At 45.9% G+C, this 54,429-nt stretch overlaps 1 protein-coding gene across 1 annotated transcript; it reads right to left on the bottom strand.

Annotated features, from left to right (window-relative positions):
• Positions 1–1,478: 1,478 nt before the first annotated feature.
• Positions 1,479–39,421, bottom strand: LOC137537667 (deoxyribodipyrimidine photo-lyase-like). Its single transcript, XM_068259583.1, has 8 exons — positions 39,072–39,421; positions 35,757–36,654; positions 27,795–27,967; positions 21,898–21,982; positions 15,925–16,157; positions 14,835–15,029; positions 11,416–11,641; positions 1,479–2,561 (listed from the first exon to the last, which is right to left on the bottom strand). The coding sequence occupies exons 1-8, from the start codon at positions 39,288–39,290 to the stop codon at positions 2,026–2,028; spliced, it is 2,565 nt and encodes an 854-aa protein (XP_068115684.1). The 5' UTR covers positions 39,291–39,421; the 3' UTR covers positions 1,479–2,025.
• Between the last annotated feature and the right edge of the window lie 15,008 nt (positions 39,422–54,429).

Here is a 54,429-nt window from a genome sequence, read left to right as displayed (position 1 = left end):
ACAGCGTGATCGCCGTCTATTTACATGTACAGCGCTGCGATCATCTGTCACACGGCTGTCTCCTCCTGATGCTGGGGAAGGTTTGGGTTTCATAGGCTGAAGCCTATGACAGCTGATCACACTGATTGGCTGGCGGAGGGAGCAGGGGAAATGAAATAAAAAAAGGCAAACAGAGAGAGAGAGGTGTGTGTGTGTGTGTGTGTGTGTGTGTGTGTGTGTGTGTGTGTGTGTGTGTGTGTGTGTGTGTGTGTGTGTGTGTGTGTGTGTGTGTGTGTGTGTGTGTGTGTGTGTGTGTGTGTGTGTGTGTGTGTGTGTGTGTGTGTGTGTGTGTGTGTGTGGCATTTTAGCAATAATTGCCCTGGTCTTTAGAGGGGTTTAACACTGCAGTCCTCAAGTGGTTAATAAGGAGAGCATACATTTCTTCAGCGACCTGGTGTTAAAAAGTAGAATTGGTGATATTATCTACTTTTTTTTTTTTTTTTTAAGACCGCTGCGCTGCGTCATTACCATGCTCTAAGCACTATCGGCGGACTGATAAGGCTGTTTCTGAGCGATCTTTCAGAAACAGCCTCATTAGTCTGCCGACAGCGCATACACACGCGCTACTGTCGCCTGAAAGTCCGCCCAGCGGGAGGGTCTGATGGACCTGTCGTTGGCAGCCATAGTGCGTGTGTACGCACCTTTAGCGACGGACTTCACTGATAGTAGCAGACACTGCAGCTGATTTATAACGGCTGGCTCACTCACTACAGAGAGCTGTGCTGTTCTCACATGTAACTAGCTAAGTAAATAAACAAACAGGCTGCTAAGTAACTAATTAGCAGCCTGTTTTATCTATTGACTTAGCTAGTTACATGTGAGAATAGCAGGGCTCTCTGTAGAGTGAGCCAGCCCTTATAAATCAGCTGCAGTGTCTGCTGCTATCAGTGAAGTCCGTCGCTAAAGGTGCGTACACACGCACTATGGCTGCCAACGACAGGTCCATCAGACCCTCCCGCTGGGCGGACTTTCAGGCGACAGTAGCGCGTGTGTATGCGCTGTCGGCAGACTAATGAGGCTGTTTCTGAAAGATCGCTCAGAAACAGCCTTATCAGTCCGCCGATAGTGCGTACACACACGCGCTACTGTTGCCTGAAAGTCCGCCCAGTGGGAGGGTCTGACGGACCTGTCGTTGGCAGCCTTAGTGCGTGTGTACGCACCTTTTAGAGCATGGTAATGACGCAGCTCAGCTGTCTTAAAAAGTAGAATTGGCGATAACTTTTTTTTTTTTTTTTTTAACACAAGGTCTATGGAGAAACGTATGCTCTCCTTATTAAATAACTGATTTGTGATTAATGGAAAACCATTTTTACTAAACTGCCCCTTTAAGGTATTGCCATATGTAAATACAGCTGGACATTCTAGCAGCCAGAGTTCAGTTACCATTAAAGTGGAAATTTGGCCAGAATGTATTGAATAAATGGAGGCAGAGATTGAACTTCTCTCCTGTATTTTTATTTCCTTCTGTATCCCAAGAGCAGAAATGTCCTCCCTATAGCTGGCACAGGGGGTTATGGGTAATTCTCTGAAAGGAAGCAGTAATCCAGCTTTGATGAATTGGTGCAGGAACAAGTGCCCCAGTAGAGACTTCTGCTTCAGCCAGTTAATAAAACAATAAAAACCTCCAAAAAAAAGAAAAACAAAAACCTCAAAGGCTATAATAAACCATTCAAGTATACTTGCAAATTCCACACCGATCCGGTTTAATAAGTCCAACCTGCCCCACTCCCATAGCAGCGACAGTGCATTGCAAAAGGGTGCCCCAACCCCACTCCCATAGTTGCACAGGGCACCCCAACCCCACTCCCATAGTTGCACAGGGCACCCCAACCCCACTCCCATAGTTGCACAGCAGCGACTGTACATGCCACAAGGTTGCCCCACTGCTGCCACTTGTCATTTTTTTTGTTAGAGTATAAATAAGGCTTAGCTTCTGTTCATCACCCAGTGTAAACCATTCCATGCTTGGGTAAAGGAACACATAGATTAATTGGCTAAGTGGAAATATGCCGGAGGAATGATAGAGAGGGGATCACTCCTGGGAGTCCTGCGGCTTGGATTCTTGGCCTCTCTCTCCTGTGGAAGCCCCTCCATTATCCTAGCAGTTCTCTCCCTCCTCTCATACTGTTGTGCTCCTTCATTAATGGTGCTGGCTGTGAAGTGCCTCTCATTCATGTAGGCAATGGTCTCATCCCGCTTGCGGCTTACGTATCCTTTGAGCACTGTATTGTAGGGATTGTCCTTGGTATCGGGACGCAGTGTCTTGTATTTGAACTCCTTCCTGGTGATGACTGGTAACAAGAAGCGGCCTGTGTGGCTCCTGATGACATCACTACCTTCAGAATATCCCAAGGTGAGAGCCAGAAGATGATCAGGAACTGGGACCATGTCTGAGCCAGACTCCTGGTCTACATATTCCGAGTGTTTCTGACGGGCTTCTACCACATCTCTGAGGGACTGATCCCGCCTCTCTTCTAAGTCCACCACTATCCGCTCAGGATAGTTCTGGCCCAAGACAACGCCTTTCAACAAAGCATAAAACAAAGAAATATAAGAATTTGGATCAGATGTAAGGTAAAAACGTATAAGATATATGCAATGAGTGAGGTCTTCACCAAAATCAGGGGTGTAACAGTAGACCCTGCAAGGGATGCCTCTGAATGGGGGGGGAGTTTGAGAGAATGACAAATTAAGGGCATGGAGAGGGGGGAAAAAAGTATTCTGCTCTCGCACCATTGTTATATTGACTGCATGTGTCCACCACACAGATAAGGAATCATACACACTTTGGAATTTGTACACTGTCCCTGCTCCTTAAGGTGCATACACACATTAGACTATAGTCTTTGGAAAATGAAAGATCACAGACCAATCTTACCACTCTTCATGTAGTATGAGAGCCATACCTACACAGTCTATTCTATGGAGCTGAACTCACCATCAGAAAAAAAATCTTTGCAAGATGCTGCACACACAGCTGCTGTACAGACACAAAAGATCAGTATCTGCAAAAGATCTGTTCCTGCCAAAAATCCATTACTGCAAATTGCAATGATAGTCTATGAGATCTGCAGATCATCATACACACATGATTTAACTGACATTCATCTGCAGATCAGATCCACCAGGATGGATTTTCAGATCTGCAGATGATTGCTTGATCTGCAGATGAATGTCAGGTAAATCATGTGTGTATGATGATCTGCAGATCTCAGACTATCATCGCAATTTGCAGGAATGGATTTTTGGCAGGAACAGATCTTTTGCAGATACTGATCTTTTGTGTCTGTACAGCATCTGTGTGTTCAGCATCTTGCAAAGATTATATTCTGATGGGGAGTTCAGCTCCATAGAATAGACTGTGTAGGTATGGCTCTCGTACTACATGAAGGGTGATAAGATTGGTTTGTGATCTTTCATTTTCCAAAGACTATAGTCTGATGTGTGTATGCACCTTAAAGGAGAACTGTAGTGAGAGGTATATGGAGGCTGCCATATTTATTTCCTTTTAAGCAATACCAGTTGCCTGGCTATTCAGCTAATCCTCTGCCTCTAATACTTTCAGCCATAGGCCCTGAACAAGCATGCAGCAGATCAGGTGTTTCTGACAAATTTAGACAGATATGACAAGGTTAGCTGCATGCTTGTTTCTGGTGTGATTCAGACACTTCTTTAGGCAAATAGACCATCAGGGCTGCCAGGCAACTGGTATTGCTTAAAAGGAAATAAATATGGCAGCCTCCATATCCCTCTCACTACAGTTCTCCTTTAAGGGTTCTGTCTCACACTACAGAAAAGTTCTGATGACTTCATGTACAACCTTACAAACAAAGGAGTCACAGATTAAAAAAAAAAGTTGTAGACTGTCCCTTATTCAGCAATCACTCCAAAGAGATTCCTAGATTCTTATCACACACAGGCTAATGACCTTATGGTGTCTGATTACTTTTACAGCACAGCAGAGTGGGTAAGATTGATGTCTGACTGTTGCTGCCTCACTGAGAGCTTGTTGTCTCATACGGAGTCCAAGATCCTGTAATAGTATCAATCAGTGACATTCTGAATGTTTTGCCAACGTTACAGTGAATACTATATCTTATGTTCAGCATGTCATTATTGTTCCTCCATATAGCATGTGCTCTCATGTAGTAAAATAATACGGCTGCGTGTGTATGTATATACTGGGAGCAGAGCTGCGACGAGGGTCGGCTGCAAGGGGTTGGAGGAAGCCCCGGGTAAGTAGATCTGGGGGTAGCATAGGTTGCCTGACATTTCCTTTGTCTTAAGTGTTTTTATCTGCATGGGGGAAACACATTGGTCCTCAGTTTTCCTGTGCAGAAAGCGAGGGAGGTGAGGGTGGGGTGGCCCCATCCAAAGTTTTGCAGGGGGCCCAGTGATGTCTAGTTACCCCCCCTGACCAAAATGTTATATAAGTGGAGGCCTCGAGCACAGACAAATAGCAATCTCACAGGACTGGAAAAACCATTGGCATCACATCTGATGCAATTCCAGTTGGAACATTTTTTTTTTTTTTAGAACCATATCTAGATCTAGACAAAACGGAATTTATGATCTTCCCACCCCGGCCATCCACGAACCTCCCAGATGTGCATGTCACTGTTAACCACACTACCATTCGCCCTACCTCTCAAGCCCGCTGTCTGGGTGTCACCCTGGACTCCGCACTCTCCTTCACTTCCCACATCCAAAACCTCACTAAGTCCTGCAACTTCCACCTTCGTAACATCTGTAAGATTCGCCCTTTCCTGACCTCTGCCACCACCAAACTCCTCATCCATGCCCTCATAATTTCCTGCCTTGACTACTGCAATGCCCTGCTGTCTGGTCTCCCTATGACCCGAACAGCCCCACTGCAGTCCATCATGAATGCGGCAGCCAGAATTATCCACTGCTCCCATCGCTCCACCACGGCAGATCCCCTCCTAGAATCCCTCCACTGGCTTCCTATCCAGTCCAGAATCAGATTCAAGATACTGTGTCTGACCTACAAATCTGTCCACAAAACCTGTCCAACCTACATTTCCGATCTTACTCAGAGGTACACACCTAGCCGCTCACTCCGCTCTTCCAATGAACTTCGCCGAACCGCCCCCCGCATCACCCAGTCCCATGCACGCCTCCAGGACTTCTCAAGAGCTGCTCCAACACTATGGAACTCCCTACCTCCACCCATTAGGGCAGCCCCCTCCTTCAACATCTTCAAGAAAGCCCTCAAAACTCACCTTTTCACTCTGGCCTACTACCCCTCACAAGTGCTCTAAACCTACAGCTGAACTCTGGTCCACTACCATTCGTGTCCTTACCTCTCCCTCTAGATTGTAAGCCTTTGGGCAGGGTCCTCCTCCTTTTGTGTCCTACCTGATCTGGCACATCCATTACTGTGAACCCATGCCATGCATTTGAGTGAACCTAACTTGCCTAATCTCCATGCTTCATCCAGTGACTGACTAAGCATTACCTTGTACTAATACTGTGCTGTGTGATCTGGTTTTCTTGTATTCCTGTATTGTCATATTGCTGTATGTCACCCCTAAATATTGTCTGTAACCTAAATGTTCAGCGCTGCGTAATATGTTGGCGCTTTATAAATACAATAAATAAATAAATATCCCTTAGGATTTATTTTCTGCTGTCTGTTGGGGAAAAAGTTTGATTACATCCTGTCATGACAGGAAGCCGATTAATCTTTTCAGTGGAAAGGCCACACATTGAAGAAAACTAGTTGTAGATTGGGACTGATTTCAATTCTCTGTCAGGATTTTACTGCTATCACCCTCTTCCCTTGTGACCCCATGTGCTCAGATCTGAGCCCTTAGTGTCACAGGGACAGCAGAAGCAAACTGGCAGTCTAGTGCTTCCTGCTCTACTCTACTTACACATACGCTATATGCACATAACATACAACTTAGCACATGCATGTCTCTGGTATGGATCATTACAAGCCAGTGTGTTGGTGTACCATTCATTTAATGAATGGTAATACATTCCACTGCCCAGAAAAATGACAGTAATGCAAAAAGTGGCCAAAGGAAAGTATGGGTGTGTGAAAGGGCCTTAAAGAGAACCCGAGGTGGGTTTGAAGAATATTATCTGCATACAGAGGCTGGATCTGCCTATACAGCCCAGCCTCTGTTGCTATCCCAAACCCCCCTAAGGTCCCTCTGCACTCTGCAATCCCTCATAAATCACAGCCACGCTGCTGACAAACAGCTTGTCAGAGCTGGCTGTGTTTATCTCTATAGTGTCAGTCTGCTGCTCTCCCCGCCTCCTGCAGAACTCCAGTCCTCGCCTGCATCCCTTCCCTCCCTGCTGATTGGAGGGAAGGGACGGGGGCAGGGACCGGAGCTCTGCAGGAGGCAGGGGAGCAGCCGAGACTGACACTACAGATGTAAACACAGCCTCACAGCACGGCTATGATTTATGAGGGATTGCAGAGTGCAGGGGGACCTTAGGGGGGTTTGGGATAGCGACAGAGGCTGGGCTGTATAGGCAGATCCAGCCTCTGTATGCAGATAACATTCTTTAAACACACCTCGGGTTCTCTTTAAAAGTCTTCTTTAAAAAAAACCCTTAAGCCTGGAACTCACTAGTAGCGGTTTTCTAAGTGCTTGTGATTTGAAAGGCTCTTGCTAATGTAAATCTATGTGAGTGATCCCACTTGAGGGATGTTAATTCAAAAACAAACAAAAAAAATAGTATTACATTAGCAAGAGCCTTACTGACCTATCCACTGTCTACTTTGCATGAAAGATGTATATAGCTTGGCATAGAGCCAATCAATTGCACCTCCTGCATTTTGATTTGTCCAATTTCAGTCATGTGCGGCCCGTCCAGACACTCAGCCCAATCACGTGCCCGTCGCCGCGAACGTTCTGCGCAAGTGTGGTTCATTCTTTTCAGAACAGCGCATGTTCAGAACACTCGCGGCGATAGGTGCGTTATCGAGGCAAGCACCTAGACGGGCCCCGCATGCGCAGTTGTACACGACTTCTGGCCAAGATGCGCACTACTGAAACCAGGAACCCAGAAGACACCAAGGAGTCCATTGACCTACGGGGAGCTGAAGGAAGCCCCAGGTAAGTTCAGATTTCATTTTGATACTTTGCTCAGGGTCAGGTTAAAATCTCTCACCTGTTTGGCCACTGCAAGTATCCAGCGCCTCCTGCTTCCTTCAGTTGTGTCACACGTGGCTGCCACGTATAGCACTGGTGCGTGCGTGACTTCTCACGTGGCTGCCACGTATAGCACTGGTGTGTGCGTGACTTCTCACGTGGCTGCCACGTATAGCACTGGTGCGTGACTTCTCACACATGCTACGTGCTGCAGTCATGTGGGACCTGAATTCAGAAGGAGGAATAGGTTGACAGGTGAGAGCTTTTAATGCATGGGCACATGATCATTTGGGGGGGACCGTGTCAGAAAGGGCATTATGAGGCCAATTCCTGAGAGATTTTATACTGAAATCAATCAGGAATCAACCTGCGGTGTATGGGCAGCCACCAGATCTTTCTCTGTACAGATTCGACAAGAGAGGTCCCTTATCCATCTGCCAATACATCGCTAGCTATATGAGCACCTTGAGGAAAGTCTATAGAAAAACACCAGGTTCAGTTGGAATGTTAATAGAACACTGGGATAAGCTGTTTGGCAGATGGAGCAGGAGGGAGTGCAGAGGGACAGTAGCAACTGCAGTGAGCAGTACAGAGCTCACAGCTGCATCTGGGATGGTTTCTCTGCTCCAATCTCAGGGCTGTGACAGGGTGGTAAATGATCAGGTAGATATTGCTAGCGGCAGCTATGCTAGTATATGCCCAGCTTAAAGTGGACCTGAACTCTTACACAGGACACAAGGAAAATAACAAAAATGCACCCTGTATGTATTTAAAGAGTTTAGCCTGTGTAATTCCCCCTCATTTGTGTCTAATCACTAGTTGTAATTTGATCTTCCCTGTGTCACGTGACTGCCTATGGCAGAGATAGCAGAAAGCCCATTTGAAAGCACTGGATGTTAACAATATGTCTGCTTTCACGAATCAGGAAGTAGAAACTGTGCAGATTTATTTTAGGATTTGTATCAGCTGTAACAGAAATGTTTTTTGTTTAAAGGTTATTATGCTGCTGTGTTTCTTTTAGAGAAGATATAAGTTCTGAGTTCAGGTCCACTTTAAATCTGGGCTATATGATTAACATGTCACAGAGAGACTAATTCATTGTCTGCTCTGTGCTGCCACTAGATGGAGCCAGAGTGCAAGTTATAAACACTTGAGAGCTGTTCACATGGCTACAGGATGCAGCATAAGTGTAGGTAGATATACAGCTGCTCTTTCTTCTAATGTGCTCCTATTTCTCTCACATGCTTAATATGGCTGTATATATAGCCTGTCTTCAGTGCTCCAGTGAGTCTAACCTTCAGATCAGTATATGGAGACATATTTGATACTGCCACCAAAACCAGTTGATACTAAAAGCCTGGTCACACTGTCCTTTCACTGATTGGATTTCAGCAATGTGTATCAGTGAGTAATATGCAGGGACATCAGACTGCTGCACTGCTCAGCACTATGTTCTGACAAAACACTTCTGCATATATTATGGGCAACACAGCCCTGTCCCATTCAGTATAGCTGAATAGGGTCCTCTCATGAAGCAAGCAAGCAAGGTGAAACATTTGCATCAGGCGCAGAGATTACAGGGGCAGCATGTTTGTACTGTGTGTTTACACTAACAGCATACAGTCAGAGTCGGAGGAGAAGGGAGAGGAGAGTGAGGTGAAGAGGTCATCATTGGGGAAAAGCAGCTTGTTGTTCTGTGTGATGAGTCTGACAGTGAGGAGGGGGAGGCAGGAGTGCAGCAGTGTTTCATTTGACTTGCATAGCAGAAGGGAGGCCACCTTCTCCCTTCCCACTGCTGTCCTGACTGAGGAGGAATGAAGTGGCTGAGGGTGAGCAATTTGTCACAGCCTCAGGCAGCAAAAAGCCCAAAACCAACCCTGGGTACTCTCTGTAATGGAGTGCAATGCAGGTGCCATGTGCATATGTAAAACCACACGACCAACTGCATTTCAGAACATAATAGTGTTCCGAGGCCCCTAGGCTCGGTTCCCACTTAATGAATGTCGATATAACTATATTAGAAAATTACCCGTTTGGTAGATTTTCTGCAGCTTCTAAAGGTGGCCACACACCATACCATTTTTAAAATATCTATTCAATTTAAGAATTGCAATCAATTTTTCTGACTGATTGTAACATTTCAAAAATATGACCAATGTACCACACACCTAAGTTACATTTTTCCCCAATTATGATAAAAATGAATGGAAACTGAGAAAATAGCTAGGGTATGTATATTAATAAACTGACAATCTAACACACACCATACAATCTTTAGAGAAATTGAAGAAAAATATCTGGCATTCCAGATAAAAAAAAAAAAAAAAGGGGGAAATTCGATCTGATTTTTCAGTCGAATTATAAAAAATAAGTTTTTTTTTTTTTTTGGGAGATCCGATCGTTTTTATCGAATTGCTGTAAAATTGGATTCTTTTATTGTATTGTGTGTGGCCACCTTAAGAAATGCAGAAAGTGGATCCCATTCTTAAAAATAGGGGCCACCTCCACTTGTGCAAAAGCATAGATCTCTTAGCAAAGTCCCAACCTCTGTTTTTCTGGACGCGGATAGCCACCTATGGCGCAAACATATCCACCCCAGACGCAAAGAGAAACCAGAGCAGAGAAGACTCGGGACAGGAGCCGAGCCGCGGTTAAATTCACACGTGTATTACATGCCTGAATTTCCCAGCCGTTCCCGTCGCAGGAAATCGCCAGCAAGACTGCATATGAGTTGTATAGCAGCATTCACATTCGCATTGGAAGCAGATTCCTCTTGCAGCATCCTCAGGGCATCTCATGAAAAATTCCCAATGGAAATTTACCATGCAAACAGGACACCACACTACTGCTGCGCTAAAATAAAACTTTATTGGCAGGGTATATAGAGCAGGCGGCAGGGAGCTCTCATAGTTACCTGTCCAGACGGCTAGATTAGCTTCTTCTTCCTCCACCGTGGCGGCGATGTAACCCCAACATGTCCTCTCGGTTCCAATCACATGATATGACGTGATGGGGATCCAGGAAACCATGTCAGCGTTTCAGTCTCTTCCATCACCCCTCTTCCACCACCAGGTGGCGCTGTAATGCTGACAATCTCCTGGATCCCGATCACACGTCATATTATGTGATCACATGATCAGACCCAGCACTGTCAGAAGTTTGAAAGCCGCAGGTGGAGGAAAAGAAGCAGCTGTCAGGAGCAGGTAAATATCACTACTCCATGCCGCCCCCACTGGGCAGCCAAAAAAGATATGGTGACAGAGGCTCGCACTGCACAAGCAGCTTTGTTTGAAGCTGCAATGGGGTGAGTCTGTGATGAGAGGGGATATTACTGACTTTTAAAACCATGCCAGTTGCCCGGCTCTCCTGCCGATTTGTTGTCTTTAGTAGTGCCTGAATCTTCCTCCTAAAAAAAAAAGCGTGTGGCTAGTGCGGGCAGGCCTGACCACCTTCTGTGTATGATCGCTTGGGGTCAGTGGCTTTATGTATTGGAAGCAGAGGATCAGCCCAGATTGTCCAACACACCCAATCAGACTTTAAAATAATAAACTGCATATCACTGGTGAACCGAGTGGATATGCTGGAGCAATAGAGGACTGAATGATTTGATAACAGGGATTAAAGTCAATGTTACCCGATCTAAAAAAAACAAAAAAGTCAAATACTTACCTAAGGAGAGGGAAGGCTCTGAGTCCTAATGCGACTTCTCTCTCCTCTCCCTGTGCCCAATCCCGCTCAGGATCCCCTGTAGCAGCATTCGACAGATTCGGTCAAATGCTGCCATTTCCTCTGCCAAAGGAAGGTTTTGGAAGTCTTCGGGAACCCGAGTGCAGCTCCACATTGCGCAAGCGGCCTCTATCGCGTCATCACGTGTGAGCAGTATGGAGCACGCTCCCAAAGACTTCTAAAGTCCCCCGCGGCGGGGGATTTGAACGGAGGAGCTGCCGCTGCACCGAGGGCACCAGGAGAGGGAAAGCTCATTAGAACTCCGAGCCTTCCCTCTCCTTAGGTAAGTAGCTGCCTTTTGTTTTTTAAGCATGGGTAACAATGGCTTTAATCCAACAGGAAAGGGGGGGAAATAAAAATAAAAATAAAAATAAAAAAATGATGTGTACGACCAGCTTTAGATAACAATAGGAAAATGTTAGTTTATAGTTAGTTTAGGCCCTTCCTGGCGTACACACTGCGGTAACCTGCTGCTGAAGGCCAGGCTGGTCAGATGACAGCACACTGTTATACTCACCTGCGCGGCGGAGCTGAGACGGGGCACATTTCCAGGGTTTGTGTATGTACTCATCAGGGAGACCCGCCAGCTCTGGGCACCACTGCCTCACATAAGAGCCATGTGGGTCGCACGTCAGGGCAGCATCTACAGGGTGCATGACAAAGTTCCAGTGGTCCAGTCCTGACATCCCCCCATTCTGCCACATCATGGCATTGATGGCAACATCCGCATCCACAAGAGTGTCCTGCCAACAAGAAGAATCATGCCAATCACTCTATGGCAGTGCAGCCCCAACATGCCACAGTACTCTGCCCCCTCAGCTAGGAGGACTATGAAGAAAACCGGAAAAGTCGTGATACATATGTACACCTACATATAAGATGCAGACTGGGATGCACTGTAAATTCATTTTCTATGCAGCTGTCACAGTCATTATTATTTGACAGCTCTGGATACAAGTATTGGGCTAGTCCACCTCCTCATGGAGGAGTCTTGAGGCATCATTTATTCTTTTAAAAGCACTATCTGGCAAGGACCTATACAAAGATGTAAATCTTTGTGTGCTGTAAGTATTCTGTCCTGGGAGTGCTTTTGAAAATAAGAAAATGCACTGAAATCCCCCACAAAGAGATGGACTAGTCCAAAACCTGTCTGAAAGAGGTCAGAGCCATCAGAATATTACTATCTACTGTGAGTGGCAGCTACATAGGAAGAAAGTCATTTACAGTGCAGGACAAATCTACGATATAAGTATGTGTACAAATGTAAAGCTGAACACCACATATACCAAAAAACATTCACTAAATAAAACATTACATAAGAAACATTAAGGGGTTGATCAGAAATGATCTATTTGGTAAATATGCACCACGGTGAGGGTACACATTAATTAAAGAGACTCTGTAACCTCAAAAAGATCCCCTGGGGGGTACTCACCTCGGGTGGGGGAAGCCTCCAGATCCTAATGAGGCTTCCCACGCCATCCTCTGTCCCACGGGGGTCTCGCTGCAGCCCTCCGAACAGCCGGCGACAGACCCGACTGTAGATTCAATATTTACCTTTGCAGGCTCCAGCGGGGGACGCTGTGGCTGCTTTCGGCTCTGAACTACACAAAAATACCCGATCTCAGTCGGGTCCGCTCTACTGCGCAGGCGCCGGAGACTTGCGCCTGCGCAGTAGAGCAGACCCGACGGCGATCGGGTATTTCCGTGTAGTTCGGAGCCGACAGCCGTCAGAGCGCCTGCGCAGGAGCTGGGAAGGTAAATATTGACGTCATCTTTCACGGAGGGCTGCAGCGAGACCCCTGAGGGACGGAGGACGGCGTGGGAAGCCTCATTAGGATCCTGAGGCTTCCCCCACCCGAGGTGAGTACCCCCCAGGGGATCTTTTGATGTTACAGATCCTCTTTAATGTGAGAACAGAAATGCATTAGGTATTGCATCTGAAAAGCCAGCTGAATCACAGCACATCCATGGGAATGGCAAACTACAACAAATCACATCATATGATGAAATGCATGCGTCCTAGAGATTGCGCCGCAGCACCTAAAGCGGAAACAGTCCCGCCTCTAGGAGCGCCTTGTGACATCACACAAACACAATCTTGTGAGGTCCCCCTGAGCCACCGCCAGCTGCTTGTAGTAACAGAGTGCCCAGCAAGCTCATGGTGACCCACAACTCCTAGCAGTGTGGAAGGAGTTGAAAGGAATCAAAAGGTCTCCTTGCTGAATGTCTGCTTTATACAGCTGCTTGTAACAGATCTTCCACCTGGAAGACAGCACAAACACTGTAATGTACAGATTGTTAACTAATCAAAAAACAAAAGTGTGCTTTCTTAAAAAAGAAAGTATTTGCACTAATTCAGGTTGGAGTGAGCATATGATGTCTCCCACAATGCATCACTGCCGAAGCATGCAAATCATCCACTGCTGTCCCTGTGGGCTAAACACCCCTCCAGTTCCACTGGAATGCAATGATGTGTCAGCTTGTTAATTGTGCAGAGTCACAATAATCCCACATCCATACAGACTGGTTAATCCTTATCAGTGCATGGCATGAATTTATGTGGCTCTATGGTAGGGAACCTATGGCTCAGAAGCCAGATATGGCTCTTTTGATGACAAATCAGTAGAGGTTGATACACTAAGCTACACTGCTCACGCAGCGCAGCTTAGTGTGACAGCACAAGTAACATTTTCGAAGTAGGCACGCTACAAGCTAGCTAATTGTACAAGTTGTTAGTCAGTATTTCTCCTGTCTGGCTCTCGGGAAAATTTCTGATGACGCTGAAACCCAAGAGAATCTGAAGATGTGTCTGACACTTCCGCTGCCAGGCAGATCAACTGTATACACATCACCATTGCAACATGGACATGAGCCCCCCTCTGCGCATGTGCACTGTCCCAGTTTGAAATCTATTGTATGGCTCTCACAGAATTACATTTTAAAATATGTGGAGTTTATGGCTCTCTCAGCCAAAAAGGTTCCTGACCCCTGCTCTATGGGGTAGGACTTGAAACCCTGGCGGGTTGGCTCTTCTGCGTCTGCATTCGTGCCCACCCATTCACATCATCTGGCACCTACGCACCAGATGACGTGGGCACGAATGCAGGTTCAGAAGAGCCAACCCACCGGTGGAGTCGCAATCGTTACCGGCGGCCAGCAGGACAACGACGAGGGACTGAGACTGCTGCTAGGGGCTGAAAGAAGTCCCAGGTGAGTAAAATCTGTTTGAAGTAGTCTAGTTACATCTGCACCGATGGATAACTGACGTGCCGGGATCACCCCTGGAGTCACAGGGATCGCATGCATCAGTTGAAAGGATCCGCACGGTCTAAAAAAAATAGGTATTTATTAAAGCTCTTTAAAATGTCATAAGCAAATTTGCAGTGCGCTCCGGATCACCATTGACGCACAGCGTTTCGGATATAATCCTTCCTCAGAATGGTTCCAGCGCACTCCAAATTTGCTTATGACATTTTAAAGAGCTTTAATAAATACCTATTTTTTTAGACGGTGCAGATCCTTTCAAGTAAAATTTGTTTGAACATTCTCACATCGGAAGTCCTTTAAATTAATTGGTACATTTTCAAGATGCATATATTTGCATAAAAATTTGCATAACTCTGCATGAAGTCAGAAATATTTGCATCTCATTGATCATCCCTAAAGGACACCGCCACACATAGCCCACGTATAAAAAGGATTTCCAGCCCTCAGCTGCACATATAGGGCTTGATTCACAAAAGCGTGATAACTTAGTTATCACGCCTAAAAACTCAGTTATCACACATAAAAACGTTGCATGTGCTAAGTAGTTTGCACCCCAGTTTGCACGTGCAAAGCTTTTAGGTGTGATGACTCAGTTATCACCCTTTTGTGAATCAAGCCCATAATGTCAAGGAAGCACCCAGAGTGAGCCCTGTGAGATGGGAGTACCTGGAACCATCTGTAGCCATGGAGCCAGTGTATGTGCAGATATGCCACCAGGAAAGAGGCCACTACATGCCTGGAGTAATTACACATCCATCCGGTGAGCCAGAGCTCCCTCATGGCAGCATCCACCAACGGGTATCCAGTCTTCCCTCTCTGCCAGGCCTGCAGATGGCTCTGATCACTGCTCCAGCGCTGGCTCTGGAACAACAGAAAGCAGAAACGTGAGTATGTCATGCAGCCCAAAAATACCATCACATGCAATAGAATTAAAGGGCAACTGAAGTTAGAGGGATACGGAGGCTGCCATATTTATTTCCTTTCAAAGAATGCCAGTTGCCTGACTATCCTGCTGATCCTCTGCCTATAATACTTTCAGCCATAGGCCCTGAACAAGCATGCAGCAGATCAGATGTTTCTGACATTGAAAAAGATTAGCTGTATGCTTGTTCAGGGCCTTCTGGTGTGATTCAGACACTACTGCAGCCGAATAGATCAGCAGGGCTGCCAGGCAACTGGTATTGTTTAACAGGAAATAAATATGGCAGCCTCCATATATTTCTCAATTCAGTTGTCCTTGTACTGTCTTTATAGAGAGAGAAGAAGGCGCTGCATGTACTGTCCTTTGAAGGGAGAGAGAGGGAGAGGAAAGGAGGAGCGACATGTACCGTCCTATGGAGAGGGATAGGGAAACAAAAGCTGCGCCTAATACTCCCCTGTCCAAATTAGGCCGCATACAACTCACCTCATTTGTTCTTCTATTGTACTCCCTGCAGTGGGGACCCCTCCTGCTTGCCCCCCCCCCCCCCCCTCCATAGGACAGAACAGTCTGCTAACTGTGTCTGTACAAGAATTGTTCCCACAATGTCCTGTGTGACAATTTGTGTGTACAGTGTATACACAGCTCACACAGTAACCTGATCTCCATATATTGTCAGTCACTCTAGCACTAGATGTTAGCAGCATAAGGACCGGACAAGGATAGTGACAAAGCCCATCTGTAAACAATAAGGCTATACTGAAACATGGCCTTGCCTAAGACCCCACACATGCAATGAGCGCTGCTCAGGGGGATTCCTGCAGTCAGGTGACGTACTCTGTATGCAGGTCTGACGGGCTCCAGCGGCAGGTCGGGGTAGAGGATGAGCAGCCAGTAGGACAGGTCTCGCCAGGCCAGCTTTCTCAGGAATTTTGGAACGCTCTTCTTAGTGAAGTGAGCTTCATGCAGCACAGTCCGGGGGCTGATCTGACCAAAGTGGAGATACGGGGAGATATGACTGGTGTACGGCTTATCCGCCCGGCCCGACTCTTTATCATAATGCTTTATTCCTAGAAACAAGAAGGAAAGCAAAATGTAAGGTACAGTACAGGAATGCGGATGCTAAGCAGCTGCACTACTGTAGAAAACTCTTCACACTTATTATTAAAGCGGGATTGTCACCCATAACACCAAATTCCATTTACAACTGCTCTGTGTTTATTATGTAGTCTACATCCTGACCCTGCATTACAAGCATTCTAATATAGTCCTAAATGTTTCTGCTGTAATAAATCTTATCTCAGACAGCCTGTCTCTATTCTGGTACATTGCCAAGGAGAGGGAAGCTTGTTATCTACCCTTCCACATTCCTGCTCCACACTGATTGGCTGAGGGAAGTTCAGTGTGACACAAGGCTGAGAAGGGAAATATACCTCACCCCTCTGCAGAAGCTGCTGAAATATGATGTATGCTGTGCTCACGTGTTTACAAAGCAAGCTAGATATGACAGTGCAGTTTCTAGAAGAAAAAAAAATGTAAGGGAGGAAATAACATTATGGGCAGCACGGTGGCGTAGTGGTTAGCTCTCTCGCCTTGCAGCGCTGGGTCCCTGGTTCGAATCCCAGCCAGGGCACTATCTGCAAAGAGTTTGTATGTTCTCTCCGTGTCTGCGTGGGTTTCCTCCGGGCACTCCGGTTTCCTCCCACATTCCAAAAACATACGGATAAGTTAATTGGCTCCCCCTAAAATTGGCCGTAGACTACAGTACTTACACTACATAATATAGACATACGGCAATGGTAGGGATTAGATTGTGAGCTCCTTTGAGGGACAGTTAGTGACAAGATATATATATATATATACACTGTACAGCGCTGCGTAATATGTCGGCGCTATATAAATACTAAATAATAATAAAATAATAATAATAATACATCAGGATTGGCTTCAGTCCGAGGCAGTAAAGATGGAAAATGCCTGAAACAGTTTTCTTTTTATTTACTATATAAAAAAGTCACTTAAATCAAAACATGGACAGTACAATACTTATGTTAAGTAAAACAAGTATTTATCTACTTATACATGTGTTTTCTGTTTCCTGGGATAGTATGGCTGTCCCGCTGCTCTACAAGAACAAACATTTTCCCATGCTTTCCCCAGGCTTGATATGTCATATCAAGCAAAACAGTTTGCAGAGGAAACGATAGGTGAAGACATTTTTTTTCCCCATCCTGTTTCACGATTTATCTAAATCTCCTTGTATCTAAAATTATTAAAGCACACCTAACCTGCAGCAAAGCTACCTGAGGAAAGCAGAGAGGTATGTTCATGCTGGATCTACATTCCTCTGCGCATTGTCCGTTCCTCTCCTTGTTCCTTCCAGTCCCCATAATCACTTCTTGAAAAATCAGACTTTTGGCTAAAGTCAAACTTTCAGACAGGAAGAGGCTGCTGCAATGTTCCCTCCCTTTTTCTCCTCTTGCCCACCCCATTTCCTCCCCTAAGAATAGATGAAAATGGGAGGGATCATTACAGCAAGCCTGTTTCTTCCGTCCACCACTCCTGAATGCGGCTACCTAGAATTTTCTTTTCTATGGTGGGCTTCACCACTCTCAGTCTGGATAAGAGCAGGAACGGACCGGAGGCGGCAATGGTGAGGGAGGAGCAGAGCACTGGACCACATTATGTGTGAATAGGCCCCATTGCTATGAAAGGGTTCTTAAATCCTACATTCAGCGTGAAAGAGGGTGTGTGGAGTCTGATCAGCAGTGGTGATAAAGCAGTGCAGAGTGGCTTTTACCACTTCTGCCCCGTGTAGTGTGAATAGGCCCTTAGGAGTGCTAACTGGATAGTCACAATACCTGTGTAAGCAGACTAGGCAGAAATGCTGAGACATTTGTAGCTGCACTGAGGCACATTGGGCTGGCTTGACTAGACCACCTCAGTCTATGGATCCTGGCTTTGCTGATTAAGCATAGGGCCAGCTGTTGGAACTGGTCTCAAGTCAGTAACGTGAGCAGCTACACAAGCATATGAGCCCAGTATTCTGCATACGCTAGAGAGCTACGAGCAGGGACAACCCTTTGTATGCTTATGTCCAACGCCGGATTTGTTCTCTTTACTGCCCAAGGCCAGTGTCACCAGCCGCCCCCCTTCAGTATAGGTAGCGAGATGACCCCTCCCCCTTCTCTCTAGTATAGGTTGCCTAATGACCCCCCTCCAGTATAGGTAGCCAGATGACCTCTCCCCTCCCCCTCCAGCATAGGTAGCCAGATGACTCCCTCAATTCCTCCCTTTCCCACTCACCCCTCTTTCAGTTCAGCTGCCGCTACCCATCAGTGTCACTCACTTCTCTGCTCGTCTCCAGTGCAGAAGCTTCCTCTTCCACTCCGTCTCCAATGCAGCCCAAGTCCATAGCCACCAGCCACAATGCAAACATGTACAGAGAGCAAGGTGGCCGCTGCACAGGTGGCTGGCATCAGGGAGATTAGGTGCTCACTTGATCTCCCTGCATTGCAGCATTTGCATTTTGCACCACTTTAGTCAGCTGCTTTGGTGCCCTTGCTCCTCTGGTGCCCTAGGCCATGGCCTAGGCCTAAATCCGGCCTTGCTTATATCTGCAGGATCTACACTGCACTGCTCTGCTTGTGGAAACTGGTCCCTGTCAGTTCTGTTTGCTGCTCACTGTACTGCTTTATTAATGAGGTATGTGGCATGAAGGAGTCCTGCAGGAGTTACTCCTGCCACACCACAGAATGGGATTACACTTACCAGTACTTTCTGCATTTATATAGTGCTGATCAATTTATGTTCTTTGTAAAGCAATGCATAAACAAATCATGTCACCAATTATCCCTCAGAGCAGCTCAGTGTAATGTCCCTACTGCAGTCCTGGAGAAATCCCACAGTAACAAGGCTGAGGCATACAACTTCCATGCTGCTGGTGCCATTCAATAAAGCTGAATACTCACCTTAACGACGCAGCAAGATGGATCACAGCAACGTCCCCCGACGACGAGCATTACCCGATCCATCTTCCTGCCAGCAGGAACACGCGGCGGCACACGATAGGCACAAGCGAGAGTTCAAGCGATTGCGGCACTGTTCGGGGGAGTCATTTGGGATCTTAAAGATCCAATCCGCCGCAACGGTTGCCATCGTCACGCATCATCCACCTAATTGTGCACTCATACCCACCTCGCAAGGTCGCAAAAAAAAACCAAACAAAAAAAAAAACCGCTGGTCTTCGAAACAAATCGAGAGGTTGGTATGAGGATACAGCACCAGCTGTGCCAAAAAATGAATATGCAGTGGGTAGAGGGGTATGAGCAAATACTTATAGCGCCTTCCCTTCCCCTCCGTCAGCCGCCGTTCTCCTGGAATCCTTCTCTGTCTCCTTGGGGACTCAGATGACTCTCCAGACCTCTAACCCGGACATACTGCGCCGCGCATGTACAGTATGTCCTTTCTGCTCCCCTGTGCCCTTGCATAATGATGTAGCAGGAGAGGAGCACGCTCGCTCCCCCCGCTCCTAGAACTCACTCCTAGTAGCCAGCGTGTCTCCACTCTGTGTGTGATGCTGGATGCAGTGGCGCACGCACGGCAGGAGGAAGGAGCGGGCGCACTCCTCTTCTGCTATGTAATTATGCACGGGCACAGTGGAGCAGAAAGGACATACTGCGCATGCGTGGCGCAGTATGTCAGAGAGAGTCATCCGAGTCCCTGAGGAGACCGGGAAGGATTCCAGGAGAATGGCAGCTGACGGAGGGGAGCGGAGAGCACGGTAAGTATTTTTTCATACCCCCCTAACCACTGCATACTCATTTTTTGGCACAACATTCCACATCTGGTATCCTTTAAGATGTTTTGCTGCAATACAAACCCATGGCTTGACCAGCGTGTTGCTCACTCACTGCTGCGGAGATGTGGCATGCAGCATGAAGGGGGGGTGCAGGAGAGAGATCTGGAACTTCAGGCACAAGTCTAGTTTAGGGGACCCAGCAGGAAACCTCGTAGGGAACAGTTCTCCAATCATAGCATGCTCTACAGCATGAAGCATTGTGAATGGCTGAATAGTGTGGGCATAGTTTACGACAACCTATCTGAAACCTGGCAGTTCGAGAGAGTGCTGTCTATCCAATCACGTTAGCAGAATTTTCCTATGAGCTTTCCTGCTGGGTCCCCTAAAGTAGACTAGCGTCAAAGTTCATATGCTGAGGATGTCATTACCAGCTAATAGGTTTTCCTTTTGAGTGGCCCAACAACATTCAAGGACCTGCCCAGTGGTGTAACAATAGGAGGTGCAGATGTTGGGACTACACTGCAGACCCTGGACCCAAGGCCCCTGGTTATGCTGACTCATGTTTCAGCATTTATTGTTGCTATAAGAGAACATCTTAAAAGGATAGGTCCGGTGTTAAAAAACAAAACAAAATCTACTTACCTGGGGCTTCCTCCAGCCCCTCTCTTCTGCCCCAGGTAATTAGATTTTGGTTTTTAACCCTAAACCTGTTCTTTAAGGTGCTCACTAACTGTACAATTTAAGCGAAGAATTGCCTGAGCGATCAGATAAATTGCCTGAGTAATCGGATAAAATCTGAGTGCATTTATCTGATCAATTGTACCCTTAGTGGGCACCTTTACTCCATCCTAAGGTACTGCTGCTGCAGTTCAACACATTGGCCAACCAGCATACAACCCACCATCAAGCCCAGTACAGGTACTTGGAAGAGGCCAATTTGATACCTGAAGCTACTTGGAGAATTTACTGTACCATGATCATTTGACTCTCTTTCTGGCTTCACACAGTAAAGTAGATAAGAGCAGTACAAGGGAAAGCAAGGGGATTCATAGTGTAATACTGTTTAACCTCCCTAGCGGTATGGACAGAAATGTCCGTTCAAAAAAACATGCTGTGAACAGTATAAACATGCATACACATCAATACTCTCCTGCACTGTATACTAGACCCTTGCTTGACACATTTTGGCAAGTTACAGGAAAAAAAAAAGTTTTAAAAATAAATGTTATCACTGTTTGCACAGAAATCCTGGGGAAATTGAACGCTGGGAAGGTTAAGGGTGGGGTCCTTCCTAACACCTTTGCTATACCAGTTGTGTGGCTGTCTTGCTGATCTTCTGCCGCTAATACTTTTATCCATAGACCCTGAACAAGCATGCAACAGATCAGGTGTTCCTGACATTATTGTCAGATATGACAGGATTAAGTGCATGCTTGTTTCTGGTGTTATGCAGACAGTACTGCAGCCAAATAGATCAGCAGGGCTGCCAGGCAACTGGTATTGCTTAAAAGGAAGCAAAGTATGCACTCATCAGATACCGTTGCTGACCATATTACAGACCAGCTGAGAGCGCATCTGGCCTCTGGACAGAATGACCCCACAGACTCTGCTTTGCCCACTCCTCCCTTCCACATCAGCCAACTGCAAATAGCAGATCAAATAGACAGCACACCAGTGTCCTCTGCCAGGAACGTCTAGAAACTCAACATCGACACCATGAACCCCCCCCCCCCAAAACGCATTTCATTGGAGTAACAAAACGGTTGGCCGGGGCTTGGGAGGCAGTGATATGGGGACATGTATTGGAGAAGTTGTACAATTGTTCCATGTGAAGGCTGATAAATTTTACATGGTTTTAATCACTGGAGAAAATGTGATTGCACCATTTTTATGTTATACGTATAATAAATGGTTTTACCCTATGACATTGTGCATATATCCTAGAGGTTTTTTAAAGCTTAATTCTGGTTGACAGAGAAGGAGTTAAACTATCCTAAATATGAACTTACCATCCTGAAGAAAGTTTTCTAGACATGTATAGGCTCCATCTTCACTGAAATCCCAGGACTTCCTGATCGTTGCTGCCCAGTCCACCTGTACAAACACATAAAGAGAAGGCCAAGCCAATTATACATATAAAGCAGGGGGATCTTGGTTAGAGGATGGCAAAGCAACATGATGACCTCACCAGTGAGCTGCTGGCCTGCACTCTCCAATCAGAGGTCTGGGGCGGGGCGGCGTCCATTCTGTGGAGCTCAACTGCAGACTTGTGTATTATACTGGTCCTGTTGTCAGTATCATGGTACGATCCTGATATAGTAAACTACTTTTGCTGGTCCCTTGGATTTTACTATAAATGGGGTTCTACTGTACTGTATAACTTAATTCGTATGTATGGATTATGAATGTGCTGACTGCCAGATAATGAATATATAGACAGTTTCCAAGATTAATGGTGAAGATTTATCTGTAAGAAAGCCAAAATACCTGTGATTTCTTTAAATAACCCAAAATATTGTTTATATGCATCCTGTGACTACCTTTATAACCCAATATGTACAGCAGTGATATGAGTGTCTCGCAAACTAAGGACGAGTCTCTCTTCTGCTTCAGTCAGGATTAACCCCTTCCATCCACAAAGTACATGCCTACAACAACCCGCTCCAGGGGCAGTGAGAAAACATATACAGCTGTCTTTGTAGGATGATATTAGCTAACAGTGCAGGGCAGTATCTTGCATTAAAGGGAACTAGAAGTGACAGTATGTTCCCCAGTTAACTTACCTCTGCTTCTTCCAGCCCCCTGTAGTGGTCCAGGCGCCTCTCTGTCTTTCCTCTCTTCACCCTTCAGCCGCCGTCCACTCCAAAAGCTGCATGAATACTCACCACTGCAGAGGGGAGCCTCCGGGTGATCTGGTGGCTTCCCCAATCTTCATCGAGCTGCTTCTTGCCGAGCCCCTCTTTCTTCACAGTCACACTCCCCTCTGTGTATGAGTGCAGCCGCAATGCGCAGAGGCCAGTAGTGTTCATGTCAGCGCAGTAGCAAAAGGCCCTGCACAAGCGGCTCCGTGCTACGGTGTGGGCTGTAATCTGTAAAAGTAGGAGTAGCTGCTGCATGTGTTTGGTCCTCCTCCAAGCTGCATTCATTTGCTTAATATTAGAATAACAGTGACATCAAGTTATTAGCATCTCATTGCCCATCCCTACCTTGTCAGTCTGATTTTTATTTTATATGACAGAGAGAATACGGGGTGAAGCAAGGGTCAAATGTGGGTGGAGAGATAGAGAAAAAGAGATCACTATATACAAAGCCGGATTATCCACTAGGCAACAGAGGCAGTTGCTTTGATCTAGTGAAAGGTCAGGGGCCCGGCAGCCCCAATAAAGATTTATTGCCCCTGTTGATGTAACTTTTTATGGTCCGTTAAAAACAAAGTCTTCAGGAATGCGCTCCGTAATTTAGATAAGACACATACAGACATTGTTTTCTCCTGGATCTTGTTGTAAGGCAATGTGAAACACTAGGCTAGCTGATAAAAGTGCAATTAAAGGGCAGGCAAGCTGGTAAATATACACAGCATGATTCAGAGCTTGCCTGGAGGGTCAGTGGGCAAAAATCTGTCTGGTCTCTCCCCCATTGTTATAATGACTGCATGTGTGGATAAGGTGTTAAACAAGTTGAAAAGTTTTTGACAGTCCCTAGACTCCAGGAGGGCTGCTTTCTGACTTGTGTGAAAGACCGGCAGGGACAGGAGTCACATTACAGGCAAGTAACCTCTGTGTGATGTGGGAGTGCAATACAGATGAGCTCTCTCCTCCATCTCAGACTATTCTCATTTTCTCTCCACTCCTCCTCTCTCTGGGCTAGTGCACGCCAAAATCACAATAGCAATCACTATCAATTTGTTAGTGCGATTTTTTGAAGCGATTTTTTGAAGCAATTTTCAGAGTGATTTTTGAATGAATTGCTCCAAAAAAAATGCTACATGCAGCATGTTTGCGATTTTGAAAAAAAAAAAAAAAAAAAAAAAAATCACAACTCTGCTGTGGGAACACCCTCATAGGGTAACATTAGCCAAGCGCTTATCAAATCGCTCTTGGTGTGCAGCAGTGCTCCCCCATTCACCTTTGTTTCCCTCTTCCCCTAGTGCTGGCTGTGTCTTCTTGTCATACTGGAAAGCTAAACTAAAAGTGCAATCCTGGTGAGGCAAATATCTTCTTCCCTCTCTTTCATCTTTTCTCTCCTCACCATTTCTCCCCTTCTCTGCATAAGGGCTCAGACACACTATAAGCACTTTTCTGAGCGATTTTATCGCGATCGCGATTTTACCATGATTTTAATGTAAGTCAATTTCAGCGTTTTTAAAAAGCTCTCAGGAAGCTCTGATGGCTAAAGGTGCTCAGAAAAAAAAAAAAAAAAAAAAAAAAAAAAAAAAAAAAAAATCGCTTATAGTGTGTCTGAGCCCCTAGTATTTGTACGCTGCGGGTGAGTTGGGCGCCAGGAGCGCAGAATGATGGCTCTTCCTGCTGCCCTACCCTCCCCGGCGGCATTAAATAGTATTCCCCCTCCAAGTTGTCGCAACTCTGAGGGCGGGGTAATTTGGGATACGGCGATCACAACGAGTTTCCCTTACGCGCCCCGCGCAGCATATTATTGCTGCTATGGGTCTCCTAGTTTGGGTAACCGGTGCTGAGCGCCGTGCATCAAAACCACCTGCTTTGCCTTCTCTCTCCTCTCTCCAATCTTGTTATTAGAAACCAGAATCTAAAGCTGGCCATATATGCATCAATTGTTACCGACAGATTCTGTCACTATGATCAAATAATAATGGCTTTTCCACCTGTCAGTACTGAGTATGGATGTGGCCTATAGGGTTTCATACTATAGTAAAGTGGGTTGTGTGCAGGCAGTGATGCACTGCCACTGACCACCAAAAAGGCATGGGTGTTGAGGGGGGTGAAAACTGTGATGGAAGGAGGGGGTACTGAAACTTCATAAACTAGCATTAGCGAGGCAGGGATCATGGTGCCAGGAGGGAGGTCAGTAAGGTTGTGTTACCTGACTGAGGGAGATGGTGGTCTGGTAAAGGGGGAGGGGATATCCGAGATGGAAGAGGGGCATATTTGAGGGATTAGTAGAGTTGGTGGCGAAGGGGAGGACGTAAGTGGGGGGCGGGGAAGGAATGAGCTTTGGTCATACATTGGTAGTCATCTGGCTACCTATACTGGGAGGTGACAGCTGGCTATATATACACTGGGGAGGGGGTTGTCTTGCTATCTATTCTACTACCTATAGTAGGGGGATATCCAACTGCCTATACTGCAGAGACATCCAGGCACCTATACTGGGGGGGGGGGGGGGGGAGTTGCATGCTTTCAACAGGGTGGCTGAGGAGGGGGGCCCCAAATGTATTGCTCTGCTTGGGGCCCTGTGTGGTTTTAATCCGGCTCTGACTATATACAGGATCTTCTCAAAAAATTAGCATATTGTGATAAAGTTCATTATTTTCTGTAATGTACTGATAAACATTAGACTTTCATATATTTTAGATTCAAATACACACAACTGAAGTAGTTCCAGCCGTTTATTGTTTTAATATTGATGATTTTGGCATACAGCTCATGAAAACCCAAATTTCCTATCTCAAAAAATTAGCATATTTCATCCGACCAATAAAAGAAAAGAGTTTTTAAAACAAAAAAAGTCAACCTTCAAATAATTATGTTCAGTTATGCACTCAATACTTGGTCGGGAATCCTTTTGCAGAAATTACTGCTTCAATGCGGTGTGGCATGGAGGCAATCAGCCTGTGGCACTGCTCAGGTGTTATGGAGGCCCAGGATGCATCAATAGCGGCCTTAAGCTCATCCAGAGTGTTGGGTCTTGCGTCTCTCAACTTTCTCTTCACAATATGCCACAGATTCTCTATGGGGTTCAGGTCAGGAGAGTTGGCAGGCCAATTGAGCACAGTAATACCATGGGTGCCAGGTTGTGCTGAAAAATGAAATCATCTTCATAAAGCTTTTCAGCAGATGGAAGCATGAAGTGCTCCAAAATCTGATAGCTAGCTGCATTGACCCTGCCCTTGATAAAACACAGTGGACCAACACCAGCAGCTGACATGGCACCCCAGACCATCACTGACTGTGGGTACTTGACACTGGTCTTCAGGCATTTTGGCATCTCCCTCTCCCCAGTCTTCCTCCAGACTGTGGCTGGCACCTTGATTTCCGAATTGACATGTAAAAGTTGCTTTCATCCGAAAAAAGTACTTTGGACCACTGAGCAACAGTCCAGTGCTGCTTCTCTGTAGCCCAGGTCAGGCACCTCTGCCGCTGTTTCTGGTTCAAAAGTGGCTTCATGCTTCCATCTGCTGAAAAGCTTTATGGAGATGAAGATTTCATTTTTCAGCACGACCTGGCACCTGCTCACAGTGCCAAAACTACTGGTAAATGGTTTACTGACCATGATATTACTGTGCTCAATTGGCCTGCCAACTCCCCTGACCTGAACCCCATAGAGAATCTGTGGGATATTGTGAAGAGAAAGTTGAGAGACGCAAGACCCAACACTCTGGATGAGCTTAAGGCCACTATCGAAGCATCCTGGGCCTCCATAACACCTGAGCAGTGCCACAGGCTGATTGCCTCCATGCCACGCCGCACTGAAGCAGTCATTTCTGCAAAAGGTTTCCCGACCAAGTATTGAGTGCATAACTGAACATAATTATTTGAAGGTTGACTTTTTTTGTTTTAAAAACTCTTTTCTTTTATTGGTCGGATGAAATATGCTAATTTTTTGAGATAGGAAATGTGGGTTTTCATGAGCTGTATGCCAAAATCATCAATATTAAAACAATAAAAAGGCTTGAACTACTTCAGTTGTGTGTATTTGACTCTAAAATATATGAAAGTCTAATGTTTATCAGTACATTACAGAAAATAATGAACTTTATCACAATATGCAAATTTTTTGAGAAGATCCTGTACAGTAGGTCCACTGACATCTGAAATATCAATTCCTTGAGAGTAAAGGTGGCCATACATCTCTCGACTTGGTGGCCGATCGACCATCCAATCGGATAAAAATTGGCGATGCTGAGAGCATGCCTGATCGATGATGCGACCAATGTCGGGTCGAGATTGGTCGCATGTATCGATCAGAGAAGCTGCAAGATGTCAGGCTGTCATGGTTGATTAGGTGCGCGACAGTAACGGCAAGCAACATCAGGACTAGTGGTAATTATACACTACCTGCCCTGTGTCGCCCATCTGTCTTTGGAACCCTCTGCTCTTCCATTAGCGGTACACACGCCGCCGGTGCATAGTATGACATCACACATGAGTCATGCCAGCGGCATGTATACCGCTAATGGAAGAGTAGGGGGTTCCAAAGACGGATGGGCACCGCACGGTGGGCGACACAGGATAGGTAATGTATAAATACACACATGGGAGGTATATTTATACACTAGGGGAGCAGCGGTGAGGCAGTGGACTCACGCGATGCCCGAGAGATTTCATGCTGAAATTGATCGTGAATTGGTCTGCGACGTATGGGCTGCCGACAGATCTCTCTCTAATCAGATTAAATCAGCAAGAGATTTTTCTTTTAGTCCAATCTGCCCATCATCACTAGATCTACGGGAACCTTAACTAGGAGTAGACTACTATGATGTCCTCACACACAAATAAGCTTTGTTCTTTAATACAGTTTCTAGCTAGCTCAAGGTGGCCCACACACCGTACAATCTTACCCCATGTATATGGTAAAAGGGCTGACAGATTTTGAATACTATGCACAGATTGTTTAGCGAAGCTCTCATACTATATGGAAGCAGTAGGATTGTACAATCAAGGCTCTATGGTGTAAGACATGCTAAAGAAGGTCCATCAGATATACTTACCACAGTGCCATCCTTCCTTCGTGGCATCTTTGCCAGTCCCAGCCTGTTGAGCTCCAGGGAGTCTGGCCAGCATGATGGCAGAGGAAGGCTTCTGGGGGCATCGAGGGGAGTTCCTATTGCAGAAGACGGGTTCCTTTTACAGCAGCTCAGGAAATGGCTCACAGAACCTATGCCTGCAGGATAAGGGAATAGAGTTACTGGTTACTCACGGAACTTAAACATTGATTCACAGTAGATGTACCAGTTTAGCTCTGTTTTAAAATGTTTTTCCTTCAACCCTTTCCAATCCCCTTGGGTGATCTGAGGTTGCTGCTGCTGCTGCTGCTGTGGGGTCTCTACCGGTTTGCACTAGTATGAGGAGGGGATCTGTCCATCAACAAGAGGGTGTGACAGCAGCTCACACGTTGTGATTGTGGCACTTTGCACAAGAGTCATTGGGGATCTTAAAGATCCGATCCGCCGTGATGGTCGTAATCTCCGCACTTTGTTTTATCGTGCGCACATAACCACATTGCAAGATTGCAAAGGATCGCTCGTCACACAAAAAAAAAAAAAAAAAATTGGTTTTCAGAAAAATTGCAGGTACGAGCCTTTAGATCTAAAGGGGCCGACGCCTTGTCACACTAGAGTCTATTTTAAAGCAAGTCTAAAGTGAAAAAAATAAAAAACGAGATAATCATTTGCATCTGTATTCCTATTAGGTAGTGGTGGACTTGCCTCCTCAATCAGAAGACACAAATTCTGTCAGCTTTTTGATCAACAATGATTTATTCAAAAATTAATCCACAATGCAACACATTTTTTCAGGTTAATTCCCGCTTCCTCAGGCAATAATGGGAGCATAAAAACCTAAATGGTCATATAGAAGAGCCAAGCACAGCACATTGACTGGCCCAATCTGCTGCCTGTCAAGTGACAGGCAACCTGTTGGGCCAATCAAAGCACTGGGATCATGTCCTAGAAAGCCACGGGACCCGCTGGGGGTTCAGGGCGGGAGAAGCGAAGCAGAAGTTAGTTACAAGTAGCGTGTGCAAGTTACTGGCTCACGCTACGCTGCACTACCACAGCATAGCATACACTGAGCTTGTGCTCCTCATTAAGCTGCACTGCTTTAACACATTTGCCAATGTGTGTAGTATGGGGTCCTTATACTTACTGTCCCTGTTTGGATGGACTTTCCTTGGTTGTGCCACTCTATTCCCCATTCATAGCTCCAGGGCCTAGTGGAGGGGCACAAGTATTAGGGTCCTATTCTACAGACTTGTGTAGTTGAACAGATTAGGGCCTTTTCACACCGGTGCTGCATTTTTACCACACCCCACTGCCGGGCAATGAAAGTCTAGACTTTCATACTTCCGCGGTACGGCGTGATCAGGGCCGGTTCAAGTAACAATGGGGCCCTAGGGCAAGATTAGCCTGGGGGGCCCCCCAACAGACACCACCCTGACCAAAAAGCGTCATCAGAGGCCCTTTGTTGCAGCCAAATTTCCCTCCTGGGCCCCTGAGCTGGCTGCTGACCCTCCCCCAATCATCCCCCAGCTTAACAGACTCTGCAGTGTCCCTGGGGAGCAACAGTTTAGATGGGGAGGGACAACTTGGGGGCCCCTACAGGCTCTCGGGCCCTGGGGCAGCTGCCTATTTTTTCCTATGGTAGCTCCGGCCCTGGGCGTGATGCAAGTGGCGTTTTCACCGCATCCCTGATGCAGGTCCATAAGTAAGTTACCGCGCAGCTTCTGCGTCAAGTTGCAGCGATCTGCGTCGGCCCGGAAGTCACGTTAGTCTACGACAACGCGTGGATTTTAAGAACATTACCATAGTGGCGCACATACCCGAAGCAGGAAGTGATGGCGAGCACGCGTCACTTCCTGCTTGGCCGGTGGCCAGACAGGGTACACCACACTATTTTTGACGGGTTTTTGACAGTGCAATGCAGTGCGTTGGGCTCGAGTCGACGCACTGCATGTGTAAACGCTGGTTTACAGTGTTAATACAGCCTAAGGGTTCAGATCAGGTGTCCTTCAAGAAACTCATTTAGAGCCCTGGATTCTAAACCCAGACAGTAGGAATAAAAGAAACACCGCTTAGTTCTATGTAGGAATTGTACATACATGTGCTCATCATGTTACTTCAGGAACCCTTTCAGCACACTTGATAGCTGATACAATCACATTAACTCTACTTATGTTATGGAATCCAGGCATCTGGTCACCATTTCCATTCATTATTCACCATTTCACTCATTATTTAAAGTAGATGAAATACGCATACAGGAAATATTCCACCAGTTAAGCCTGCACAGCTGGTATAGTTCTAACCACACATACCAACAGGCATTAGCTGAGCTTTCACTTATTTAATAAAATACCAGAATCTTAACACTTTCCACTTGGCAAAATGAATGCTGTAGCGTGCAGTACAGTCGTGCAAGGAGCGGATATACATGCTATACAGCTCTGTACACTGAGTGTGGTGTCACATGACACACTACACAGCACATCCCTCCAGTCTGCATGTGAGGGGGGGGGGTATGGAAAGTGACAATACTCTGTAGAAGGTCAGTTTCAGAATGCAGAACAATGCAGTTGGGAGAAGCCGCTAACCACTTGCATTGGGAGACAGGCAAGTAAAACTGGTGTGAACCAAGAAGCTGTCATTCTCCTTGCTATTTGTAAAATAAAAAACATCACAGCATTTTTAGTAACAGTTTGAGTCACACCTACAACAAGAATGTCACCAGAGCAGAGAGAGCACAATGACTTAAAGGACTACTGTAGGGGGGGGTTAGTAGGGGAAAAAAACTCTCCAGCCCGCAGCACCGATCAGGAAATAGCCAGGGCGATCAGACTTCCCCCCCCTTTTTTCCCCACTAGGGGGATGTCCTGCTGGGGGGGGGTCTGATCGCCGCCGGCTACCCGCACTTTCCGGGGGGGGTGGGTCTTCAAAGCCCCCCTCCGGAGCGCTTTCCGCCCTCCCCGGCTTTCCCTCCCTCTCCCTTACCCTGTGAGTGGCGCAGGACGGAGTTCCGTCCTGCGCCTGATAGGATAGGCTTCTGCCTATCAGATGCCAACGATCCCCGGCCAATCAGAGGCCGGGGATCGCCGATCTACGTCACGGCGCTGCTGTGCAGCAGCGCCGTGTGATGTAAACAGCGGGGATTTCTTCCCCGGATGTTTACATTATGCGTGCGAGCCGCGATCGGCGGCTCGCACACTGTTCACGGAGACAGTCTCCGTGAACTGGCATGGAAAGGCCGCTCGATCGAGCGGCCGTTTCCATGCTATACCACTAACGACCCGCCGACGCCTATCAGCGTTAGGCGGTCGTTAAGTGGTTAAAGTAGAAGAAAAACACTGGGCCTGTGTCCCCCCGACGTCACAGGGAGTGTACAGCGCAGGCCCAGTAATGTCTGCACCTGCACAGTACGCTCCTGGTGACGTCGGGGGGAGCGAGGACACAGCAGCACAGGCGCTGTTTTCTGACTTTAAATTAGCTAATTCTGCAAGTGAACCAGTGCGGGTACCAGAGATTCACCAAAAATGCGGAATGCCGAGAGCAGGTTGAGGAACCTGTCATATATGCTCTGCTCGGGACTCTGCAAAGGGAAGAAGGCATTCAGGAAGGGGAGCGAGATGCCTTTCCACTATCAGGCACCTGTTGGCACGTGCCCTGGCCTTGCCCATGGTCTGAAACCTATGACAGCTGATCACAGTGATTGGCTGGCGAGAGGAGGGAGGGCATGGATGGGATAAAATAAATAAAATAAAAAATTATTAGTAAAAATTACAAAATAAAACAATTTTTTTAATGGAAATAAAAAAAAAAAAAAAAAAAAAAAAAAAAACACTGGGGGTTTGATCAGACCCCACCGACAGAGAGAGATCTGTTGGTGGGGAGAAAAGGAAGGGGGGGGGGGGGGGGGGGAATCACTTGTGTGCTGAGATGTGCGGCCCTGCAGCTTGGCCTTAAAGCTGCAGTGGCCTATTTTACAATGGGGGGGGGGGGGGGGTGGTTAGAGGGAACCTGAAGTGAGAGGTATATGGAGGCCGAGGCAGCTGATTTTGGCGCAGTGCTGGGCCGATCATTTTGGCTTTTGGCTCCAACGATAATCAGCGCAGGCCTGGAGTTTGTGCAGGAGCAGAGTGAGACAGACCAAAATGGCCTGCACTGATAAGGACTATGGAGGCTGCCATATTTATTTCTTTTTACACCATACCAGTTGCCTTTTTGTCTTTTGCTGCAGTAGTGTCTAAATTACACACCTGAAACAAGCATGCAGCTAATCTGCATGCTTGTTCAGGGGCTATGGCTAGAAGTATTAGAGGCAGAGGATCAGCAGGACAGCCAGGCAGATGGTATGGTTTCAAAGGAAATAAATATGGCAGCTTCAATATCACTCTGCATGGTGGATAAGCATCCAGAATCGCAGGGAATGCCAGATCACCCCTATAATGGAAGCCAGCCCTGCCATAGCCTGCCGCAAGATCCAAATAAACACTACAAACTTAGCTAATTCTAGGACATGCTTACAAACCCCTTTTATCCTAAAGGTTTTCACAGATTTGATGAAAGCCTCTCATAGAACTCCAAATTTCCAAAGTAACAGAAACGGAGTGTATGCGTGACGGTAGGTGTGTAATTATGTAGGTGTGGGATTGTGTAGGCAGGGAGGGCACAGCAGGGATCTGTTACAGCGCTTTGATTAATGAAGTGGGCTGTAGAGATATCAGCAAGAGTGCTAAATTTGACATTTCATGTTTTTATATTATTACACTATAAAAGAAACTGGCGCTTGCTACATTACCATAGCGATGAATGGTCTGCATGCGGAATGGCGTTTGAAAGGTGAAAGCATGTGTCACCAATGCAGAACACAGAATAGTCATACAGAGAATGAGCCTCAAGTATCCGATTACCCATCATGCTCTGCCAATCACTAAAGATGTTTTTATTACAAAATCACATTTTTAAATTTAGATCTAGCAAAAAATTCTAGGCATATTTTCATTTTTCAAGCGTAGCAGTTGTCTATATTACAAAGGCAATGATGTGTCCCCCTGGAAAGTCCCTGGATTGCTATAATTTATTAAACAAAATGCTTCTTAGCACGCCATCTGTAATGCATGGTACACTGTACACACACACTGTACACACACACACACACACACACACACACACACTGTACACACACACACACACACACACACACACACACACACACACACACTGTATACACACACACACACACACACACACATTGTATACACACACTGTATACACACACACACACACAGTGTACACACACACTGTACACACACACTGTACACACACACACTGTACACACACACTGTACACACACACACACTGTACTCACACTGTACACACAATTTCTCATCAGATAGACTGGTTGAATTGATTATTTCCTACAGGTCCGATCTGATTTTTGACAGTTTTTCTGATCAGTTATGTATTAAATACATCAGAAAATCTATCAGAAAAACAATCGGAAATCAGACTTATTGGATATAATCGATTTCACCCCTTCATCTGGTGGAAAATTGCACAGTGTGTACCAGGCATGAGGCTGTGTTCCCACTTGAGCAGAGAACAGACATTTTTTGTCCGCTCTCTGCTCATAGCAAAACTGACAGTGTACGGCTCCCGTTATATATTTAGGAGCCGGTCCCGCTTGTCACTCTGCAGTGACTTACCTACAGTGGGCTGCTCTGTAGCCACCCCTTCTATATGAGGGTTTCCATCTTGCAGCTGTCAGTGCCACAGGTTTGAAATGCCCGCAGGGTTGGACTGGGACACTGGGGGCCCACCAAAGAAATTTCAACCTGGGGCCCACACATCCCATGATTGCGGTGAAAAAAGGGCGTGACCATGCACCGGAAGGTGGGCATGGTCATGATGTATTATGGACAGGGCCAAATGTACATGATCTTAGCAGCATTGTAATTCAGAGACACTGCTGCCCAGCAAAACTTTGCATAGAGTCCCCTCCTTCAATATAAAGTAATTTCCTACTTTGCAGAGGTTGCGACCGCATCGGGGCCCTTGGGCCAAAGGGGCCCCGAAGGGCCCTTCCTCAACTACAGTATTACCTCTCTATTGGTCCTGTGCTCATAATAATCACTTCTATAGATACTTTGAACAGTGGTAATCATTAACATGCTATTTCCCATCCCCCTTCTTGCACCTCTGACACTGTAGTTGCCATTGGCAGGTTTTGGTGCACCGTATCAATTGTTATGTATAAAGTGCTTGGGGGGCCCCTTTGTAAAATTTGCATTGAGGCCTACAGCTCCTTAGCTACACCACTGCTCTCAGCATGAGTGATTACAGCACTGAGAAGAGAATTTTTGTGCTGCAGGCAGCAATTGGAGCTCTGTCAGACAAGGAGGGGGGCCCACCAGAGAACCTGGAGGCGAGGCCCACCAAGGGCAAACAAACTGTACTACTGTGGCCCAGTCCAACCCTGAATGCCTGCATATTGTAACACATCTTCCCCGGGCTACAGCCGAACCACAGCGCACCATCGAAGGGGACACTACTCTGTCCGCACGAGATAAGGCTACAAGTGGGAACATAGCCTGAGGGCCTTTTACACCTAGGCGGTGCTGTATTTTTACCGCACCTCATTGCCGTACAATGAAAGTTTATGGAGCCTTTCATCGTGCATAGCGATGCAAGTGAGGGTTTCGCCGCATCCCCGATGCAAGTCAAGAACAACACTAACGCTGGGGCCCGGAAGTCATGTTAGTCTATGGCAACACGTGGATGTTTAAAAAATTACCGGCACGACGCTGCGGTGCGCATGAGTGGAAGTGTATTTAAACAATGCAATTCTGCATACCCGAAGCAGGAAGTGACGGCAAGCCCGCATCATGCTCGTGTCACTTCTCCTGCTTGGCCTGTGGCGCTGTGTTCCCTAAAGGCCCGTTTATGACGGTGCGATGCGTCGGGCACAATGTGTCGCATCACTGATGCTGGTTTCTGGTGTGAAGACAGCCGTAAGGTACCCATTAACAATACAATCTTGATTGTACAATCTTACCACATTTATGTAATATGAGGGACTACCTAGGAGTATCTCTTCAAGGTACAGTTTACCCTTCTCCTTCACTAAATTGGTGAGATAATCAAGATCATCGATAGGTACCTTAAAGCAAACCTGTGACCACTTCCACTGCCCAGGACCCTCTGACAGTTCACAGCTGTATGCGGAGCTAGAGGGGGGGATGGGAGAAGCCTCTGAATTATCCCAACACTTCCCTCTACTAAGGTGAGTACAGGCAGTGCCTGACTTACGAACACCCAACTTAAAAACGACCCACCAATACCAACGGCCTGAAAATGTGAAAAACATTTTTTTTTCAAAAAGACCTTGTAGTTTTTGAAAAACAAACAAACATTTAAACAAAATTCTAAAGAATAAAATTATTTTTAAACCGGTGAAAAAACATTTTGCTACAATACATAGAGGGCACAGAGGTGACACAGTAGGGGGGACACTGGAAGCAAAAAGGGGCATAGGGGAGGTACAGGGGACTGAAGGCACAGCCGTAGACTTAAACTGCACGAGTGCAGAACACTTCAGAATATGGAAGTACAACTGGGGATCTTTTGAAGGGGACAATGGCATCATGGAAGGCAATGGACCTGCAGCGAGGGACAGAGACAGAAATAAAGAAAATTTTATTTTGTAAAGTGGGGAAGAAGTAAACGCTTTACAAGGTTTATACTGAGGTCACCTATTTCCTTTACTGGCGACACCATAAATTCTGATTCGAAGTTGCGGTGTCACAGGGACAAGAAGGAAAGGGAAATTTTCCCAACAGCGACACAGACAGCGGTGACAAACCGGTAGAGATTCTTACTCAGCCCCATCCTGATCAAAGCAAAAAAGACAAATATGGCTAGAACTGAGATTCAATATTCTTTTATGTGAGAAATCCATACCTCGTAGTCCGACACCCTCAGTGCTGACTGAATACGGTTCATAGAGGCAGTAGGAGTGGTACTTTTTGAACACAACTCCATGCTTCTTTAAGTCATCTGAAATGAGGTCATCCCTTTCCTTTAACCAGGGCTCGTACAGTGCATTCACTATCACAGTGCCTGCTCCTGTCTCCTGCACAAGGTGGACAAGTTCATCAGCACAAGAGCTGTTCACTCGGAAAACCATGTGACTGCCATAGGTCTGCCCCAGAGCCTGGTTGAGCTGCAGCAAAGCATGATGAAGCCAGTATTTGGTGGCACCACCAGTGGCTAATGTGAAGTTCTGGCCAGTCTCCTCACTTAGACTCCAGAGAAAGACTGGGATAACTGGGGCCCCCAGCTCCAAGGCAGCTGTTAGTGCAGGATTATCATGGAGTCGTAAGTCTCTCCTAAACCAGACCAACACTGGTTTCAACGATACAGGACTTCTTGGAACTGAAGAATTTTTCTTTCTCCTGCTTTTTCTACTCCTCTTTGTTTTGTCTGTTGTAACTGCAGACTCTAGTTTGTAAATCTCTCCACCATCACAGCTTAGAACACAGTCCTCAGGCTCTGGTTGGCCGTTGTACATGTTGTCCACATGTTCTGAAGTCTGAAGTCTTTCCAGATGTTTGGAAAGCTTTACAGACACCAAGTCATCATTGACCATCATGGCATTAGTCGATTTCTGCTCTTCTTTGTGACGGGAAGTAGATTTTTTTGTAACATCAGCAAATGAGCCTTTACAACTGGAGGTAGGATGCCAACCTTGGTCCTCAGGGTGTAAAGCAGCATGGTCTTTGTAACCAGAGCCTTCTCCAAGAGATAATGCTATAGCAATCTCCAATTCCTCGTCGCAGTTCTGTGTGCAAGAAGATGCCTACAAGGAATATGAAAAGAAACATTAAATATTCCCTTAATTCACAAACATTTGAAATGCAATAATACATTGTGCAGGCTCTTGGATGTCACCAGCTATTCAAAGAAGCACAGGTGAAACAGTCATGTGCCTCAAGGCAAGTCTCGGGTCATCTTTTACATTCTTGGGGAGATCATAGATGAATCCGAGTGATGGTCTCAGGACTTCGCCTTCCTGTTGGCCATCATAGAAGGCATGGAGCAGCAAATTAGCAGATGTATGTTGTCAGAATCAGCTGAAAGCCAGTTCATGGAGTGCCATAATGAGTTCTCACCATGGTAAGATGCTGATAACAAAACCTCTAAATGCCAAAAACAGGAGGTGCAGTAAGTGATGGTGAAGACATCAGCACATCAAGCAAATCCATCCAGCGACACGCCTACTTGCACTGACCTCCATCCACACTGCAGAATGATGGTGAAAGCAATGTGTACCCTGAGAACTTTTACAACAGTATGCTGGCAACCCTGCCACAGTCTCACTTCCACTACCTACCGCATCCTATTAGATTGTAAGCTAAGCTCCTTTGTCACAGTATTTACTTGTTGTGTAGTATATGCAGATTTGTTATCACTGCCCAATATCTCTGTTACCACTTTAACAATAAAGTCCAATAATAAATATGATGTCCTAAACTACAAAACATCTGATGTAGTCATCAATAAATTATTTCCAGTAACGGATCCTAGTTTTGCTTATGATCATAACTACAAATCATGCCAGCCCCCCCTCCAGTAAAACTTTAATGGTTCTTCCCAACGTTTACATCCCTTCCCTGTGGTGACCCCAATGGGCAGGAGGACAATCTGTCAGGTATCAAATAATAAATGTGGTCACCAAAACCCACACCTGCTCTGGAGGGGTGGCCCTGTACCAGAAGGATGGTGTGTAAGAGGTCTGGGTCTTCACAGCACAGGGCCCCAAGTGTTGCTCCCCCAACAGTCACACCTCTTCTTATGTCCCAAAGTAGTAAAGTTACATTGTGCAACACGAAAACTCTTGTTTTCCACCTTAACCACATCCCCTCAGCTGCACAGCCTGTACACAAATGGGAAGGTGTCCGGTAGGCAGGGCAGAAAATTAGGAAAAAGGGCATGCTTCGCTTTCTCTTTGGTGCTAGTCTAGAAGACCCAGCATGAAACCCCATAGAGAATTTCAGCTAATGTGATTGGGTGGGTGGCACCTTCTCAAACGGCTAAGTTTCCAATACGTTGTAGTAAACTATGCCCTCACTAATCCACCAATTGCAATGCTTCATGCTGTAGAGGGTATTGAGATTGGAGAACTGTTCCCTATGAGGATTCCTGCTGGGAACCATAAAGTAGACAAGCCCCGCCGACAGTTTCAATACCATTAGCACTCATATTAGGCAAGTATGAGAATTTTCAGACTAGGTTACTTGTGTTTCGCCTATACAAATCCTGCTTACTTAATAAAGCCAGAAGGTGTATAAGAACACAGCTGCTAAGGTGTATAAGAACACAGCTGCTGTTGGTGCTCAGGAGATACGTTCGTTAATAATGATTAAATCACCCAGCATGCATTTCAAACCTGTGGCACCGACAGCAGCAAGATGGAAGACTTGATATAGAAGGTGGGCTACAGAGCAACCCCTGTAGGTAAGTACATCGACGCTGCCCCTAACAAAAGCACACATGGTTTTAAGTATTTTTACACATATGCAGAAAAGAGGTGCTTAAAGGAAATCTTAAAAGTGTACCAAAGATCAACTTCCAAAAAACGATACTTACCAGGGGCTTCCTTCCCTCCTCCTAAACACATATGAGCCCCACACCATCCTCCGGCGGTCAGCCCTGGTAACTTGCTCGCATCCAGTCTGGGTCTACTGCGCATGACCTGGACCGATGTCACTGAGCAAGTTACCGGGGAGGACGGCATGGGACTCACAAATGTTTATGGGGCTGGAGGAAGCCCCGGGTAAGTATTGATTTTTGCTAAAAAAAAAAACTTGATCTCTGGTTTCCTTAAAGTCTTAAAAAAAAGCAGTGTAACTTACCAGGAGCTTCTTGGAGCCCCCTTCAGTCATCCTGTGCCTGTGTTGTCCTTCCACAGCCCACCAGCGGCGACCCCCTCAAAGCTGGCCTGCTAAGTGCCTCCTCATCGTGTCCCCATGCACATGCACAGTAGCCTGCAACTGGGCAAGACCGGCCAGCCTTGAGGGGGTCACCGCTGCTTGCTGGAGGGTCGTGGAAAGATGGTCTGAGCACAGGATGACTGCAGGGGTCTGCAATAAAGCCCAGGGAACTTAAACTGCTTTATTTTTTACTACCCAATACATTTATGGCAGCCATAGACTGACACACTACAGGTTACCATGTAATGGGTGCTGGTGGTAGAATAAATGCTGAAGCAGTTACCTGGAGGTAGTATGCACTGTGTATCTGCAGCAGCTGTGAATACAGGGCAGGGCTGCTCCTGCTCAGGCTCTGTATGAGGTCAGGGAACTGGGAATGGGTCTTGTGCTCCCCCAGTAAAGACAGTATCATGCAGAAGAATTCCTCAGCCTGGATCTGCCCCTGCAGCAGCTGCTGCTTCATGCTGCCAATCTCAGAGAGCTGCCCCGTCTCCATTGTCATCTGCTGCCTCTGCTATCCTTCCTCCACTGCCTTATACAATCACCACCAAACTGTGTTGTATAAGTCTCACCTCTCACCTTCCCCCTCTGGCCTTAGAAAACCCAATCATGCTCAGTAGCTACATGCATGCATCTGTCAGCCATCTTTGTTAAGGGTGCTAGCAGCAACGTGTGCATGAGACTAATGGCAAACTACAAATCCCATGATCCTCTGTAATTGCTTGGAGAATGAAAGAATTCTAGCATAGCACGCTGAACTGTTTACGTCTCATTCTCTTGGAAAGTTCCACTTTTCTCTGAAAACTTTTGTTTCAGGCAATAGAAATGTTCAAATCAAAGTGCTTATTAGCTGTTTAGCATGGGATTGCATGTACGACATAGCGTGTACAACTATAGCCACCAGAGCTGCGCAAAATAATCTGTAGTTTTTTTTGTTTGTTTGTTTTTGCTTACGCAAACCGGAATTAGAAGAGGCTGAACCAAAACTTTGCACAGGTTACTCAAACTCAAGAATTGATGATTTATTGGCAGGTTGATTAAATAAATCAGGTGTAGTATTGCATCCAGCGTAATTTTAAGTACTTTTTAACATTAGGGTATGTCCCTTTAAGAATTTCTGCTGCACACTAATTTCCCTTATTTTTGTTTTGTTTTAGGCTTTCATCTTATCAACCACCTGGACACTGCTATCGGACACTGAATTTGCTCAAGAATCTCCACTTTGTGTACTTTTGTTTGTGTCACTAGCTTAGCTTCTGTTTCCTGGTCGGCAGGCATCACTGCACATGTGCGGCGGCCATCTTGGGAGTGGCCTTTTGGCTGCCTGGTTGGCCTGCCTCACTATGTGATGCCAGCCGGAACCGGAAGTGACATCGTGATGCCGAGACGCATGCCTCGTATCATCATTGATGCCAGAGGGCCGGCCCCGGTGTCCAGGTGGCTCACATTAGGCATAGGAAGCAGTATATAAGGTGCGTTCAAGCACCCAACAGCTCAGCACTCACTGCAGCAGTACCTGGCTACCCTCTGAGGAAGGAGTATTCACTCCGAAACAGCGCTGTCAGGGTAAATGGATCTCTGAGCACTTTTTGTTTCTTGGCATCCCCTGCATCCCTGTAGCTCTACTTGCTCTTTTTGAACTCTGATGCTTTTTTCTCATTGTAAACTATGCAGGGTGATTTTCTGTGCAGTTAACTGTGTGTACATTTTGGATTGTTAGCCATTTGTTCAAATACTATATTATACACATCACTTGCTGCTACTTGTCTAGCAACCTAAACTTTGTACATATGTTTCCTGCGTCTGTTTTGTGCTCTCACTGGATTGCATAAGGTTTCAGTCATTCCAGTTTAACTGCTATGCTGTGTGCTTCAACTTTTTCTGCTAATGCTGTATGTATTTTTGCCTTTGTCAATATATATATTCACTAAGCAAAATTGGTGTGCTGGTATTTTTCTAGTTACATTGTTATTTAGGACCTCCCCACGGGTCTGTCTTACTGTACCAAGCACCCAGCAGATCTGCTTCATACTATGCTCAGGGTGTGCAAACCTCTTATTTAATATTGTCTCTGATTAAATAATCAAGCCTTAGGCTACTTTCACAGTGGGACGTTGCGTTTTGATGTGACATTAAAGTCGCAACGCAAACTAAGCAACGTCCCAAAAACTCACAACGCAACTTAATGCCCCGTTATCGTCACATTCAGGCAATGAAAAGTCTGCTTCCAAGTCATTACTGAGCATGTGCAAACAGTCCAACGCAGTCAATAACGTGTATAACGCACAGAATGCAGCACTTTCTAATAACGCTACACATTACACACAAACGCAACGTGTGCACTGTTAACGTCGCACTGTGAAAGAGGCCTTAAGGCTTTGTTCACATTAGGGGCATTTTAGAAAAATGTAAGCGCGGGCGTTTTTCTAAAACACACAGAAAGCGGTTACACCATGTTGTGCTATGGTGTAGTTCAGACTAAAGCGTTCCGTGCGCTGTCAGGTTGTAAAAGCGGTGCATGGGGCGTTTTTGCTATAATGGAAGCTATAGACAAAACACAAAACGCTCACAAAACCGCTTTGTGCAGCGACTGCGTTCGCATTTTTAAGAATAAATACATTGTATTTATTCTTTTCCGGATCAAAGAGTTTACTTCCTGACTTGTGTCAGGGAGGAAATTACAAAACCACTCGGAAATAAACGCTTAGAAAACCGCTAAGCACAAAAAAGAATTGCCCACCCAAGCGCCGGGAATCGGAAAGAAAAAAAACGCCTAAAAAAAAGCCCACCGCGGACGGACACGCTAGCCGAACGCAATGTGAACAAGGCCTTAAAGGACTACTATCGTGAAAAAAGTAGGCAGTTAAAATGACAGAACAGACAGGTTTTGGGCCAGTCCATCTCCTCATGGGTGATTCTCAGGATTTTCTTTGTTTTTAACAACATTTTCTGAACAGCAGTTGCAAAGTCTAACTGACATGATAGTGAGTAGGGAGACTGGCGGGTTTCTTACTATTTTTACAGTTAAAGGACCACTACCGCGAATCATTTAATTTTCACCTATCCCACAGTAGATAAAATAAGTATATAGAAGCCTTTCCGTGTCTTTTTTTGTTTTGTTTTTTTGTGATGGCCCTTTAATTTTACATATATCACTGTATTCTGGGTCCGTCAGACCCTGACATAACGCTGACAGACTTTTGTAACCAGCAGTCACAGCAGGAGGAGCCTTGTCAGGTTTTGGGGGGGGGGGGGACAAATGGTTTAGCCCTGCTTTATCAACTGTCGAAAACTGTACTGTACAGCTCACCTGCTGCCCTTCCCCCATCATGACCTGACCCGCACTCAAGCATCAGCAGGCTTTGCGGGAGACAGCTGTCAGCGCAGACTGCTGTGCAATGAGCCACTCTTTCCCTCATCCTTTCACTGAGTGTCTGACAGTGATGACGGGCGGCTAATGAGCCGCTGTGCCGTCCATTCCGCGGCTCTTCCCCTGATGACGTACAGCTCATTGAGCCGTTGTGTAATTATTACAGCTACCAGCATATGTCACGGATGACACCTACTCACATTGCTCTGCAGCTTTGTAGCTTCAAGGCAGGGACATAAGTACAGGGGAGCACCCTCTGAAACAGCAGGGGGACCTAGAGCTGTAATCAGGCCCCTACAAAGCTTCCATTTTAACCAGTAAAGGGGCCCATCCTTCAGATCAGGTGTTTTTGTGGCTGCACCTGTTATGGGTGTGAAGATTATGATGACTGCACTTGTTTTAGGACCCTTGAATGATAGGCTCCCAGGTTGTGAGGATCACCAGGGGAAGGCAAGGAAAAGGGTCCCATCAAAGCTTTCCTGGGGGGGGGGGGGCATGATTTGGAGGGGGGGGCACTGCCTTTGACATGGGAGACCAGGGTTCAAATCCTGGCTAGGATCAGTACCTATTCAGTAAGAAGACCTTGAGCAAGATTCCCTAACACTGCAGGGTGGCCTCTTGAGCGTGCTTCAGTGGCTGCAGCTCTGACAGCGCTTTGAGTCTAGAAAAGAACACACCTGATAATAGTCTTAACGACTAGTAACTACTTATCCGCCAACCCTATTGCTATCACTTTGTTCCTTGTAGTTAGTGATATGTGTCCTGATGCTCTTTTAAGTATTTAATAAAAGTTACATTTTAATATTTACTCTCTCTACAAGGTTAATTCCTTTGTGTATAGCGCTTTGAGTCTGACAGGAGAAAAGTGCTATACAAATGTTAGCATTATTAACAATTCTGTTTTGTTAATAATATGCAGTCAAGCAATGACACTGGCGGTTCCTGGAAAAGAAATTCCCGTATAATACTTCAGTGCGCACATAGCCACCTGTTTATTGGGCAACACCATTGGAGGATGCAAATGACTGTTTAACCACATTCGCTGAAACAGGTCTGCGCTGCTTGGATGTGCAGCGTCAGGTATATTTATGGATGGAAACAGATGCAGTATAAACTGGTATCAACCAGAACAGCCACTATAGCTCAGTATAGCTTTGGTTGATTCATTAACCTTTCTTAGGGTCATTATTGTCTGTTGTATCTCATATTCTAACTTTAGTGTTTTCATATTATCTCATTAACTAGTAGTAACATTAACTAATAACAAGCCCGTGACCAAGTAAATCATTTTTTTCACTTAAAGGAAAGGTTCAGGGAAGCTACGAAAAAAATAAAAATCCACATCCACTTACCTGGGGCTTCCTCCAGCCCGTGGCAGGCAGGAGGTGCCCTCGGCGCCGCTCCCGGTGCTCTCCGGTAGCCGACCTGGCCGGTGGCCAGGTCAGGCCTCTTCTGCGCTCCATTGTGCGTTCCACGCCGGTCATCGGACGTCCTCCGGGCTGTACATGTGGATTTTTATTTTTTTCGTAGCTTCCCTGAACCTTCCCTTTAAGTTTCGCAAGGAGCTGCATCACTCATAATTTCTATCCAATGTGCAGCAAAAATCTTTCAAAATTATGATTGGACCAGATGTAAAATGTGGGTCTATCAGACACAGTGGGGAGCGGTGGTTGATGATGGCCCGTAGTGTTGCGCTGTATGGAATAGCATTTACACCTGTAGATTTACAAGCATTGGTAATATAGTGTTTCAACAGACTGGTCACCACCTACCTCTGGAGAAGCGACAGCGGTTGTGGAACGTGTGAGGTGGGCAGGGGCAGGCGGGCAGACACCCGACTGCACAGACACCAGATAACTATTGCCTTTTGGGGCAAAGCTGTTATTTCAGATTGTGATGTGTGTTGTCTGCAGCAGCCAATGCATAGTATTTATTGGAGGTTTCAGGGCTGATTATTGTTTGGCCAACCGTGCCAAGGCAGCAGTACAATCACACATTAGTGGTCTATATTCCCCTTTGGTGACAAATCTATTGAAACATTATTACCGTTATTGCTTATAAATCAGGGATGAAACAGTTTTGATATATTGTGAATTGACTTGATCTCTGTTCCGTCTGTCCCTGTGATTTTAAATGGTTTTAAATGGTTTTACCGTTTGAAATACATTCTCTCAATAGAATGTAACCACAGGCTCCTTGCGAGGTGTTACTAGTATGCTTTTGGCTTAATATGGAAGCTTTGTTCTTTTTTTTGTGTTTAATATCTATATTTTCCATGGCAGCAACTACCATAGTGTTTATTTTTTTTTGCTGTGTTCTTTTGTATCTGGGCTCCATTGATCTCAGGACTGATATAGGGCATGTGGGATTTATGTGGCCACTGGTCTTTACCACAGCATCCTAAAATGTAGATTTCTCGCAATCCCTTGCAAGCAGTGGATTGCTTTACTGCAAGTGGCCACCGGGTTGCAACCCATATGGATACCCCATCCAGTGATGAGTAGCACAGGAGGATGATCTCTTCAGTGTGGAGATGGAAAGATTGGGATCTGGATAAGGAAATTACATGCAGACAGGGCTAGGTCAGAGTACAGGATAAGGTAGGTCTGACAGCAGGCAGGATGAAAGCGAGGGGACGGGTTGAAAAGAGACTCAACTGACAAGCTAGCAGGACAGGACTAACGAATGGTCAAAACATGGTCAAGAGCAGCAAGCTGAGGCCTGGACTGATGAGCTAGTAGGACAGGGTCAAGGGTAACAGGCTGCTGACTGGACCGACAGGGCATGGTCAAAAGCTACATGCTGTGGTCTGGGCTGATGAGCTGGCAGGACAGGACTGAGCATAACAGATTGGACTGACAGGTTAGCAGGACAGGGATAAGGGTGACAGGGTGGTGCCAGAACTGTTGGGTTGACAGGACAGGGTCAAGGGCAACAAACTATGGACTGGGCTAATGGGCTAGCAGGACAGGGTCAAAGGCATCAAGTTGTGGACTAGAATGATGAGCTAGCAGGACAGAGTCAAAGGCAGCAAGTTGTGGACTAGACTGATGGGCTACCAGAACATGGTCAAGGATGGCAGACTGTGGACAAAATTGATTGAGATAGGGACTGACAGGCAGGAAAGAGTTAACTTGAGCTGATTGGAAAGACAAAGTAATTGGAGCAAGGCTTAGGGTCTGGACTGACAGGGTTAACTGGAGCTGACTGGCAAGACTTGGTAAATTGAAGAAGGCTAGGCTCTGGACTGACAGGCAGGCCAGTGTAACTGACATGTTGGAGCTGTGCTGTACAGTACTGAGCGCTAATTTGTTTTGTTTGCATAACTCATAACACTCACTATACACCCCAACCTACCCAACAAGTAGAGTACTGCACCACACACACATGCTCGGAAGCATGCCTGATAGAGGAGCTGGAGAAAAATCCTCATGATGAGGAGTCAGAGCAGGGAATGGGAAAAATGATTGATTCACGATAGTCTAGCAGTGCATTTTCTGTGTACGGAGAAAAAAATTGTTCTGATTTGAACTGATTTTTCTTTGAGTTTACAGTGAAAAAAAAAATGAAAAAAACACAAGCCCTGCCCCCTAGCCACAGTGGCTAGTAAGAAACAGGAAAAGACAAAGCGACCATGGGGTCCACCTTAACCACAGGTTCCCAGCTGGCTATGCCAGTCAGCAGTAGGGCTTGGCTTGCAAAAGGGGAAACTACCTCCCTCATGCAATACTGTGTCCACTGCTGGTGGGCATAGGAGCTCTTCAGGCATCCCCTTTCCCAGAAAGGTTGAGGGTTCATGGTGCTTTCTGATCACCTTGACAACAGAGCAATCAGATTGGCTGGATAGTGAACTGGTTAAGGGCACTGCCTCCGACATGGGAAACCAGGGTTCAAATCGAACAGGTTCTTCCTATTCATTAAATCAATATCTATTCAGTATGAAAGCTCTCTTACATTCCATTAAATTTCATTGGTATGCTCCTGATCCCTACTACCCACGCTGGGGCAGCTATACTACGCACTGGGGTGCGTTAAATATACATAGGGCTCGATTCACAAAGCGGTGCTAACCCAGTTAGAGACTTTAGGCATGATAACCATTGCACCACGCTGGTGAAAAGCCAGTTTAGGTGTGATAAGTTTAGGTGTGATAAGTTTAGGCATGCTAAGTTTAGATAAGTGTAGATAGCATGCAAAGTCCCGCACGCAAAGCAGCGCCATTAAACTCTATGCGAAGTGCACCAGACTTTGCTAGCACAAAACTTTTGATCAGCTGTGCACTGCGGTGCTAACGCAGTTGGTGCATAAACTTATCATGCCTAAACTTATCACACCCAAACTTATCATGCCTAAACTTTTAAATCCTAAACTTATCACACCTAAACTTATCATGCCTAAACTGAGTTTAGGCGTGATAAAGGGCTTTTCACCAGCGTGCTAACTGTTAGCACCGCTTTGTGAATCAGGCCCCTAGTGTTAGTGTTATCCTGGTCATTGAACACAGAAGCATGGATATCTAGGTTGAAAAAAGACACGTCTTCATTAAGTTCAACCTTTTGAGCCTCTCTGTAACTTAATCCAGAGGAAGGAAAAGCCGCAAGAGGAAAATGTTCTCCCTGACTGGAATATGATATCACCATCCTATGTATTATATAGCTGTGGATACCTTTCAATGCAAGGAAAGCATACAATCCACTTTTAATTGCAGATATATCATTTGTCACAATTGTATACAGTGGTAAGATATTTCCCATCATTCACATTCAAACTGTTAAGAACCCCAGCCGGAACATATGGTAAAATCTCCTATCTTCCATACACAATTCACGTCCTCTAGGCTCATTTGCCAAACATTTATATTACCTATGGATGAATTTATGTATAATTCCTCAGTGCAAGTATCGGAAGTCTCACACATATGCCCATGTGTCTTTAAATCTGCAAAAAGCTTAAGTGACCATCCTACAGCTGTAGGATGGTCACTTATGTTTTTTGCAGATTTGAGTCATGAGGGGAGGGGGAATTCCTCACCGTGCATCTGTTAACTCTCTGTCTGTGAGAGAAAACTCTGCCTGTCTCTGATTGAGCTCTCTGCAGAGAGCAGAGGAAATGTAGCTTATGTGCAACATAAACATTTGTAATTGTGTGTGTGAAACATGACACCTGACAGGCTTTTAATAAAACTCTGCTCAATATTACACCATTAGCATGTCAGACTGCAAAGATTCACCTATGAAAATGAAACATTCCAAACGTAGCTAAAATCTACACACAATGAATTACAGCTTTTGCCTCTGATATTTAACATGAAAAGTAGGAAATGTACATTGTCATTTTAGAACACTTGGTTTAAAGAGAACCCGAGGTGGTTTCTAAGAATGATTTCCGCACACAAAGGCTGGGTCTGCCTATATTGCCCAGCCTCTGTGGCTATCTCAATCCCCCCTAAGTTCCCCCTGCGCTCTGCTATGCCCCTGAAATCACAGCCACACTGTCGACATGCAGCGTGTCGCAGCGGGCTGTGTTTACCTATGTAGTGTCACTCTCGCCGCTCCCCCGCCTCCTGCAAAGCTCCAGTCCCCGCCCAAATCCCTTCCCTCCCCGCTGATTGGAGGGAAGGGATGCGGGCTGGGACCGGAGCTATGCAGGAGGCAGGGGGAGTGGCGAGAGTGACACTACATAGGTAAACACAGCACGCTGCGTGCCGACAGCGCGGCTGTGATTTATGAGGGCATAGCAGAGCGCAGGGGAACTTAGGGGGGAATTGAGATAGCAACAGAGGCTGGGCAATATAAGCAGACCCAGCCTTTGTGTGCGGATATCATTCTTAGAAACCACCTCGGGTTCTCTTTAATTAAGAGTGTTCCTTTAAAGGAATCCTAAACCGAAAAAAAAAAAGAGTTTCACTTACCTGGGGCTTCTACCAGCCCCATGCAGCCATCCTGTGCCCTCGCAGTCATTCATGGCTCTTCTGGTCCCTCTCTGCCAGCTAGTTTCGTTTTTGCTGGCTGGATGTCGGCCGGCCGCCATGCATACCTTTTTATGCATTCCCGCTGGTGCAGAAAGCTATCGCGGACAGTAACAAATACATTTTTACGCGTTATGGTTGCAATGCGTAAAATTTTTACGTATTGCACCTGTAACGCGTAAGAATGTATTTGTTAATGTCCGCGATAGCTTCCTGCACCAGTGGGAATGCGTAAAAAGGTACGCATGGCGGCCGGCCGACTCCCAGTCGGCAAAAACGAAACTAGCTGGCAGCGGGGGACCAGAAGAGATATGAGTGACTGCGAGGGCACAGGATGGCTGCATGGGGCTGGTAGAGGCCACAGGTTAGGTTTCCTTTAAGCTTAGTCATACGTTTAAAGTAATCCTGTATAGAATTACATCACCCATGACAAGATACTGGTAGCATGACCAGTTCTGTAGCCCTCCCTTTTGATACTAACAAGACTCTGCCCCAACAGTTTTAAGTAGGCCAAGCTTTTCTTATTTAAAATTGGATAATTTAAAAAGGGATAATTTGCATATTTAGTGGTAGTGCATTGTGGGTAACCACAAATGTTCATTTATAACTGAATTATTGCAAATTTCCTTCTGTTTTAAGAAGGCAATTACACCAAGCTTTGCTTTTTTAGTAGGAGGGGTTTTTGGTTCCTTTTATCCCCCTATACATTCCTAGTAGTTTGGGTCACCCTGAGCTGCTTGGTTACTCTGTTATTTAAAATTGATAATAGAATGTAAATATACCACACTATACTAAATAAAGAATACATACATCTAAAGTTCTCCACTGCCAAATGCCATTATTTTGCTGGCTTTGAGGTTAGGAGATGGAGAGCAGTAGTCAGACTCAGATAATCTGACCGTATTGATCCCTGTAATGAATTAGAAGTCTCAGATCTGCACAGGTAATGGATTGCTTTTTTTCCCATGAGGCCTTTCCACCATTATGCTCTCTGAGGGTCACTATGGCAACAGTCAATAGTTTGTTCCACCAGTGGAAATACATCATATCCATACAGTTCTTGTTGTGGGTGTATGAAGGTGACTGCAATGGCACACATTCTAGATCACTAACCTTTCCGATGCAGAAGAGGAGTTTAGAAAGGGTATGATGGGAAAAGGGTCTTTTGAATGGCTGATAGTCTCCAACTTGCTTCCAGAGACTAATCTCAAATGTTTAAAAATTTAATTCTTAATATATGATTTCATATTTTCTTCTCTTCTTTGTCTAAATATCCTAGGACCTAGGTTCTCAACACGTGGTACGCGTACCCCAGGGGGTACTTCTGATGGTTCCAGGGGGTACTTGGGCTTGATATACTTAAAGTGAACCTTAAGTGAGAAAAAAAATTGAGTTTTACTCACCTGGGGCTTACCTCAGCCCCCTGCAGCTGATCGGTGCCCACGACAAGTCGCTCTGATGCTCCGGGTCCCGCTGGCGGCCACTTCCGGTTTCGCCGTCAGGACCCGTCAGGCTGGGGACCGCGGCTGATACTACGCGTTCCCAGCCAAAATAGCACCCCTATGCGGCCATATGTCCGCATACGGGTGCCTATGCGGACATATGGCCGCATAGGGGTGCTATTTTGGCTGGGAACGCGTAGTATCAGCCGCGTTCCCCAGCCTGACGGGTCCTGACGGCGAAACCGGAAGTGGCCGCCAGCGGGACCCGGAGCATCAGAGCGACTCGTCGTGGGCACCGATCAGCTGCAGGGGGCTGAGGTAAGCCCCAGGTGAGTACAACTCAATTTTTTTTTTCTCACTTAAGGTTCACTTTAACCAAGAATATCAAATTTACAGTTTTAGAAAAAGATAAATCTTATTTAAACACCAAATTAGTATTTTAGCTAATTAAAAGCAATAGTAAATGCTTGGAAATTGTTTAGAACCAATTATCATGTACTATGATTAAATATATATTTTGTAAGGGGTACTTGTGATAATGTTTACTATGCTAGGGGGTACTCGGTGAGTACAGGGTTTTAAAAGGGGTACATACCAATAAAATGTTGAGGAACACTGTCCTAGGACATCTAATCTTCAGTTTACTGCATGTATAGCACAGTTGTTGGGTGAGTTGCCTTTAGATTTAGGGCCTGTTCAGACTGTCAGCGTATGAAGCATGCGTATAAAATCAAAGAAACGCAAGTTGAAAAACGCATGCGTTTTTCTTGCGTTCTAATGCTTTTTCTAATGCGTTTTGCACACACACGTGACCCAGGGGAAAAAAAAGAATTATGGGAACCGCAGAGGGAAACGTACGCTAAAAACGCAATAGTACGCGTTTTTGAAATGCGTCCATAGACTTTCATTGCGTCCGTTTCTATGCGTGACGCACAGAACTGCATGCAGCAATGCGGATAAGAAACGTATGCGTCTCATACGCATACATGTGAACTAGCCCATTCAAAAGCATTAGGAGCCGTTTCTATGCGGTTTTGGTACCCGTACGTGTTCCCTGAAAACGGCTAGGAACGCACATAGTCTGAACAGGCCCTTAATGAGGGTTCCGTAGCAGTCTAAGTATTTTAGGATTCATTTATACAAGTTTCGGGATTACCAACTATCTCTTGTTACCAAATCCTATTGAATAAATTTAAAAAAAATATTGTTTCCTAAAGGACTACTTACACAAGTTGTAAAATTTAAAGAACGCCAGTGAAAATAAAGTAATAAAAAAGTGCTTCATTTTTACAATAATTATGTATAAATGATTTAACAAATGTTTGCCCATTGTAAAATCTTTTCTCTCCCTGATTTACATTCTGACATTTACTGTATTACATGGTGACATTTTTACTGCTGCCGGGTGATGTCAGTGGAAGGAGATGCTGCTTGCTTTTTTGGCAGTTGGAAACAGTGTGATGTCTGCACCATGGTCCTGACATCACACTGTGGGAGGGGTTTCACCTCAATATTAGCCATACAGAGCCCCCCGATGATCCGTTTGTAAAAAGGAAAAGATTTCTAATTGTAAAGGGAGTATCAGCTACTGATTGGGATGAAGTTCAATTCTTGGTTACAATCTCTCTTTAAACTACATTTAAACACATACATATAAGATGTACATTTCTCCCAGCCTAAAATGCATTCTATATTACTTTTTTTTCCAACTTAGCTGTGACTTACGGTAGATAGTAAACATCTGACAGATCTGACTGTTTTTTGACCAGTCCATCCCTTCATGGGGGAATCTCAGTATTTCTTTTATTACTTACAAAAGCAATTCATGAAATGATCTATTTTGCCAGTTGGACTGAACAGCTTATGTTTAGTAAGCAAAGTTTTAAAGAAAATTTTGAGATTCTACCATGAGGAGATGAACTGGTCCAAAATCTATCAGATTTTTTACAACTTACCGTAAGTGGCAGTGACAGTGACGTAGGGCAAAGCAATTTATATAGCATTTTACTCTGGGACAAATGTAATTATTATATGTATGTATTTTAAATTTAATTTTTTTTTTGTCGTAGGAGTCCAGAAATAAAAAAGGTGAACTCTGTAATTTAGGTCCCATTGGTACTGCGGCGCTTGTCTTCAACAGCAGCAGAACTGGTAGCCCAAGCAGCGGTGGAGGAACCAGTGGAAGAACACATGCACAATGCTGCTAGTGAGACTGATTACTACAGACCAGACATATCCACACAGGATAGGCTGGATGTACCGCTGAGCATACGTCACAGTGTGGACCAGAGGCCTAACTATCAATCATGGGGCCCCCCAATGTTTACACCTTCTCTTCCTTTGCCAACCACTTGTGACTCTCCCAGCCGGGGGGCCCACCTTCCCAGGGGCATAATACAAGTGTGGAAATCACAATCTTCACACTCATAACAAGTGTAGCCACAACAACACCTGATCTGAAGGATGGACTCCTTTATCAGAGGGAGAGAAGTAGTAGTTGGGGCCCCCTTACAGCTCTGGCCCCCCTGCAGATGCAGGAGCTGCTCCCCTGTAGTTAGGCCCTGGTGTGGATCTAGTCTAAAACCTTTTAAGTACTGAAGATTCACTTACCTGGGGCTTCTGCAGCCGCCCTGCGCTCACAACAATAGCAAACGATCCTCCGGTCCCTCGCCGCCGCTCACTTTTACTATCTGCAGTAGCCATCCACTGCGCCTGCGCGGCCCTGACCAAACACAGCCCATTGCCGGGAGCGTCTTGCACAAGTGCACTAGAGATTTTCTCATACTGCTCCTGGCAGCGGGAGCGAGGATGCGCGCAGTGGCCATCGACTTGTAAGTCGGCGGTGAAGAAACCAAGCCACGGCGGGGGATCGGATCATTTGCTAATGTCACGAGCACAAGGGGCTGGCAGAAGCCCCAGGTAAGTGAAGCTTTTTTTTTCAATCTTCAGGTCCGCTTTAAGTGTTGGGAATCAACCTCACAATCTCTTAGGCCCCTTTTACACTTGCAGGTGAAACTTGTGTTATATTACCCTATTTTACCACAAGGGGCTGTAAAAGCAATGGAAGTCTATAGAGACTTTCACACTTTCACACTTATTGTCAGGGGCGTAGCAATAGGGGGTGCAGAGGTTGCGACCGCATCGGGGCCCTTGGGCCAGAGGGGCCCCGAGAGGCCTTCCTTCAACTGCAGTATTAGCTCTCTATTGGTCCTGTGCTCATAATAATCACTTCTATAGATACTTTGAATAGTGGTAATCATTAACTAGCTGTTCCTCATCCCCTTTTTGCACCTCTGACACTGTAGTTGCCATTGGCAGGTTTTGGTGCGCTGTATCAATTGTTATGTATAAAGTGCTTGGGGGCCCCATTGTAAAACTTGCATCGGGGCCCTCAGCTCCTTAGCTACGCCACTGCTTATTGTGGTCCGTTGCGGTGCGCTGGAAGTACCCGATCTGACACAAGGGCTGCAGCGCATTACCACAAGCACCGCGCTTGTAGCATGGAGCTTAGGGTAATGCAAGTCTATAGGTGGTGCATTTAGTGTAAATAATGGAGTGCGTCGCGGGGACTGAGGGGAATCCCAGTCACATACATCATGCCCAATAGTGAGTACGTCACTGAACAGGGGGCGGCGCTGTGCATTTGACCCTCTCGGCAAACTCTGCCGCAGGGTCATATGATTGACATTTTTTACGTTGCGATACAATGTGGTAGGAGCATTACAACGCAAAAAATGGCTGCTTACTGTTACAAAGCTGTGAATAGGCTTCAGAAAGGTTTCCTCGGCCTCCTACCGCTGCCCATTTGTGACATTCTGTATAATCGCCTGCACTCCTTCTAGGGGTGGAATATTTTACAGTGAGTGATGCTTTTGCTTGCAGGTAGCATTTATTTGTGTGGCAGAAAAACTAGTTTCTTCTCTGGATATACTGCTGTGCCTGCTTGTTACCAGGGTCATCATATTGGAGGCATGCAGAGACACCAATGTACTTTGCAATGCAGATTATGCTGAAAAGGACCTTGAAGAAATAAAGGGCTTGGGGGGGGGGGAGGCAGAATCCTGCACTGATCCTTGCAGCTTGTTAACCCCTTCAGACCTCTCATGAATGATAAAGGTGTGGCGGTACAGTGGCGATTTCCGGAACGAGACGACGAAACCCCCGCCACTACCGTCACTATGTATAAATTTACTCTGTGTGTGCATTTATACGTTACCAGTCCTGTAGCAGCCTCCGCTCAGTGTCCGTAACCTCCGGGATGTTCTCCGTACCCGATACTGGCGCATAGCGTCTGACGTCGGTACATAGTGTCTGATGTCAGGTGCTATGCACCAGTAGCGTGTACGGAGAGCCGCCCGGAGGATTACGGACACCGCGCGGAGGCTGCTACAGGACAGGTAATGTATAATGCACACACGGGGGCACATTATACATTGGGGGCAGCAGTGTGCGGAAATCGATTAGAGATAAATTTGTCTCTTTGTCGAATCTGCCCATAATCGTCAGGTCTATGGGTATCTTAAGTCGAGTTTCCCAATGGACATGAGCCCACAAGCTTTTTGTTTTTTTCTATAGATCAATTTGAGCTAATAGTCAGCAGGGGCTCATTGACAGCTTTCCGGAGACCATATTGTACAGTATAGCCTGCATTAGGGTTCATTCTCACTAGCACAACAATGAAGATATGCATCGGTGGGCCACAGGATTGCCCCCGCTTACGTTGGGCCCCAGGATTCATGCACAATTTACTCAGTAGTGGAAAATGCAATGCAGCTAAACACATCATAAAACTGGTGGATAAATGTCAGACAAGGGCCATACGTGGTTAGAGTGCATTTGCTGGCCCTGAAATTCTGCTTCT

Source organism: Hyperolius riggenbachi, chromosome 11 (assembly GCF_040937935.1).
Source record: "Hyperolius riggenbachi isolate aHypRig1 chromosome 11, aHypRig1.pri, whole genome shotgun sequence".
NCBI classification, from domain to species: domain Eukaryota; kingdom Metazoa; phylum Chordata; class Amphibia; order Anura; family Hyperoliidae; genus Hyperolius; species Hyperolius riggenbachi.
This window is presented reverse-complemented; position numbering and strand designations above follow the sequence as displayed.

What these genes read in the sequence shown, in the direction of transcription:
- LOC137537667 (XM_068259583.1), bottom strand. Translation starts at nt 39,290, where the DNA reads ATGACAATGGAGACGGGGCAGCTCTCTGAGATTGGCAGCATGAAGCAG. An exon ending in ACAGTGCATACTACCTCCAG is followed by an intron (nt 36,655 to 39,071) that starts GTAACTGCTTCA and finishes TATTCCTTGTAG; the next exon opens with GCATCTTCTTGCACACAGAA. An exon ending in GAAGGAAGGATGGCACTGTG is followed by an intron (nt 21,983 to 27,794) that starts GTAAGTATATCT and finishes GTGTTTGTACAG; the next exon opens with GTGGACTGGGCAGCAACGAT.